Genomic DNA, 72089 nt, shown 5'->3' on the forward strand with positions numbered 1-72089 from the left:
TTAAGGGTGTCCATTCCATGGAGGCACAGTGTCTATTTAAGGGTGTCCATTCCATGGAGGCACAGTGTCTATTTAAGGGTGTCCATTCCATGGAGGCACAGTGTCTATTTAGGGTGTCCATTCCATGGAGGCACAGTGTCTATTTAAGGGTGTCCATTCCATGGAGGCACAGTGTCTATTTAAGGGTGTCCATTCCATGGAGGCACAGTGTCTATTTAAGGGTGTCCAACTCATTCCATGGAGGCACAGTGTCTATTTAAGGGTCCATTCCATGGAGGCACAGTGTCTATTTAAGGGTGTCCATTCCATGGAGGCACAGTGTCTATTTAAGGGTGTCCATTCCATGGAGGCACAGTGTCTATTTAAGGGTGTCTATTCCATGGAGGCACAGTGTCTATTTAAGGGTGTCCAACTCATTCCATGGAGGCACAGTGTCTATTTAAGGGTGTCCAACTCATTCCAGTGTCTGCAGGTTGTAGCTCCTCCCTTGTACCTGTTCGATCAAGGTCATTGAACAGATCTCTCTTTTACCCCCCTCCTCTCTGTTGCTCTCTCCCCTCCCCTCCACTCTGTCGCTCCTCTCTGTTGCTCTCTCCCCTCCTCCCCTCCACTCTGTCGCTCTCTCCCCTCCTCCCCCCTCCTCTGTCGCTCTCTCCCTCCACCCTCTGTCGCTCTCTCCCCTCCACCCTCTGTCGCTCTCTCCCCTCCTCCCCCTCCTCTCTGTCGCTCTCTCCCCTCCTCCCCCCTCCTCTGTCGCTCTCTCCCCTCCTCCCCCTCCTCTCTGTCGCTCTCTCCCCTCCTCCCCCTCCTCTGTCGCTCTCCCCTCCACCCCCCTCTGTCGCTCCCCCTCCACCCTCTGTCGCTCTCTCTCCCCTCGTAACCCCCTCCTCTCTGTTGCTGTCTCTCCCCTCCTCTACCCCCTCTCTGTCGCTCTCTCTCCTATCCCCCCTCCTCTCTGTCACTCTCTCTCCCTCCTCCCCTTCCTCTCTGTCGCTCTCTCTCCCCCTCTCTGTCGCTATACCCCCTCTCTGTCGCTCTCTCTCCCATCCCCCTCCTCTCTGTCACTCTCCCTACCCCCCCCTCTCTTCCAGATGCCCACTTATATCTCCCCAACAAGCTCTTCCGTTCCCCTCAGCCCTCCCTCCACCTCACCCTCACAGATTCCTCTGCGCCTCACACCAGTCAGGTAGGGGTGTGTGTGTGATTGCATACACATGTGAACACATTTAACATTTTCTCAAGCCTTATACTGAAAGACTACACTCTCTCCACACCTCTCTCTATAGTTTCCTCAGGTAGTAGTGACCACAGAGTGTAACCTGCCCAGAGATGCCAGTGGTGATATAGACTACACTAGTCTGGTCCAGCTCCTCAGAGACACCCACAGTCTACCAGACCAGGCGGACATACTGTACATCCTCTTCAAAGACAAGTCAGATTCTCTCTCTTTATACAAAAGATCTCTGTCTGTCTGTATTCATCCCTCCATCCTTCTTTACCGATACTTACAAATCGACCTGCTTTGAATTGAACCTGAGAATTTTCAAGAATTGTGTGTCTCTGTCTTTCTGCGTGTTTCTCTGTGTGTGTGTCTCTGGGTGTGTGTGTGTGTGTGTCTCTGGGTGTGTGTGTGTCTCTGGGTGTGTGTGTATGTCTCTGGGTGTGTGTGTGTATGTCTCTGGGTGTGTGTGTGTATGTCTCTGGGTGTGTGTGTGTATGTCTCTGGGTGTGTGTGTGTATGTCTCTGTGGTGTGTGTGTGTCTCTGTGTGTGTGTGTGTGTGTCTCTGTGTGTGTGTGTGTGTGTGTGTGTGTGTGTGTGTCTCTGTGTGTGTGTGTGTGTCTGTGTGTGTGTGTGTGTGTGTCTCTGTGTGTGTGTGTGTGTGTCTCTGTGTTTGTGTGTGTGTCTCTGTGTGTGTCTCTCTGTGTGTGTGTGTCTCTCTCTGTGTGTGTGTGTCTCTGTCCACTAGGGGTATGGAGTGGGACACCAGGCTACATGGTAAAGGCTCTACAGTCCGCTCCCTGCTGACAGACCTGTATGTGAAGGCAGGAGATCTCAAACACTGGGGACTCATACGCATGATCTCTGGAATACTGAGGAAGAAAGTAGAGGAACTCGACTGGGTAAATATACAAACACCTATTATGATTGGTTGCTAGGGGTTAGCAGGCCTGTTTTGATTGGTTGACTCGTGTGTACTTGTTTTTGATTGGTTTCTGTGTCTCAGCAGGACTGTTTGTGATTGGTTGCTAGGTGTCAACTGGCATATTTTGATTGGTAGCTAGGTGTCAGCATTGGCCTGTTATGATTAGTTGATGAGGACAGATCTGTTTTGATTGGTTGATGAACGTATACTTGTTTTTGATTAGTTGCTGTGTGTCCCCAGGCTTGCTCTGATTTGTTGGCCCACCAGAAGCACCTGACTGTGGGTCTGCCTCCAGAACCTCGGGAGAAGACCATCACAGCGTCAGTTTACTTCCTAAATCCTGCTTCCTAAATGACACCAGGTTCCCTTTGTAGGGCACCAGGTTCCCTTTGTAGGGCACCACGTTCCCTTTGTAGGGCACCAGGTTCCCTTTGTAGGGCACCACGTTCCCTTTGTAGGGCACCAGGTTCCCTTTGTAGGGCACCAGGTTCCCTTTGTAGGGCACCACGTTCCCTTTGTAGGGCACCACGTTCCCTTTGTAGGGCACCACGTTCCCTTTGTAGGGCACCACGTTCCCTTTGTAGGGCACCAGGTTCCCTTTGTAGGGCACCAGGTTCCTTTTGTAGGCACCAGGTTCCTTTTGTACCAGGTTCACACCAGGTTCCTTTGTAGGGCACCAGGTTCCCTTTGTAGGGCACCAGGTTCCCTTTGTAGGGCACCACGTTCCCTTTGTAGGGCACCACGTTCCCTTTGTAGGGCACCACGTTCCCTTTGTAGGGCACCAGGTTCCCTTTGTAGGGCACCACGTTCCCTTTGTAGGGCACCACGTTCCCTTTGTAGGGCACCACGTTCCCTTTGTAGGGCACCACGTTCCCTTTGTAGGGCACCACGTTCCCTTTGTAGGGCACCACGTTCCCTTTGTAGGGCACCACGTTCCCTTTGTAGGGCACCAGGTTCCTTTTGTAGGGCACCAGGTTCCTTTTGTAGGGCACCAGGTTCCCTTTGTAGGGCACCACGTTCCCTTTGTAGGGCACCACGTTCCCTTTGTAGGGCACCACGTTCCCTTTGTAGGGACCCACGTTCCCTTTGTAGGGCACCAGGTTCCCTTTGTAGGGCACCACGTTCCCTTTGTAGGGCACCACGTTCCCTTTTTAGGGCACCACGTTCCCTTTTAGGGCACCACGTTCCCTTTTAGGGCACCAGGTTCCCTTTGTAGGGCACCAGGTTCCCTTTGTAGGGCACCACGTTCCCTTTGCAGGGCACCAGGTTCCCTTTGCAGGGCACCACGTTCCCTTGCAGGGCACCAGGTTCCTTTTGTAGGGCACCACGTTCCTTTTGTAGGGCACCACGTTCCCTTTGTAGGGCACCACGTTCCCTTTGTAGGGCACCAAGTTCCCTTTGTAGGGCACCACGTTCCCTTTGTAGGGCACCACGTTCCCTTTGTAGGGCACCACGTTCCCTTTGTAGGGCACCACGTTCCCTTTGTAGGGCACCACGTTCCCTTTGTAGGGCACCACGTTCCCTTTGTAGGGCACCACGTTCCCTTTGTAGGGCACCACGTTCCAGAGACTTTGTAGGGCATTGTCCACGGGCTCCCTTTGAAAAATACACGTTCCCTTTGGTGGTTAAATACTTTTAAAAGATACTCTGAGTGATGCATATTGTCCAGGGCTCCCCTTGAAAAATACAGTAGATATATGGTGGTTAAATATATTAAAAAGATACATGGTTGTGATGGTCTCTCTCTCTGTATCCCTTCACCTCTCTCTTTCTCTCCTATTATTTCCTCTCTCTCTCTGCATTCCTTCATCTCTCTCTCTCTCTTTCCTACTTTCTCTCTCTCTATCCCTTCATCTCTCTCCTCTCTCTTCATCTCTCTCCATCTCTCTGTCTCTCAGACCCATCCCTCCAGACAAGCTGGCCATGCTGATAGATGAAGCTAGTGAGAACAACATCACTATAGCCATCCTCACACAGGTACACAGGCACACATACTGTAAGCTCACTCGTTTGGCCAAGCGTTCCTTTTCAAACTACCTCTGTCTCTCTCGTGTGTGGTGTGTGTGTGTGTGTGTGTGTGTGTGTGTGTGTGTGTGTGTGTGTGTGTGTGTGTGTGTGTGTGTGTGTGTGTGTGTGTGTGTGTGTGTTTAACAGGAGATCATGGTGTACCTGGCGATGAGCATGCGTACCCAACCCAGCCTGTTCAGTGAGATGTACAGGCTGCGTATCGGACTCATCATCCAGGTGATGGCCACTGAGCTGGCACAGTCTCTCAACTGCTCAGGTAATAAGTCATATTAATAGTAGCAGTAAGTTGAACCCAGAGGCTGGCACAGTCTCTCAACTGCTCAGGTAATAAGTCATATTAATAGTAGCAGTAAGTTGAACCCAGAGGCTGGCACAGTCTCTCAACTGCTCAGGTAATAAGTCATATTAATAGTAGCAGTAAGTTGAACCCAGAGGCTGGCACAGTCTCTCAACTGCTCAGGTAATAAGTCATATTAATAGTAGCAGTAAGTTGAACCCAGAGGCTGGCACAGTCTCTCAACTGCTCAGGTCACAATGACTAGAAAAGGACATTCCCTAAAATGTTTGTATTATTTTTGACCCTACAGTGAAGTAGGAAGAAGTGTCAAACATCCTGTAACCAATTCAATACAATTCTTATTTTTTATGTGAAAAGTTAATTTTGAAATTGCGTGTGTGGCGTGTGTGGCGTGCGTGCGTGTGTGGCGTGTGTGGCGTGTGTGTGTGTGTGTGGCGTGTGTGTGTCGCGGGCCCTGTAGGAGAGGAGGCTACAGAGAGTCTGATGAGTCTGAGTCCGTCAGAATTAAAGATCCTGCTTCATCACATCCTCAGTGGGAAAGAGTTTGGAGTGCAGAAGAGTGGTATGAAGCCTCTATGAACTGTTATAACATCCCTATGAACATCTTTATGAACAGTTATTAGATTGCCATGAACTCATATTTTACATGTAATGTACTATACACACATATTATGACATCCTTGTATGTGGTATCCTATGTTTGTTCTATGTTCTAATTGTGTGTGTGTGTTCCAGTGCGTTCTGTAGACGCGGGTGCCAGTCCGGCCATCTCTATCCACGAGGTGGGTAACGCGGGCGCCACCAAGAGCGAGAGGGCAGGCATCAGCAAGATGAAGAGTGACATGAGGATGGTATGTGTTCAATTCTGGAATTGAAACCGCATCAAAGCGTTTACCCTGATTACACTTTTTTTTTTTTTTTTTGGGGGGTCTGAGGGCGGGTCTGGAGAAATGTAACCATTTCCAGATGTATAGAAGGAATGATGGATGTTGACCATCTGAGAGATCGACGTGATAGTTTTAATTGTAGTGTGTTTATCCTTCCGATTTGTTATTTTACCTGGTGGAAATGGGTCAACTAAACCTGAATTAAAACCACTTGGCTGGGAGAACATGATATCACAGGTCTATTGGCTTTTTAAAGCTGCAAAATTTAACTTTTGGGGTGACCTGACCAAACTTCTCATTGACAGATCTATAACTCACAGATCTATAACTCACAGATCTATAACTCACAGATCTATAACTCACAGATCTATAACTCACAGATCTATAACTCACACATCTATAACACACAGATCTATAACTCACACATCTATAACTCACACATCTATAACACACAGATCTATAACACACAGATCTATAACACACACATCTATAACACACACATCTATAACACACAGATCTATAACTCACAGATCTATAACACACAGATCTATAACACACAGATCTATAACACACAGATCTATAACACACAGATCTATAACTCATAGATCTATAACACACAGATCTATAACACACAGATCTATAACTCACAGATCTATAACTCACAGACCTATAACACACAGACCTATAACACACAGACCTATAACACACAGACCTATAACTCACAGATCTATAACACACAGATCTATAACACACAGATCTTTCTCGTTGAAAGCAAGTCTAAGTGGTAGATATGTTCTTAAGTTTTGCGTTTTGCATCTTTTACTTTGAATTTTTTTGTACACCAACTTCAAACAGCTGAAAATACAATATATTTAGTTATGAGAAATATATTTTACAGAGTTTAAGACGGTACAATGATTCTCAACATTAGACTTGCTTGTTTTGTCACATAAACTGAAATTAGGCGAAGTATTAAGAATATTTGCAACCAGGAAATGGAGGAGTGATTTCTGCATAGCGCTCATCTTTAAAGGGTTCAGAACCCTGTGAATGTGACACGTCATTTAACTTTTGTAGTTAAAAAAATAAAATAAAAAGTATTTAATCGTTAAGGACGTGGCCCAATGGTCTTCAGCAAATTCATCCACAAACACAAATATAGTTATATAAATATTACATTACCGCTTTTTCACAAATTTGATTTATATAATTGCCAAGCCCGTTCAAAAGGGGACTGATGTAGGAGGAGGAGGTCACTTTCAGAATATTGAAGTAGAAAACCATTGGTTATGACGCTACAGACCAAATACCAAAAGTACCCACACTGTTCTCCTCTCCAGAGCTTGTCACTCAGTCATCTTTCCATTTCAGTTGGAGGAGCTCAGGTTGTCATGGTCGCAGCAAAGACAGGTGATGATGATGGTCATGACTTGTTGCTTGATTACAGGGTGTTTATTCACTTGTGCGCTGTTATGCAGTTTGCATGCAAAAGTCACTTAAAACCATTTGAATTATGGTCAAAAATCAGATTGTGGTTCACTTGTGGTCAATCCCACTGGATCCAGGGTTTGTATATGTCATTGCCTTGGTAATAGGGTGGTTTCCATGGTGATGAGAATGGTGGTCGGTTGGCACAGTGATTTTGTAACGTAGTTGTTCACCCACACGGTTGTCATTGGCTGTTGTCCTGTTGTGAATTCTTTCTCCCCACTTCAGAGCCTTACATCGCACTCATTGGACATGGAACATATTGAATCTGGGGTAAGAGTTCAAATACGTTTTTTAGCGCACAAAATGTACTTTCAAATGGTCATCGCTTTCCCAGTTTACAGCCTAACTCATTGTAATTATCATAGCGAAATTGCAGTTGGAAAGGTTAATCCCTCATTGGCTTAACGTGATATGTATACGGTATGTATATTTTATGTCTCTGTCAGAGGTACAACCTCCCGCCCATAGGGCATACATTATATTGGTATGTATTTATATATTCATATGTACTGTATAGGTCTCCCTCCCAGTTTTGATGTCTTTACTATTATTCTACAATGTAGAAAATAGTTTTTAAAAATTAAGAAAAATGTGAATGTGTGGGTGAATTTGTGGGTGAATGTGTGGGTGAATGTGTGGGTGAATGTGTGGGTGAATGTGTGGGTGTGTCCAAACTTTTGACTGGTACTGTATATGTATGCATATATTTGTGTTGTAGTGAGTTTGGTGGGTTGTAGTGAGTTTGGTGGGTTGTAGTGAGTTTGGTGGGTTGTAGTGAGTTTGGTGGGTTGTAGTGAGTTTGGTGGGTTGTAGTGAGTTTGGTGGGTTGTAGTGAGTTTGGTGGGTTGAAGTGAGTTTGGTGGGTTGTAGTGAGTTTGGTGGGTTGTAGTGAGTTTGGTGGGTTGTAGTGAGTTTGGTGGGTTGTAGTGAGTTTGGTGGGTTGTAGTGAGTTTGGTGGGTTGTAGTGAGTTTGGTGGGTAGCCCCGGCCGGGACTCGAACTAGGGTCAAGCGACTGTGAAGCCAACACCTTAAACACTATTCCAGGAGGTGGGGACCTCTTGATGAGGTCGCTAGGGGTTGGTTAAAGGTTGCTACAGTATGTGGCCTGTGTGTGTGTGTGTCACAGAGGTATAGGCTCCCCTCCATAGAGTCTCTGGATGTTCCTGTGAGTATGCCTGTCACCAAGGATACGAGGCACGGCCAATGGCTGCGTAGGAGACGTCTAGACGGAGCACTCAACAGAGTCCCCATAGGCTTCTATCAGAAGGTCTGGAAGATTCTGCAGAAGGTCTGGACTAACCTTGCAATATACATTTAGTATAGTATTACAGTATATATAGTTTTGTGTGTGTGTGTGTGTGTGTGTGTGTGTGTGTGTGTGTGTAATATATATATATATATATATATATATATATATATATATATATATATATATAATTAGATTCTGTAGAAGGTCTGGACTAACCTTGCAATATACATTTAGTATAGTATTACAGTATATAGAGTTTAGTATAACTGTGTGTTAGTATATTAGTATAACAATGTATACATAAACAAAAAAAATAAACTGTCACTGTGTTAATCTTCAGAAAACTTAACATGTGTAAATATTTGTATGAACATAACAAGATTCAACAACTGAGACATAAACTGAACAAGTTCCACAGACATGTGACTAACAGAAATGGAATAATGTGTCCCTGAACAATGGGGGGGTCAAAATCAAAGTAACAGTCAGTATCTGGTGTGGCCACCAGCTGCATTAAGTACTACAGTGCATCTCCTCCTCATGGACTGCACCAGATTAGCCCGTTCTTGCTGTGAGATGTTACCCCACACTTCCACCAAGGCACCTGCAAGTTCCCGGACATTTCTGGGGGGAATGGACCTAGCCCTCACCCTCCGATCCAACAGGTCCCAGACGAGCTCAATGTGATTGAGCTCGTCGCTGGCCATGGCAGGACACTGACATCCCGGTCTTGCAAGAAATCACGCACAGAACAAGCAGTATGGCATTGTCATGCTGGCGGGTCATGTCAGGATGAGCCTGCAGGAAGGGTACCACATGAGGGAGGAGGATGTCTTCCCTGTAACGCACAGCGTTGATATTGCCTGCAGTGACAACAAGCTCAGCCCGAGGATGCTGTGACACACCTCCCCAGACCATGACGGACCCTCCACCTCCAAATCAATCCCGCTCCAGAGTACAGGCCTCGGTGTAACGCTCATTCCTTCGACGATAAATGCGAATCCCAATGGGCCAAAACCTCGACTCGTCAGTTGAAAAACTACAAACTTCAAATTTCCCACTTCCTGGTTGGATTTTTCTCAGGTTTTTGCCTGCCATATGAGTTCTGTTATACTCACAGACATCATTCAAACAGTTATAGAAACTTCAGAGTGTGTTCTATCCGAATCTACTAATGATATGCATATCTTAGTCTCTGGGCCTGAGTAGCAGGCAGTTTACTCTGGACACGCTTTTCATCCGGACGTGAAAATACTGCCCCCTACACCAAAGAAGTTAATGATCGTTCCACGGGTGCATGTTCATTAATTGTTTCTGGTTCTTTGAACAAGCATGGGAAACAGTGTTTAAACCCTTTACAATGGAGATCTGTGAAGTTATTTGGATTTTTAACTAATTATCTTTGAAAGACAGGGTCCTGAAAAAGGGATGTTGCTGAGTTATTTATATATATATATAATTAATATTATAATGTATATATTACACCTTGGCATAGATTCTACAAGTGTCTGGAACTCTATTGGAGGGATGCAACACTATTCTTCCACGAGACATTTCATCGTTTGGTGTTTAGTTGATGGTGTTGGAAAACGCTGTCTCAGGCACCACTCCTGAATCTTCAATAAGTGTTCAATTGGGTTGAGATCTGGTGACTGAGCGGACCATGACATACAGTTTATATCGTTTTCATGCTCATCAAACCATTCAGTGACCGCTCATGACCTGTAGATGGAGGCAGTATCATCCTAAGGGGGCATAGCCAAGGTAGCCAAAATTATGGCCTGCTTCGCATTTTTTATACATGACCCTTAGCATGATGGGATGTGAATTGCTTAATTAACTCAGAAACCACACCTGTGTGGAAGTACCTGCTTTCAATATAGTATGGCACGGTTTTGACTCAACTTGGGAGAATGATGCGTCTTGACATTGATTGGGCCGAAGGCGGCACTATAGTAATCAACGAATGAAATTCCAAACATTGAACAAGAGTATCTCCTTTCCTGTTTTGAGCTTGAATTGTTGTCACTAATTGGGCCAAGGGGGAGGTCATTCATGTTTACTGTTGCCTTTTATAGGTATAGTATTAGAAATCGCCCTTTAGGGTTCTACCAAATATAGTATTTTATGTATATAATATTAATATAATACTGTATTGTGTGTTAGTAGTCTTTTATATAGTAGTCTTTTATATATATAATGTTTTATATATATAATGCTAATATAATATTGAATTGTGTATAGTATTATATATTAATATTGTGTATAGTAATAGTATTATGTTAGTAGTATTTTATATATATAATGTTAATATAATATTGAATTGTGTATAGTATTATATATTAATATTGTGTATAGTAATAGTATTATGTTAGTAGTATTTTATATATATAATGTTAATATAATATTGAATTGTGTATAGTATTATATGTTAATATTGTGTATAGTAATAGTATTATGTTAGTAGTATTTTATATATATATATATATAATGTTAATATAATATTGAATTGTGTATAGTATTATATATTAATATTGTGTATAGTAATAGTATTATGTTAGTAGTATTTTATATATATAATGTTAATATAATATTGAATTGTGTATAGTATTATATATTAATATTGTGTATAGTAATAGTATTATGTTAGTAGTATTTTATATATATAATGTTAATATAATATTGAATTGTGTATAGTATTATATGTTAATATTGTGTATAGTAATAGTATTATGTTAGTAGTATTGTATATATATAATGTTAATATAATATTGAATTGTGTATAGTATTATATGTTAATATTGTGTATAGTAATAGTATTATGTTAGTAGTGTTTGAACCAAGATCTGATTCGAACCCATTCGGTCATTAAAGTAATTGTTTGGCTTTGCAGTGTCATGGTCTGTCCATAGAAGGATTCGTTCTACCATCTTCAACGACAAGGGAGGTAAGGCGTCCAATCACAGCGCTGATTAGAAATGCCTCTGTTGAGAAATTATGTACAAAAAAATGATGACTACTGATCATGCATTGGAATCATTTTCTATTCAAACAACTGTACTTCCTGACTTCAGAAAGTCTCTCTCTCCAACTCCCTCTCTCTCATCCCCTCCCATCTCTCATCCCATCTCCCATCCTTCCACTCCCCCAACCCCCGTCACACCCCAGATGACTTTAGATGAGATCAAGTTTGCGGTGCACGTGGAGACGGTGCTGAACCGGGTGCCCCAGCCAGAGTACCGCCAGTTACTGGTGGAGGCCATCTTAGTTCTCACCATGCTGGCAGACGTGGATATAGACAGCGTGGGCAGCATCATCCATGTGGAGAAGATCGTCCACATCGCCAACGACATGTTTTACCATGACCAGGTGGGTGGGCTCGCATTTGTTTGTTCTACTATGAACAGGTGGGTTCTGTTCTTTTTTTCTACCAGTACTAGATGGGCCTTTTCCTTCTTTCTTTTCCTTCTTTTCCTTCTTTTCCTTCTTTCCTTTCCTTCTTTCTTTTCCTTCTTTCCTTTTCCTTCTTTCCATTTCCTTCTATCCTTCTTTCCTTTTCCTTCTTTCTTTTCCTTCTTTCCTTCTTTCTTTTCCTTTTCCTTCTATCCTTCTTTCTTTTCCTTCTTTTCCTTCTTTCCTTTCCTTCTTTCTTTTCATTCTTTCCTTCTTTCCTTTTCCTTCTTTCCTTCTTTCCTTTTCCTTCTTTCCTTTTCCTTCTTTCCTTCTTTCTTTTCCTTCTTTCCTTTTCCTTCTTTCCTTTTCCTTCTTTCCTTCTTTCCTTCTTTCCTTTTCCTTCTTTCCTTTTCCTTCTTTCCTTTTCCTTCTTTCCTTCTTTCCTTCTTTCCTTTTCCTTCTTTCCTTTTCCTTCTTTCCTTCTTTCCTTTTCCTTCTTTCCTTCTTTCCTTTTCCTTCTTTCCTTTTCCTTCTTTCCTTTTCCTTCTTTCCTTTTCCTTTTCCTTCTTTCCTTTTCCTTCTTTCCTTCTTTCTTTTCCTTCTTTCCTTTTCCTTCTTTCCTTCTTTCTTTTTCCTTCTTTCCTTCTTTCCTTTCCTTCTTTCCTTTTCCTTCTTTCCTTTTCCTTCTTTCCTTTTCCTTCTTTCCTTTTTCCTTCTTTCCTTTTCCTTCTTTCCTTTTCCTTCTTTCCTTTTCCTTCTTTCCTTTTCCTTCTTTCCTTTCCTTCTTTCCTTTCCTTCTTTCCTTTTCCTTCTTTCTTTTCCTTCTTTCCTTTTCCTTCTTTCTTTTCCTTCTTTCCTTTTCCTTCTTTCCTTTCCTTCTTTCCTTTCCTTCTTTCTTTTCCTTCTTTCCTTTTCCTTCTTTCCTTTCCTTTTCCTTCTTTCCTTTTCCTTCTTTCCTTTTCCTTCTTTCCTTTTCCTTTTCCTTCTTTCCTCTTCCTTCTTTCCTTTTCCTTCTTTCCTTTTCCTTCTTTCCTTTTCCTTCTTTCTTTTCCTTCTTTCCTTTTCCTTCTTTCCTTTCCTTCTTTCCTTTTCCTTCTTTTCTTTTCCTTCTTTCCTTTTCCTTCTTTCCTTTCCTTTTCCTTCTTTCCTTTTCCTTCTTTCCTTTTCCTTCTTTCCTTTTCCTTTTCCTTCTTTCCTTTTCCTTCTTTCCTTTTCCTTCTTTCCTTTTCCTTCTTTCCTTCTTTCCTTTTCCTTCTTTCCTTTTCCTTCTTTCCTTTTCCTTCTTTCCTTTCCTTCTTTCCTTTTCCTTCTTTCTTTTCCTTCTTTCCTTTTCCTTCTTTCCTTTCCTTTTCCTTCTTTCCTTTTCCTTCTTTCCTTTTCCTTCTTTCCTTTTCCTTCTTTCCTTTTCCTTCTTTCCTTTTCCTTTTCCTTCTTTCCTTTTCCTTCTTTCCTTTTTCCTTCTTTCCTTTTCCTTCTTTCCTTTTCCTTCTTTCCTTTTCCTTCTTTCCTTTTCCTTCTTTCCCTTTCCTTCTTTCCTTTTCCTTCTTTCTTTTCCTTCTTTCCTTTCCTTCTTTCCTTTTCCTTCTTTCCTTTTCCTTCTTTACTTTTCCTTCTTTCCTTTTCCTTCTTTCCTTTTCCTTCTTTCCTTTCCTTCTTTCCTTTTCCTTCTTTCCTTTCCTTCTTTCCTTTCCTTCTTTCCTTTTCCTTCTTTCTTTTCCTTCTTTCCTTTTCCTTCTTTCCTTTCCTTCTTTCCTTTTCCTTCTTTCTTTTCCTTCTTTCCTTTTCCTTCTTTCCTTTCCTTTTCCTTCTTTCCTTTTCCTTCTTTCCTTTTCCTTCTTTCCTTCTTTCTTTTCCTTCTTTCCTTTTCCTTCTTCCCTTTTTTCTTTTCCTTCTTTCCTTTTCCTTCTTTCCTTTTCCTTCTTTCTTTTCCTTCTTTCCTTTTCCTTCTTTCCTTTCCTTCTTTCCTTCTTTCCTTTTCCTTCTTTCCTTCTTTCCTTTTCCTTTTCCTTCTTTCCTTTTCCTTTCCTTCTTTCCTTTTCCTTTTCCTTCTTTCCTTTTCCTTTCCTTCTTTCTTTTTCCTTCTTTCCTTCTTTCCTTTTCCTTTTCCTTCTTTCCTTTTCCTTTCCTTCTTTCCTTTTCCTTTTCCTTCTTTCCTTTCCTTCTTTCCTTTTTTCTTTTTCCTTCTTTCCTTCTTTCTTTTTCCTTCTTTCCTTTCCTTTTCCTTCTTTCCTTTTCCTTCTTTCCTTTTCCTTCTTTCCTTCTTTCCTTTTCCTTCTTTCCTTTTTTCCTTTTCCTTCTTTCCTTTTCCTTCTTTCCTTTTCCTTCTTTCCTTTTCCTTCTTTCCTTTCCTTCTTTCCTTTTCCTTCTTTCTTTTCCTTCTTTCCTTTTCCTTCTTTCCTTTTCCTTCTTTCCTTTTCCTTCTTTCCTTTCCTTCTTTCTTTTTCTTTCTTTTTCCTTCTTTCCTTCTTTCTTTTCCTTCTTTCCTTTTCCTTCTTCCCTTTTTTCTTTTCCTTCTTTCCTTTTCCTTCTTTCCTTTTCTTTCTTTTCCTTCTTTCTTTTCCTTCTTTCCTTTTCCTTCTTTCCTTCTTTCTTTTCCTTCTTTCCTTTTCCTTCTTTCTTTTCCTTCTTTCCTTCTTTCCTTTTCCTTCTTTCCTTCTTTCCTTTTCCTTCCTTCTTTCCTTTTCCTTCTTTCCTTCTTTCTTTCCTTCTTTCTTTTCCTTCTTTCCTTTTCCTTCTTTTCTTTCCTTCTTTCTTTCCTTCTTTCCTTTTCCTTGTTTCCTTCTTTCTTTCCTTTCCTTTCCTTTCTTTCCTTTTCCTTCTTTATTTCCTTTTCCTTCTTTCCTTTCCTTCTTTCTTTTTCCTTCCTTCCTTTCCTTCTTTCCTTTCCTTCTTTCCTTTTCCTTCTTTCCTTTCCTTCTTTCCTTTTCCTTCCCTTCTTTCTTTATTTTTTCCCCTTCTTTTTTTATTAAATTAAAGTCCCTCCCTCCCTTCCTCTACAGAAGGACTTGGGAGCAGAGGAGCAGATCTTAGAGAGAGACCCCTCCACAGGAGTGTGTCGCTTGCTGTATGACAGCGCCCCTAGTGGACGATTTGGCAGTATGACATACCTCACCAGGGCTGTGGCTGTATATGTACAGGACTTCCTCCCCTGTGGCTCCTGTGCCCTGCAGTAGACACACACGTGCTGGCTGTGTCAGAACACCTGTGCCTGCCTTCTATAGGGGAGTGTGTTTTAAAAGCCAGGATGTCATATTAATTTGGCCTTTCGTCTAGTGGAATTCGCTATATACGCTATTGAGGTTAGCGAATCGTCTTTTCACACCCACTTGTGTTTGACAACAGCCGATAATCAGATTAGGGGACGGCGCTCTACAAAAATGAGCGAATGGTAGAAACTAGCCCGATTGCGCATTAGATAAGTAGTATGTTGATATTTGTTGCTTACTGCATACATCTGTACTGACCAGTACGTCCTAAACAGTATGTAGTACTGTTAGTACACAATTTGTAGTTTCAGTAAGTACACTTACTAAGTATGACTAACTAGTCATTTAGTAAGCATGACAGATTTCAGACACACCAACATGTACACCCTTAAACACAAATAAAGGTCAAGTAAAAACACAAGTGTGATCTGACTGTTAGACTTAAAAAGCATTCACCTGAGTGTTCACCTGAGTGTTCACCTGAGTGTTCACCTGAGTGTTCACCTGAGTGTTCACCTGAGTGTTCACCTGAGTGTTCACCTGAGTGTTCACCTGAGTGTTCACCTGAGTGTTCACCTGAGTGTTCACCTGAGTGTTCACCTGAGTGTTCACTGGGTCTCATTTTTTATCCTTTTTTTTGTCCAGCCTGGCAGATATTTACTTCTAACCTGGGACAACACACTGTCTTTGTTTGGTCAGACAAATAGCACCCTATTCCCTATATATAGTGTACAACATCGACCAGGCCCCTGAGGGGTTCCTCCTGTAATCTTTGCTAACTATTACTCGATAACTAGTCATTGATAACTAGTAAGTAACTGGTACCTAATAACTGATAACTAGTAAGTAACTGGTACCTAATAACTGATAACTAGTCATTGATAACTAGTAAGTAACTGGTACCTAATAACTGATAACTAGTCATTGATAACTAGTAAGTAACTGGTACCTAATAACTGATAACTAGTAAGTAACTGGTACCTAATAACTGATAACTAGTCATTGATAACTAGTAAGTAACTGGTACCTAATAACTGATAACTAGTCATTGATAACTAGTAAGTAACTGGTACCTAATAACTGATAACTAGTAAGTAACTGGTACCTATTAATTGATAACTAGTCATTGATAACTAGTAAGTAACTGGTACCTAATAACTGATAACTGGTACCTAATAATTGATAACTAGTCATTGATAACTAGTAAATAACTGGTACCTAATAACGGATAACTAGTCATTGATAACTCGTAATTGAGACCTATAAGAGGGTTATCATGGGCAGTTTACAGGTACATTATATGATTTGTTGAGATGACTTGACAATCAAGAATAATCACACAAATGTATAATCTTCTGGTAGGTCTGCCTCAATTTTTAATTTTTAATTATTTTTTTTTAGAGGTAAAAGCCTTCTTGATCTTTATTTATGCAACAGATACTATCATAGTAGGTCCATAATTACAATCACTAATAGCATCAATCACTATTAATAATGTATGAATCACAATAACGTATGAATCACTATTAATAATATATGAATCACCATTAATAACGTATGAATCACTATTTTTATTTTTTGTCCCTTTTGTTTCAAATGTTTTTATTAAACACACACAATAATGGTGTATAGGTATACATGACAGGTATACAATTCTTATCTAAACATAAAAGAGCAGACAGGAACAACAAGACCCAGAGTTCTGGGTGCAAAACTAATAATACAGAACACGACATACAAAACAAGGACACGTAGAAAGAAAGAGGGAAGATGTCCCCCCCTTATCCCCCCCCCCCCTCCCAACTGCTCGGTGGCAGGGCCAGCACATGCTGCCCAAAGGTAGATTAAAATTTTACAATTGAGAGTGCGTTAATAAGTACAAATTCACAGCGCCGACTCGTCCAAGTAGGAGAGGAAAGGCTGCCAGATTTGATCAAATGTTGATAATTTATTGTTCAGAATATCTCTAATTCTTTCTAAGTGTACAGTGTTTGCCAGTTCACTGAGCCATAATTTGGTAGAGGGCGCTTCCCTCCTTTTCCAAAACAACAAGATTAGTTTTTCTGCCGAGATGAGACCATACGAGATTAGTTGTTTTTGGGGGTTGGTTAATCCGTTTAGGGACTCAGATACTCCCAGGATTATCAGAAGCGGGTCTGGATCTATTGAAGTCTCCAAAACTTCAGAGAGGATCCTAAAAATTCCACACCAATAACCATGCAAGCTAGAGCATAGGGCAAAGCAGTGGAGTAGTGTACCCTGCGTAGCCTGACATTTATCACATGTAGGGGATGTGTCAGGAAATATCCTATGCAGTTTAGTTTTGGAAGAGTGTCATCTGTGTAATACCTTGAATTGTATGAGACGATGTCTGGAATTAATGGAGCATGTGTGGATATAGCTCTCTTCCCAGTCTGCCACCGAGATGTCAGTCCCAAGTTCTTCCTCCCAGTTTGCCTTGATGGCATCAGTAGAAGGTGTGCTAACAGATTGAAAAGCATCATATAGACGCGATATCAGTTTATCTGAGGTGGGGCATATTTTTATGCATCCGTCAAACATGGAAGGTTCAGCATTCCCAAATGTTGGGAGGTGTTTTCTAACGTAGTCTCTAATTTGTAGGTATCTGAAAAAATTGCTTCTGGGAAGATTATAAGTTTCCCTCAGCAACTCAAAGGAAGCAAAGGTCCCTTCTATGTATAAATCCCCTATGGTACTTATCCCCAACTCTCCCCATCGCTCAAAGGTGTTATCAAGGTTAGAAGGGGCAAAGGAGGGATTCCTGGCGACAGGGAGCATGAATGACATTGGTCTGAGCTCAAAGTGGACTTCAATTTGCTTCCAGATTCGGACTGTGCTATGTATAATAGGATTGTTACAATAAAGTGACATCTCCAGATTGACAGGTGACAAAATCACAGCGCCAATAGAGAAGGGGTGACACTCCTCACGCTCCATACTAAGCCAGCTGGATGCCGGGAGTACGTCATCCAACAGAAACGTAACAATGCGGAGGTTAGCGGCCCAGTAATAGAATATACAATTTGGGAGAGACAATCCTCCTTCCATCTTGGATTTACAGAGGTGTTTTTACCTATCCTGTGTGTTTTATAATCCCAAATGAAAGGATTGATTATTGAGTCCAGTTGTTTATGAAAGGATTTAGTTATGAATACTGGGATGTTCTGATATAGGTAGAGCAGTTGTGGGAGGAAGACCATTTTAATGGCATTAATTCTTCCGAGCAGAGAAATTGGGAGAGTTCTCCAAAATAGTATGTTTGCTTTGAGTTTTTGTATCAGAGAGGGGAAATTCTCTTTAAATAGTAAGGATTATTGTTTGGTAACTACAATTCCTAGGTAGGTACATTTTTCTGAAGATAACTTAAATGGGAGATGTTCTAGCCAGGAGGTATTTTGCGACGGTATGGGCATTAATTCACTCTTGTTCCAATTTATTCTGTATCCTGAGAAGGTACCAAACAAATTGATCACATCAAGAATAGCTGGGATACTAGCCTGGGGTTCTGTTACATAGAGGAGGATGTCATCTGCGTATAGGGAGATCTTATTTAGAGTATCTTTAGTATTATCGCCGTGTATTGCTGCATGAGATCTAATCGTCTGAGCGAGCGGTTCGGTAATTAGGGCGAAGAGCATAGGCGACGCGCACAACCCTGCCTTGTCCCCCTGTTGAGGTTAAATCGGGGAGACAATGATTGGTTAGTGAGTATTCTGGCACAGGGGTTCCTATATAAAAGCTGGATCCAGTTTATGAACCTATCTCCAATATTACATTTCTGTAGGACCTTGAATAGATAGGGCCACTCAACTTGGTCAAAGGCCTTTTCGGTGTCAAGAGATATGACGGCAAGGTCCACGTTGGGTAACCTCTGAGAATACATAATGTTGAAGAGGCGCCTGAGATTGAAGAATGAGTTTCTGTTAGGGATAAAGCCGGTCTGATCCGAATGGACCAATTTGCCAATTAAAGTGCTAAGCCTGTTTGCCAGCGTTTTTGCTCAAATCTTTTGGTCTGTATTAAGGAGAGATATTGGTCTGTATGACCCTACCTCTTCTGGATCTTTACCCTTCTTATGTATAACTGTAATGAACGCTTCGTCCAAAGTAGAAGGGAGAGCTCCATCCTCATTGGCCTGAACCAACATTTTGTGCAGATAGGGAGAGAGCATGTTGCTGAATGTTTTATATAATTCACCAGGGTATCCATCTGGGCCTGGGGACTTGCCACTCTTTAGAGATTTAATTGTTTCTCGAATTTCATCAAGAGATATTTCCTTATTCAGGAAGTTAGAATCTTCATGGTTCAGGGCAGGAAGATTACAGTCCTCCAAAAATGTTTGCATAATTAAGGGGTTAGGATCCGCTTTAGATGTATATAGAGTCTCATAAAACTGCCGAATCTGTCATTGATGTCTTTGGGGGAAGAGAGTAATTCCCCAGATGCAGATTTAACCCTGTGAATCATTCGGTCACTCACATTTTTTCGAAGTTGTCTGGCAAGTAATTTGTGTGGTTTGTCACCAAACTCAAAATATTTTTGCTTGGCATAGAGAAAAGATTTAGCAATTTTAGCTGAGAGAATCTGATTATATTCAAATTTTAAAGAGGTCATTTTTTTCATGTTTCTCCATAGATGGGTGGCTAGCATTCTCCCTATCCAGTAAGTGAAAAAAGAGGGGTTGTCAATGTTTGGCCCATAGATATTTAGTAGAGTTACTGAGGTAGAGTGGATTTCTCCTATTGCGATCACATACCGACCCTCTTTATCCACAAGGTTGGTTTTATGTAGAAAGGGAATTCCTTTCCGTACCAGAATCGCTGTGCCTCTCGTTTTGGCAGAGAAGTTAGAGTGATACACTTGCCCCACCCACCTACACTTAAGTCTGCTATGAGAGTTATTCTTCAGATGGGTTTCTTGCAAAAATATAATATCAGACGAGAGTGCTTTCAAGTGGGCTAGGACCTTGCCCCTCTTAATTGGTTCGTTTAAACCCTTCACATTCCAGGAAGTGAATGTAAGCCCCGCCCTCCTCTCGTTTGTAGTTCCTATGGTAGCCTGCATACCATGTAACTTGATAAAAAGGTAAGAAAGCGCACCAAACCATCACGATCAGCATATGTAGCACCTACACCCGAGCAGTATCCAACCCACCCCTCCCCCTGCAAGCAGCTTTACTTCCCACCCTGTTCCCCTAATTTCCCCAACACTTACCCCCCATCAACCCACATTTAACAGGCATGCACAAACAGGAGAGAGAAAAAAGGTAAAAATACAAATAATAAACACATTGTCTGGCCGATGCCAAAAAGCACGGCGCGACCTCGAACAAGAGGTAAAACAATAAATAAATCCCAACTATTTATTTGTATATACACACACATACATATATATATATATATATATATATATATATATATATACACACACATATATATACACACACACATATATATATATATACACACACATATATATACATACATACATACATACATACATACATACATACACACACACACACACACACACACACACACACACATACATATACACATACACACATATACACACACACACACACATACATATACACACACACACATACATATACACACACACACATATATATACATGTATGTATACATACCCACACAAAAAAATCATATATGTATTTAAAGAATATGTATATACATCCATATGCACACAGACACATACCAACATTCATACCCCAGAATAACAATCTACACTGATTTAAAATTCACACATACATAATACTAAAATGCTAAGAGAAAATAGTAATAGAGTACAAATAGTAATTATATGTACGCACACCTACACAGACATAAGCACTACAGAGTGGGACTCTAGTCGGGAGAGAGGCCCAACGGCCAGACAAAGGCAGAACGGCACAAAACATCAACTTGCTAACCAGGTGTCTGCCCCCTCCCAACCATCACCCCCAGTCCCCTGCAAGCAATAAATAAATGGTATGGTAGTAAGAGTGATGTAAGGATTGTAAAATAAATAACGAAACAAAACAAAAGTGGGGGAATATAAGTATATCCGTCCGAAGGTGTCAGTGATCAAACCTGGAAGTAAAAAATATGCATCGCTGAGCACAGCCGGGATGAAAGTGAATTTAACGTTAAATGAGAGCTCTGACCGTCATCCATTGGTCTGATCAGCGTCTAACATGCTCGGTAGCCCTTGTTGAGCCCATTTAATACGTTTTCACCCAATATAGTGTGGATTCGAGTCCATGAGCCCTAACACGCAATAACAAGGCACTCTAACCTGTACGGGGGATTGGTGTATATCCCCGGATAAACTTCTCTGCGTCCAAAACCGAGGAGAGACAAATCTTCTCACCGGAAGGCGGGGTAATTCTTAGTCTTGCAGGGAAGAGTAAGGCTGGGCGAAGATGGAGTTTGTAGAGTTTGGTCATGACATCTCTGTAGTCGGCGCGATGCTTTGCCACATCGGGCGCATAATCCTCATAGACACGGAATGGATGCCCTTTATGTGACCGGTTGCCCCTCATTCGAGCTTCACGCAGGATAAGATCCTTGGTCTTGAAACTGTGACAACAGATGATTACTGGGCGAGGACGTTGGCCCGGTCCAGGCACTGGGACAAGGGAGCGATGTGCGCGGTCCAGCTGGGGATCCGAAGCCAAAACATCCGATCCCATTGCATCCTTCAATAGCTTGACGAAGAAGTCGGTAGGGCGAGAGCCAGCCTCTATCCCCTCTGCCAGACCAACAACGCAAAGGTTATTACGTCTGGATCGGCCCTCCAGGTCCACCACTTTCACCGAAAGCCTCTGCACACTATCCTGCAATGACGTGCATAGCTTCTCTAACTCGTCGATCCTACCAGCGTTGAATTCAGAAGCTTTCTCAAGGTCCACAATACTCTGGCCATGCGAAGCGACCGTTCGAATGATGCTCTCGATTTTGGTGTCCAGTTCAGCAACAGTGGCCTTAAGATCCTCAGCTATAGCAACACGTAGCTCCCCCAAAGCCCGGGTAAGTTCTGTAAGTGTCACGTTGTTGCATGTGCCTCCCGCCATGTCTGTCTCGTTGTTTAAATCAAATCAAATCAAATCAAATTTATTTATATAGCCCTTCGTACATCAGCTGATATCTCAAAGTGCTGTACAGAAACCCAGCCTAAAACCCCAAACAGCAAACAATGCAGGTGTAAAAGCACAGTGGCTAGGAAAAACTCCCTAGAAAGGCCAAAACCTAGGAAGAAACCTAGAGAGGAACCGGGCTATGTGGGGTGGCCAGTCCTCTTCTGGCTGTGCCGGGTAGAGATTATAACAGAACATGACCAAGATGTTCAAATGTTCATAAATGACCAGCATGGTCGAATAATAATAAGGCAGAACAGTTGAAACTGGAGCAGCAGCACAGTCAGGTGGACTGGGGAGGAGGCCTCCGCTGTGGATTTATTGTCCTTTGGTCGCTTATTACTCGGCATTTTCATATAAAAAGTTACAATCTTGTATTAGAAAGAAACGTTTGTTGTAAAAAGTGCCATAAAGTAGGTTAAATTAGATTATTTTGCAAAAAAAGTTGCAGGAGCCTCTCACGCACAGCCGTTCACTCCAACATGCTAGCTCCGCCCCAGGTCTGCCTCAATTTGATAGATGTTATAACTCACTGTTTCCTAATCCTCGGGACCCAAAAGGGTGAGCATTTCTGTTGTTGAACTAACACACTTGACTGATGGAGGTGTATTAGAGCTAGGACAATAACAAAAATGTGCATCTTGGGTCCCAGGGACCAGGATTGGAAAACACAGTTGAAACTGATGCTGCCTGGGTTGAATAGAAGTCGCAATGTTTTCCTTGAGAAAACATTTTTGTTTTATTGTCAGTGTGAGTTCTGGGACATTTTTTGTTTTATTGTCAGTGTGAGTTCTGGGACATTTTTGTTTCTAAACCTCAAGCCTATATGCTGTATTTATAAAGGTATTGTGGTGTTTTGGGGATTTTCACCGTTTCTGTTTTTTGTTTACTAATATACAAGGCAGAAAGTATAACGTAATATGCAAAAAGAGGACGATGTAGATTTGATAAGTTACTTAATTTGAGAAATGTTTTCTTTTTTGTGATTTATTTTTACAAGCTCAACTTTTATAAAGGTTACGTTAAATGAATGTAATTGGCTTTGCAAGTATTCGATCAGATTAAATGTGAGCCAACACAACAAACGGTAATGAATGTAACTAAAGGTGTGGTTTCCAAACGTCACCCTGTTCTCTATGTAGAGCATGAAACTATAAACTGAGTGGACAAAACATTAAGAACACCGACTTTTTCCAGGACAGACAGATCAGGTGAATCCAGGTGAAAGCTATGATCCCTTATTGATGTCACTTGTTAAATCCACTTCAAATCAGTGTAGATGACAGGGAAGAGACGGGTTAAAGAAGGACTTTTTTAAGCCTTGAGTCAATTGGGACATGAATTGTGTGTATGTGTGCCATTCAGAGGGTGAACGGGCAAGACACATATTAAAGTGCCTTTGAACGGGGTCTCGTAGTAAGTGCCAGGCGCAACGGTTTAGGTGTGTAGAGAACTGCAATGCAAGTCAATATTAGGAAGGTATTCTTAATGTTTTGTACACTGTATATACACACTACACTATATAGCCCAGGAATGGAGTGCCATTTTAGGGGCGCAACAAACTCAAATGTCCGTTTTTACTCATATTTAAAAAGTGCAGCTTGTATTGGAATAAAATCCTTCACAAGAAAAGGGACAAGAGACCGGCACCTTGATGAGTTGAATAGTTTGTAAAATGATATATATGTTCCCAGTAGATGGTGGTAACCTCAATGTAATTGGCTACTGGAAGGTTTTTACTGTGTCTGTAAGTAAGGATCGCTGTGTTTGACAATAAAATAAATAATCTAGATGGAATATTAAAGGTTGTTGTGAGAAGCCATTACAGTGTGATTTGTTCATAGTCACAAATGCATGTTACTGATATGTATGTAAACCAGTTATGTCTGATTATCGGTGTTTACATTTCATTGACCCTTTATTTAACAAGGCAAGTCGGTTAAGAACAGATTCTTATTTTACAATGATGGCCTACCTCGGCCAAAACTTAACCCGAATGACGCTGGGCCAATTGTGCTCCACCCTCTGGGACTCCCGAACACGGCCGGTTGTGAAACAGCCCGGGATCGAACCAGGGTCTGTAGCACTGAGATGCAGTGCCACTCACAGTACCAATATTTCACAGAAAAATGCATTGAAGATACAGGGAGCATTACGTGATTCACAGCAAATGATGTTTACTCACATATTTTTTTCTATTGCTCATTCTATAATGCAGGGGTGTCAAACTCATTCAATTAAGTACCAATTGAGGGCTTTTACAACTAATCCATGGTTGGGTTTTCTCTAAACAGCCAATACAAACTTATGCTAGTTAACAACCAATAGAAGTGAATATGGCACGTAACCAATAGAAGTGAATATGGCACGTGACCAAAACATCAAATCAATCTCATATTTGGTTTGATGTCACCTGCCATATTCACTTCTATTGGTTGTTGTTATCTAATTGGTTTTCTTCAGGCACGGACTATCTAACTGGTGAAATCATTTGGTTAACAGTCCTAGCTACTGATTTAGTTTGCCATTGGAAAAAGAAAACATGCATACAAGCCCCATTCACTTCTACTGATTGTTAGCTAGTGGTGGCTAAAATAAGCCCCATTCACTTCTACTGATTGTTAGCTAGTGGTGGCTAAAATAAGCCCCATTCACTTCTACTGATTGTTAGCTAGTGGTGGCTAAAATAAGCCCCATTCACTTCTACTGATTGTTAGCTAGTGGTGGCTAAAATAAGCCCCATTCACTTCTACTGATTGTTAGCTAGTGGTGGCTAAAATAAGCCCCATTCACTTCTACTGATTGTTAGCTAGTGGTGGCTAAAATAAACCCCATTCACTTCTACTGATTGTTAGCTAGTGGTGGCTAAAATAAACCCCATTCACTTCTACTGATTGTTAGCTAGGGGTGGCTAAATAAGCCCCAATGGACACAGCAGGTCTGGTGAAACATTAGAAATAAGTTAGCATACCTCCTAAACTCACTTCTAAACATTGCCTGGGCCTAAGGCTCACGGGTGTTTTATTTTTGTATTGATATCTCAATCAAGAAACAGGATTGTCTAATCACATCTTACATAATCATAAACTCTCCAAAAACAAGAAAGAAAAATGTGGAAAAAATGATCAGATAAAATGTATTAACAATTGCCCGTTAATACTATACAGCTAAAACCAGATTCACACACACTTATACTCACACACATTCACACACTCACGCTCACACTTACACACAGCTATTATACAGTAAGACAAACCTCCCGTAAACAAAATGAATATGTACGACATTAAAACATTGTATTCATAGCAGGCGATTAGTGAGCAGCTTACATTTTATATTGAACATTTCTTCATTCAACAGACATTAGTTTAAACATAAAATATACGGGATGAAAAATTCCTCATTTAAATAGGACCCTTTTGGAAATCAAACCACTATATTCACGGTAGGTCATCAGGTGATCAGTAAATGTATATGGAAATAATATCAAAATACATCAGAAAATAAATCTAAATATGCTATGGACATACTCATTTAATTAAATGTTTAATAGATGCCCCTTTTCACGTTTATCTAAATAATTATGCTCAAGAATTGCAATGTTGCTACAGTATCTTAAAGAGCAACTGCTCCTTCAAACCAATTTCTCATTTGGAAAAAGCCTATGTGGCATCCGATATGAATCAGAAACATTTTAATGCAATACAAAGTAGGAATATTTTTGGTCATAAAGTCAGTCTCGTCCAAAACCGTGTTTTGTGAGACTTGTGGTGGTGACTGCATCACAACTGTCGAGGTGACTAGTTTCGGGCCACCTCCCAAACGGACCTATTAATTTCACTCCCTCTTGGGCATTTCGGGCCACCTCCCAGACGGACCTATTAATTTCACTCCCTCTTGGGCATTTCGGGCCACCTCCCAGACGGACCTATTAATTTCACTCCCTCTTGGGCATTTCGGGCCACCTCCCAGACGGACCTATTAATTTCACTCCCTCTTGGGCATTTCGGGCCACCTCCCAGATGAACCTATTCATTTCACTCCCTCGTGGGCAGTCTTTGCTTGTGGATCTTCTCTCGACCTCACAGGCTGGGTCAACTCCCACCACGTGTTGTAGGCCTGGATTATCCCGTGGTATGAGCCTCTTTCCAGGTGTGGGGGCCTCCCTGTCTTCCTACCCTAAACTGTTTTTATCAGTGGAGCCCTGAGCTCCAATTTATCAATCAATTCATCCAATCATCACTCCTCTTAGTCTATCCCTGCTTGCCACAGAGGTTAGCTCACTCCTTCCTACTGTTGGGTTCTGAGAATATGAAATATACTTGTTCATGTCACTGAGGAAGAGAGGGTAATGTATAATGTGTACATTATGTCAGGATATGTCACTGAGGGAGACAGGGTAATGTATAATGTGTACATTATGTCAGGATATGTCACTGAGGGAGACAGGGTAATGTATAATGTGTACATTATGTCAGGATATGTCACTGAGGGAGACAGGGTAATGTATAATGTGTACATTATGTCAGGATATGTCACTGAGGGAGAGAGGGTAATGTATGACGTTTACATTATGTCAGGATATGTCACTGAGGGAGAGAGGGTAATGTATAACGTTTACATTATGTCAGGATTTGTCACTGAGGGAGAGAGGGTAATGTATTATGTTTACATTATGTCAGGATATGTCACTGAGGGAGACAGGGTAATGTATAATGTGTACATTATGTCAGGATATGTCACTGAGGGAGAGAGGGTAATGTATAATGTGTACATTAGTCAGGATTTGTCACTGAGGGAGAGAGGGTAATGTATGACATTTACATTGTCAGGATATGTCACTGAGGGAGAGAGGGTAATGTATTACGTTTACATTATGTCAGGATATGTCACTGAGGGAGAGAGGGTAATGTATAACGTTTACATTATGTCAGGATATGTCACTGAGGGAGACAGGGTAATGTATAATGTGTACATTATGTCAGGATATGTCACTGAGGGAGAGAGGGTAATGTATAACGTTTACATTATGTCAGGATATGTCACTGAGGGAGAGAGGGTAATGTATAACGTTTACATTATGTCAGGATATGTCACTGAGGGAGACAGGGTAATGTATAATGTGTACATTATGTCAGGATATGTCACTGAGGGAGACAGGGTAATGTATAATGTGTACATTATGTCAGGATATGTCACTGAGGGAGAGAGGGTAATGTATAATGTGTACATTAGTCAGGATTTGTCACTGAGGGAGAGAGGGTAATGTATGACATTTACATTGTCAGGATATGTCACTGAGGGAGAGAGGGTAATGTATTACGTTTACATTATGTCAGGATATGTCACTGAGGGAGACAGGGTAATGTATAATGTGTACATTATGTCAGGATATGTCACTGAGGGAGAGAGGGTAATGTATAACGTTTACATTATGTCACTCTCTGTCTAGCAACAGAGATGCATTGGCTGTTCAGGTGTGTAGGAGGAGACTCGGCATCTTTAAATAGCAGTGTTTGTGTGAACATGTCGTTGTCTAATGCAGATGTATTGGTCCTCTGGGAAGAAGTACACTTGGTTTAAGCTTTCATAGTGTCTGTAGATTTTGTATACTCTGACGCTACTGATTATGGGTAGTTTGTGTCCTGGTTACTCGCTTAAGGCCTGGGTATAGGATTTCAGCTGAATTCATTCTTAACTGAAAACAGGTTCAGCACTTAGTCTGGGTGGAGGTTGAAAACCTTACAGGCTAAACTCCTAGTGACATTTAGTGTTCTGTTTACAGTTACCCTGAAGCTCCCCTGTGGCTTCCTGCTCAAACCCACAATAAGGTCTGGCCACGGGGCCAACTAAGGTGAATCCCCTGAGTCTGTAGTTGTTTTATTGTTACTTTACATCTCAGCACTTTATTCAACAGATGAATGAACTAGTTCATGAAAACCAGTAACGCTTCTCTTTTTGTTCCACAGCCTCACAACTGATGTGGATTTTATAGATTTTGAAAAACAACGCAGTAGCTTCTAACAATAGTAATTAAGTTCTGTTCTTACCTTGCCGCAAAATCTTCAAGTTTCTAATGCATCAATCTCTCATCTTTTACATTGCTGTTTATAAATGTTTTCTGCCCAAGCCTCCTTAACTACAGCCACACAACACATTCTCTCCATTACACGTGACATCGTCTCCTTTACACGTGACATCATCTCCTTTACACGTGACATCATCTCCTTTACATGTGATGTTTACACAATGTTAGGTGACACATCGTTTCCTTTGTACGTGATGACAATCATTGGCTTCATGGCCCACCTGCCATCAGACATGTCCAGTGGCTCTAACCCGGAGCTTGAGTGCGATGGGGGTGTCGCCATATAAGGTGAACCTCCTGCAGAGGAATATATACAGTGGGGCAAAAAAAGTATTTAGTCAGCCACCAATTGTGCAAGTTCTCCCACTTAAAAAGATGAGAGAGGCCTGTAATTTTCATCATAGGTACACTTCAACTATGACAGACAAAATGAGAAACAAAGTCCAGAAAATCCCATTGTAGGATTTCTAATGAATTTATTTGCAAATTATGGTGGAAAATAAGTATTTGGTCACCTCCAAACATGCAAGATTTCTGGCTCTCACAGACCTGTAACTTCTTCTTTAAGAGGCTCCTCTGTCCTCCACTCGTTACCTGTATTAATGGCACCTGTTTGAACTTGTTATCAGTATAAAAGACACCTGTCCACAACCTCAAACAGTCACATTCCAAACTCCACTATGGCCAAGACCAAAGAGCTGTCAAAGGACACCAGAAACAGAATTGTAGACCTGCACCAGGCTGGGAAGGCTGAATCTGCAATAGGTAAGCAGCTTGGTTTGAAGAAATCAACTGTGGGAACAATTATTAGGAAATGGAAGACATACAAGACCACTGATAATCTCCCTCAATCTGGGGCTCCACGCAAGATCTCACCCCGTGGGGTCAAAATTATCTCAAGAACGGTGAGCAAAAATCCCAGAACCACACGGGGGGACCTAGTGAATGACCTGCAGAGAGCTGGGACCAAAGTAACAAAGCTTATCATCAGTAACACACTTCGCCGCCAGGGACTGAAATCCTGCAGTGCCAGACGTGTCCCCCTGCTTAAGCCAGTACATGTCCAGGCCCGTCTGAAGTTTGCTAGAGAGCATTTGGATGATCCAGAAGAAGATTGGGAGAATGTCATATGGTCAGATGAAACCAAAATATAACTTTTTGGTAAAAACTCAACTCGTCGTGTTTGGAGGACAAAGAATGCTGAGTTGCATCCAAAGAACACCATACCTACTGTGAAGCATGGGGGTGGAAACATCATGCTTTGGGGCTGTTTTTCTGCAAAGGGACCAGGACGACTGATCCGTGTAAAGGAAAGAATGAATGGGGCCATGTATCGTGAGATTGAGTGAAAACCTCCTTCCATCAGCAAGGGCATTGAAGATGAAACGTGGCTGGGTCTTTCAGCATGACAATGATCCCAAACACACCGCCCGGGCAACGAAGGAGTGGCTTCGTAAGAAGCATTTCAAGGTCCTGGAGTCGCCTAGCCAGTCTCCAGATCTCAACCCCATAGAAATTCTTTGGAGGAAGTTGAAAGTCCGTGTTGCCCAGCAACAGCCCCAAAACATCACTGCTCTAGAGGAGATCTGCATGGAGGAATGGGCCAAAATACCAGCAACAGTGTGTGAAAACCTTGTGAAGACTTACAGAAAACGTTTGACCTCTGTCATTGCCAACAAAGGGTATATAACAAAGTATTGAAATAAACTTTTGTTATTGACTAAATACTTATTTTCCAACATAATTAGCAGATAAATAAATAAAAAATCCTACAATGTGATTTTCTGGATTTGTTTTTCTCATTTTGTCTGTCATAGTTGAAGTGTACCTATGATAAAAACTACAGGCCTCTCTCATCTTTTTAAGTGGGAGAACTTGCACAATTGGTGGCTGACTTAATACTTTTTTGCCCCACTGTACATTCTACCTGCAACCTTCACTTCCTCCCTTTGGCTGGGTTGTGCTCCTCTCTAGCTGTGGTTGGGGCCTCTTCCTGTCCTCCTTCTGCTTCCTCCATGTTTTCAGTGTTACCAGAGTCCTGTTGGGAGGCTGGAGGAGTCCTCAGGTCATATTGACCAGGCTTATTCACAACACAATGTAAATGAACGTTGGGTTTGTTTCAAATCCTGCCCACAGCTGGTAGCACACAAGTAATCATCAATTCGAAATGGTAAATTTGCGTTGACTTCGGATATCCATATGGGACTAGGTACATATGTTTCAATGACTTAACCTCAAACCAACTATGCATTGTAGAAATTCATATACAAATATTGAAAGCATTTAATGACAAAAACTAAAAGGTGTGCAACATGAATGAAATTATTGTCTCATTTACATTGTGTCATTTATTGACCGTCCCTAACTAGTTGCAGATATAGGCTATCCAATATCAAACCAACTTTGCCACAGTCGCACACCAGCCGGCAGAAGCTCATTGGTGAAATCATTTGGCTAACTCTTCCCACCTGAACAAACACACGAGAAACCACACTGCAAAACCAACTCTCATTTGAATTCAGCCATGGCATTTCCTAATAACCAAATCTAGAACGAGACCAGGAAGTGCAGTTGCCCTTTCAACAAGGATTTTTTTTACTTGACTCACGATATGATGTAGATGCTGAAAGTAAACAGTATGGTGGGTCTATTTCCACAACAACTAAGAGAGTTGAAGCGAGAGGCTCAACTTTTCTGTTGTTTTGGTTGTTAACAGTGTGAAGCTAACCTATGCACATGTGCAGATACTGTCTGAGCGAAGACTTTCATCTCTCTCATCAGACCACAGCAGTGAATCTCTCCTTCAGATTTAGAATAGACTATAAAATGATTAAATGTCTAAAATATTTATTTTGTCAATGGGACCAACTGCACTGTTAAGGGCTTGTAAGTAAGCGGATGTGACAAATTATATCCGATTTGATTTATTAGGAACTACAAAATAGAATCAGAAAAATTATTTTTGGGCCTGTGTCATTAATCAGCAGCCGCTATTGATGTGTTGGGATGGAGACTATCGGAAACTGCGAGGTCAGAGTTCACGAGTCATAAATAACCACTAGATCTAACAGCCCTCCGAGTCTGTATTCCAAGTGACTCCAGACCAGGAGGATGATTCCAGAGTTTACCAGTTATGACATCCCACCCCTGCCTTTCACCATTCCGGTCAAAAGATGGTAAAACACAGCCATGTACACAACCGTAATAATGTGAATAATGAAGTAGTTTGACCCATACCTGTCTGTAGTTTGACACATTATCAACGCAAGCTAACTAACGTATTATTACCAAGGTTAGCTAGCTTAGCCATCCGGCTAAAATCTAGCTGAACTCTCATTGGTTGAAGAGATGTTGTGACTTCAAAAGCACTCAAATGCATTAATATCCTATTTATGACTCACTAACAGAGCTAACGAGTTATATTATTATTTATTATATATTATCAATTATTATTATATTATGTATTATTATTATTATTATATATTGTTATATTACTGATGAGTTTCTATCCCAACGTTACCAACGGACCATAAAACTCAGCCTGTTCGATTGACAGGTGTGATGACCCCCCACACCTTGATCTGTCCACAGGACATGCTACCTTGTCGTGCTGCTGCTACAGATTCAACTGTTCTCTCTGCGGCTGTGGAACCCTGACCTGTTCACCAGACGTACTACCTGCTCGTAAACCTGCTGTTTTCATCTCCCTCTCACCTGCTGTCTCGACCTCTGAATGCTCGGCTATGAAAAGCCAACTGACATTTACTCCTGAGGTGCTGACCTGTTGCATCCTCTACAAACACCGTGATTATTATTTGATGCTGCTGGTTATCTATGAACATTTGAACATCTTGAAGAACGATCTGGATGGTTATCTATGAACATTTGAACATCTTGAAGAACGATCTGGCTGGTCATCTATGAGCATTTGAACATCTTGAAGAACGATCTGGCTGGTTATCTATGAGCATTTGAACATCTTGAAGAACGATCTGGCTGGTTATCTATGAGCATTTGAACATCTTGAAGAACGATCTGGCTGGTTATCTATGAACATTTGAACATCTTGAAGAACGATCTGGCTGGTTATCTATGAGCATTTGAACATCTTGAAGAACGATCTGGCTGGTTATCTATGAGCATTTGAACATCTTGAAGAACGATCTGGCTGGTTATCTATGAACATTTGAACATCTTGAAGAACGATCTGGCTGGTTATCTATGAACATTTGAACATCTTGAAGAACGATCTGGCTGGTTATCTATGAGCATTTGAACACTTTGAAGAACGATCTGGCCTCAATGGCCATGTACTCTTATAATCTCCACCCAGCACAGCCAGAAGACTGGCCACCCCTCATAGGCTGGTTCCTGCCTTTCTAGGGAGTTGTTCCGAGCCACTGTGCTTCTACATGTGCATTGACTGGTCTCTGGGGGTTTTAGGCTGGGTTTCCATATCAGCACTTTGTGACAACTGCTGATTAAAAATGGCTTTATAAATACATTTGATTGATTGATTGATTCAGAGAAAATACGGCCGAAATAATCTGTGAGCAAATTGAGGCCATATGTGATGAGTATAGTATTGAAGATAAATTGGACTATATCATTAGTGACAATGCTGCCAACATGAGAAAAGCATTCACGGAACAAGAAGATGAAATACCTGATGAAGATCACCTTGATGACCCAGAGCTCTGGAATGACCCTGGAAGACCAGCAAACATGTTGCTATTGCAAACAAAAGTGCTTGCAGTGTTTAGCCCACACTCTCCAGCTGCTGGTGGGAGACGGCTTGAATAGAAACAAAAGGGATGACTCCTCTTTCAAAGTTATCAAAAATCAGCTCAAGGTTGCATACAAGCACAGCATTCAAAGAGGTGTTTGAGGATACATTTTGGGGAAGGGGCATCCCTGCCGCTGTCAACACAACATACAAAGAGGTTTTTGAGGCTGAATTTGGGGAAAGAGGCATCCCTGCTGCTGTAAACAAGATGGATCTCAACACTGAGACAAATGAAGGCAGATATCCAATGTGACCATCTAAAGCTCAGTCATGTTCCAGAAAAGGCTGGGCACAAGGAGTTGTTGTTCACAGTATGGGAGTGGAATAAGTTGAAGGAGTTGTTGTTCACCGTATAGGAGTGGAATAAGTTGAAGGAGTTGTTGTTCACAGTATGGGAGTGGAATGAGTTGTTGTTCACAGTATGGGAGTGGAATAAGTTGAAGGAGTTGTTCACCGTATAGGAGTGGAATAAGTTGAAGGAGTTGTTGTTCACAGTATGGGAGTGGAATAAGTTGAAGGAGTTGTTCACCGTATAGGAGTGGAATAAGTTGAAGGAGTTGTTTTTCACCGTATAGGAGTGGAATAAGTTGAAGGAGTTGTTGTTCACAGTAGGAGTGGAATAAGTTGAAGGAGTTGTTGTTCACAGTACGGGAGTGGAATAAGTTGAAGGAGTTGTTGTTCACAGTACAGGAGTGGAATAAGTTGAAGGAGTTGTTGTTCACAGTTCACAGTGGAATAAGGGGAGTGGAATAAGTTGAAGGAGTTGTTGTTCACAGTACGGGAGTTTGAAGGAGTTGTGTTCACAGTACGGGAGTGGAATAAGTTGAAGGAGTTGTTGTTCACAGTACGGGAGTGGAATAAGTTGAAGGAGTTGTTGTTCACAGAATAAGTTGAAGGAGTTGTTGTTCACAGTACGGGAGTGGAATAAGTTGAAGGAGTTGTTGTTCACAGTACGGGAGTGGAATAAGTTGAAGGAGTTGTTGTTCACAGTAGTAAGTTGAAGGAGTGGAATAAGTTGAAGGAGTTGTTGTTCACAGTATGGGAGTGGAATAAGTTGAAGGAGTTGAAGGAGTTGTTCACCGTATGGGAGTGGAATAAGTTGAAGGAGTTGTTGTTCACTGTACAGGAGTGGAATAAGTTGGAGTTGTTGTTGTTCACAGTATGGGAGTGGAATAAGTTGAAGGAGTTGTTGTTCACAGTACGGGGAGTGGAATAAGTTGAAGGAGTTGTTGTTCACTGTACGGGAGTGGAATAAGTTGAAGGAGTTGTTGTTCACAGTATTGAAGGAGTTGGAATGGAATAAGTTGAAGGAGTTGTTGTTCACAGTACGGGAGTGGAATAAGTTGAAGGAGTTGTTGTTCACAGTACGGGAGTGGAATAAGTTGAAGGAGTTGTTGTTCACTGTACGGGAGTGGAATAAGTTGAAGGAGTTGTTGTTCACTGTACGGGAGTGGAATAAGTTGAAGGAGTTGTTGTTCACAGTATGGGAGTGGAATAAGTTGAAGGAGTTGTTGTTCACAGTATGGGAGTGGAATAAGTTGAAGGAGTTGTTGTTCACAGTATGGGAGTGGAATAAGTTGAAGGAGTTGTTGTTCACAGTACGGGAGTGGAATAAGTTGAAGGAGTTGTTGTTCACAGTATAGGAGTGGAATAAGTTGAAGGAGTTGTTGTTCACAGTACAGGAGTGGAATAAGTTGAAGGAGTTGTTGTTCACAGTACGGGAGTGGAATAAGTTGAAGGAGTTGTTGTTCACAGTATGGAATAAGTTGGAGTTGTTGTTCACAGTACGGGAGTGGAATAAGTTGAAGGAGTTGTTGTTCACAGTACGGGAGTGGAATAAGTTGAAGGAGTTGTTGTTCACAGTATAGGAGTGGAATAAGTTGAAGGAGTTGTTGTTCACAGTACGGGAGTGGAATAAGTTGAAGGAGTTGTTGTTCACAGTATGGGAGTGGAATAAGTTGAAGGAGTTGTTGTTCACAGTACGGGAGTGGAATAAGTTGAAGGAGTTGTTGTTCACAGTATGGGAGTGGAATAAGTTGAAGGAGTTGTTGTTCACAGTACGGGAGTGGAATAAGTTGAAGGAGTTGGAGGACATCCTGAAGCCATTTGGAGAAGCAACAGATATGATACAGGGGGAGAAGATGGTCACAATCAGTTCTGTTGTTCCCTCGGTCCTGTCCCCGAATCACCACCTGGAGCAGCGGAAGCCTCACGTCCACTTCCTGAGCGGCCTGGTCAGAAGTCTCCAGGCATCCCTGAACAAAAGATTTCTTGGAATATTCATCAATGTGAAAATGGGCAGGACACAAGATGGAATCAGTGCCCCATTTTCAGATCCAGTCTACCTCAAAGCAGCTGCCTTGGATCCTGCTTTTTCTCTGGTGTGGGCGGAGCACCATGTGCTGGTACAAGGAGGAGGTCAAGGAGGAGGTCAAGGAGGAGGTGGCACTGAGTGTGAAAGGTAAATATTATCAAGTTTAATATAACTTTTTCTCATAATTTCATCCAATTGACTGCAACAATAATACTTGTTCAGTTTAACCCACTGCATCACCAAAACTCTTAATACCGGCCATTTTGTTTCTGCTATGCTTTTACATGTTTTGCCAGAACTGTTTCTGGAAGATGCTGCAGGGACTGAGCAAGCTGTGCCTCTTGTTGATGAGAAAGAGCGAGAGGACCATAGTCCTGGACAATAAGAAGGGCTGTTTGCAGCATACTGTAAGAGGCAGAAGAAAGCTGTGGGGACCTCTCCAGCACTACTTCTAAGTCACTACCTTGCGAAGGACAGAATGACCTCTTGTTCTGGGCAATGAACAGGAAGGCTCTTCCTTCACTGAGCCGAGTGGCCATCAGGGTCTTGGCAGTGCCTGCCTCCAGTGCCCCGGTAAAGCGTGTCTTTAGCCATGGTGGCATCATACCGCGGCCTCATCGTGCACAAATGACTGACAGACTTTTATCGCATTTGGTCTTTTGCAAATGCAATGCATCATGGGGCCCTGAGATAAGAGAAAAAAATGAAACCATATTAGAGAGACATATTTCCCTCAGATTACACAGATCCACAAAGAATTCGAAAACAAATCCAATTTTGAAATTCCAGTGTGCCATCAACCCATATTTATGCTTATTTATTTTCCCTTGTGTACTATAACCATTTGTACATACACTATACACTGTGTGTGTGTGTGTGTGTATATATATATATATATAATGACATTTGTAATGTCTTCATTGTTTTGAAAATTCTGTATGTGTAATGTTTACTGTCAATTTTGATTGTTTATTTCACTCTTTCTCTCTCTCTCTCTCGCCCTCTCTCACTCTCTCAATTCACTTCACTTCAAGGGGTTTTATTGGCATGTGAAACACGTGTTAACGTTGTCAAAGCAAGTGAAGGAGATAATATACAACAGTGAAATAAACAATAAAAATTAACAGTAAACATTACACTCACAGAACTTCTCTCCCCCAATCCCCAGCCTATAGGGAGGTGGTCAGAGACCTGACCGTGTGGTGCCAGGACAACAACCTCTCCCTTTTTCCCCCTCATCAATCTACGCACGGTGTTTCCTCCGCGCATTGGTGCGGCTGGCTTCCGGGTTGGATGCGCACTGTGTTAAGAAGCAGTGCGGCTTGGTTGGGTTGTGTATCGGAGGACGCATGACTTTCAACCTTTGTCTCTCCCGAGCCCGTACGGGAGTTGTAGCGATGAGACAAGATAGTAGCTACTACAACAATTGGATACCACGAAATTGGGAGAAAAAGGGGTAAAATTTAATAAAAATAAAAATGTTAGCAAATGTATAGTATTCAGACCCTTATCTCAGTATTTAGTTAAAGCACCTTTGGTAGCGATTACAGCTTCAAGTCTTATGACTCTGGAAGCTTGGCACACCTGTATTAGGGGAGTTTCTCCCATTTAATTTAAACCTAGTTCATTTAAAACTGGTTCATTTAAACCTAGTTAATTTAAACCTGGTTCATTTACAACTGGTTAATTTAAACCTGCAGAGTTCATTTAAACCTGGTTCATTTAAACCTAGTTCATTTACACCTGGTTCATTTAAACCTGGTTCCTTTGCACCTGGTTCTTTTACACCTGGTTCCTTTAAACCTGGTTCATTTACACCTGGTTCATTTAAACCTGCAGGGTTAATTTAAACCTATAGGGTTCATTTAAACCTGGTTCATTTAAACCTGCAAGGTTCATTTAAACCTCAATGTACAGCCTGTCCTTCTCTTTACAGACAGGCAGTTGCATTATTTGTGACTGACCGGCTCAATCTTATGCATCAACTTTTTTTTTAAATTGTGTTTTAACATTGGATAAAAGTGAAAATTCAGAGCTATAAAATGGTATACCATACACTAAAGTTGAGGAACAATGGGAAAGTAATTATGTTTTGGAATTTGATAAACTTGTGACCTCACTTCTGAGAGAATGGAGAGAACAGCTAATTAATCTATTGTATGAAATTACAGTGTGAAGAGCTCGCATTGTTGAATTCAACCCAGGTTCGATCCCAGGCTGTGTCGCAGCCGGCCACAACTGGGAGACCCATGAGGTGGCTCTCAATTGGCCCAACGTCATCTGGGTTAGGGGACGGTTTGGCCAGCCAGGATTTCCTTGTCCCATCGCGCTCTAGTGACTCCTTGTGGCAGGGCGGGCGCCTGCAAGCTGACTTCGGGCACCAGCTGGACGACACATTGGTGCTTCTGGGTTAAGCGAGCAGTGTGTTAAGAAGTAGTGTGGCTTGGGGGGGGGGGATCTTATTTCGGAGGACGCATGGCTCTCAACCTTCGCCTCCCCCGAGTCCGTAGGGGAGTTGCAGCGATGGGACAAGACTAACTACCAATTGGAAATCACCACGAAACTGTGGAGAAAGAGGTAAAAAGTACAAACAAACAAAAATAATTAGACGTCAATTGTGCTACTTTCGTGTATCCCATTTACAGCGCACAGTGGAGGGAAAGTGTACAGACACATGCTACTAAAATGTTGCAGATTGGCTTCGGCTTAAAGCTTGACAATGAATAACCAATAAACAAAACTTGCCTGAGAACACCATGCAAAGGAGAAACATGTAGGTCTGTTAGAGCAGTAGTCTAGGCTGGCTACTCATCTACAAGACATGTAGGTCTGTTAGAGCAGTAGTCTAGGCTGGCTACTCATCTACAAGACATGTAGGTCTGTAAGAGCAGTAGTCTAGGCTGACTACTCATCTACAAGACATGTAGGTCTGTTAGAGCAGTAGTCTAGGCTGGCTACTCATCTACAAGACATGTAGGTCTGTTAGAGCAGTAGTCTCAGCTGGCTACTCATCTACAAGACATGTAGGTCTGTTAGAGCAGTAGTCTAGGCTGGCTACTCATCTACAAGACATGTAGGTCTGTTAGAGCAGTAGTCTAGGCTGGCTACTCATCTACAAGACATGTAGGTCTGTTAGAGCAGTAGTCTAGGCTGGCTACTCATCTACAAGACATGTAGGTATGTTAGAGCAGTAGTCTCGGCTGGCTACTCATCTACAAGACATTTTGAGTGCAACATACAACAATGCTGCATTCAACCGTACAGGATTCAACCGTACTGGATTCAACCGTACAGGATTCAACCGTACAGGATTCAACCGTACTGGATTCAACCGTACTGGATTCAACCGACAGGATTCAACCTGTTAGAGCAGGATTCAGGCTGGATTCAACCGTACTGGATTCAACCGTACAGGATTCAACCGTACTGCATTCAACCGTACTGCATTCAACCGTACAGGATTCAACCGTACTGCATTCAACCGTACTGCATTCAACCGTATGGATTCAACCGTAGTTCAACCGTACTGCATTCAACCGACAGGATTCAACCGTGCAGGATTCAACCGTACTGGATTCAACCGTACAGGATTCAACCGTACAGGATTCAACCGTACAGGATTCAACCGTACTGGATTCAACCGTACAGGATTCAACCGTACAGGATTCAACCGTACTGCATTCAACCGTACTGCATTCAACCGTACTGCATTCAACCGTACTGTATTCAACCGTACTGGATTCAACCGTACTGGATTCAACCGTACTGGATTCAACCGTACAGGATTCAACCGTACAGGATTCAACCGTACAGGATTCAACCGTACTGGATTCAACCGTACTGGATTCAACCGTACTGCATTCAACCGTACTGCATTCAACCGTACTGGATTCAACCGTACTGGATTCAACCGTACTGCATTCAACCGTACAGGATTCAACCGTACTGGATTCAACCGTACAGGATTCAACCGTACTGGATTCAACCGTACAGGATTCAACCGTACAGGATTCAACCGTACTGGATTGTTGGCGTGATGGTTTGGGGATGCTTTGATGTCTCAGGACCTGGATGACTTGTCTTAATTCTACAGGAGAATGTCAGGAAATCCATCTGTGAACTGAAGCGCAGCTGGGTCAGGCAGCAAGGTAATGATTCTGTGGATCACTAAATGTGTCCCAAATGACACCCTATTCCCTATTTTAGTGCACTACTTTTGACCACAAGCCCATCGTTCTCTGGTCAAAAGTAGTGCACTGAATTGGGAATAGGGTGTCATTGGAGAATGATCCAAAACACAAGTCTACATGAAAATGGCAACAAAAAAAGTCACACATTTGAAGTTTTGAAATGGCCTAGTCAAAGCCCAGACCTAATCCAGACCTAATCCCAATTGAGATGTTGTGGCAGGACTTGAAACGAGCAGTTCATGCTTGGAACACCCCAGAAATGTCGCTGAGTTAAAGCCCTTCTCCATGGAAGAGTGGGCCAAAATTCCTCCACAGCGATGTGAGACATCAACAAATACAGGAAGTGTTGGAGTCATAGCGGCTTAAAAATGTGGCACAACCAGTTATTGAGAGACAATTACCTTTTCCACACGGGAGCATTGGGTGTTGCATAACTTTGTTTATGAAATATGTAATTGTTGTGTTACTTGTAACAGTCAGTATACAAACAAAATATATGCAAAAGTAGAAAAAGGGGCCAGATACTTATGTAAATAAATGTTGTCACTTTATGTTCATGCACCACTCAAAGCAAATCTACTACTTTTATTATTCATCAAATACAGTCAAATGCCGTCATATCGTCAAATGCGAAACATATTGTGATATGATACTACTCTTCAACGTAGGTTTTTCTATTTTCTATCGTGTTACTGACTAACTCTTTGTCGCACTGCTTTGCTTTATATTGGCCAGGTCTCAGTTGTAAATAAGAACTTGTTCTCAACTGGCCTACCTGGTTACATAAAAAAATATATATAAACTGATATCTTTGTCATATCGTCCAGCCCTACATTACATCATGAGGTTCTCTTGGAGATTTTTATTTATTTATTACAAACATTACTCAGATTTTTAGATCACATATACACTGAATCAGAATCTCATTCAGTGTCATTTGAAAAACAACACTTTTTAATTCACTAGACCTGTCACAAAGAACATGAGTTAAAACGTCAGTAAACCGTGGAGCAACACACGGTATAAAACACAGGTATACAAAAGCCATGCTTAGACAGGCAGACTGAAGTGACTCAGATCTGATTTGTTTTGGCATATCTGATACACATCTGATCTCTGCAAAACTGACTAAACCATTTCATAGCTTGATTCATAGTAATTGAACCTCAACTCACACATGCCCATACACGCACACTCACACTAAAAAAAACTATCCACAGTAAAAGATCCCTGAGGTTATTCATGACGCTGCTCAGTGTATTAAATTATACTGTCTGTTAATCCCGTCGGACCAAACATCTAAGATCTCGCTCCAGGTTTCCCTGGGTCAGGGGTTAAACATGATAATGAACCTACATTTATAGTCTCTTCAGTCTGTCCAGCAGCTTGCTAGACCTGACGTTCTAGCTCAGGGGTGGGCAACTCCAGTCCTCAAGGGCCTGATTGGCGTCACACTTTTTCTCCATTCTTAGCAAACGCTAATGAATCAAATTGCATTCTAAACTGATGATCATGATTAGGGCGGCAGGTAGCCTAGTGGTTAGAGCGTTGGACTAGCAACCGGAAGGCTCCAAGATCAAATCCCCGAGCTGACAAGATAAAAATCTGTCGTTCTGTCCCTGAACAAGGCAGTTAACCCACTGTTCCTAGGCCATCATTGTAAATAAGAATTTGTTCTTAACTGACTTGGGAAGGTTAAATAAAAATACATTTGGTGATTATTGGAGTCAAGTGTGTTAGCTGGGGCAAAACTGACACCCATCAGGCCCTGGAGGGTGAGGTGCCCACCCCTGAGCGAGAACGTCAGGTAACATTGAACATTCCAAAAACAGACAACCTATTTTGGGCAAACCTCAGTGAAGACCAACTGTGTCCCGCAGAACAAAATACATTTGATACCCCCTGCCCTAGGATCAGCTTTCCCCCCCAATCCTAACCAGGGGAGTTCGTTCTGGCCAAGGTGAGCCCATCCTGGGCAGAGTCCCTACAGGAGTGCACCTGGGTCTGGAGGAAGCTCCAGAGATGCAGCAGGTCTGTGGGTAGCAGCTTGTGGAGGACCATGACACTGTGGTAGTGACAAGATCATGTAAGGGTTGCAAAATTTAAAAAAAAAATAATAATACTGGTTGTAGGATTCTTGGAATTTATTCTTCTTCTGTCATAATGCCATGAATCTTCTAACCAGGATTCCTTATAAAATACAGGGAATTGTGGAACTCTAAAAGTAGTGCTGTATGCAAAATAGACAATGTACATTACACACTGGACAGAATACATAGATTGCACGTGACCCATGTCATACACGGTACCAGTCAAAGGTTTGGTTACGACATGATTCCATATGTTAGTCCATTAGTTTGTCTTCACTATTATTCTTCAATGTGTAAAATAGTAGAAAATAAAGACAAACCCTTGAAGGAGAAGGTGTGTCCAAACTTTTGACTGGTACTGAATGTTGTACACGTCTCGTACAGCCAAAAACGTAACACACTGGTCCTTACACATCCTGGCGCACCTGACAGAGCTCAGCTACTTGTTGCCGTTTAGGTGTTTGTTAGACATGGAAATGAAAGAGTACTTTTACCTGTTGAGGTAGTGACAGGGGTGGCGGGAGGGAGAGTACTCCACAGGCATGAAGCCAGGATGGTTTCTGGCTGATAGGTTAGCTGCCTGGAGAGAGACGGAGCAGATAGAGGGGGAAGAGTAATGAGGGAGAGAGAAAGAAGGGGGGGGTATCATTTTGTTACATTTGCTTATGTGAGTTTGTCCATTGTGGTGAGCATCCCAAATGGCACCTTATTCCCTATATAGTGCACTACTTTATACCAGGGCCCATAGGGTAGTGCACTACTTAATACCAGGGCAAATAGGCACTACTTTGACCAGGGCTCTACGGAGGAGTAGGGTCCTGGGGCGGCAGGTAGCCTAGTGGTTTAGAGCACTGGATTTTATTCTTATTCGGTTACTGGTTTGGACCAGTAACCGAAAGGTTGCAAGATCAAATCCCCAAGCTGACAAGGTAAAAATCTGTTGTTCTGCCCCTGAACAAGGCAGTTAACACACTGTTCCTAGGCAGCCATTGTGAAGTAAGAATGTGTTCTTAACTGATTTGCCAGGTTAAAGAATGTTGTGGCTCAAGTAATGACTGCGTCTACCTGTATATTTCTAAATGACCAAATATGATTGAAATGACATTTTTTTGCACGCGATGGTGATAATCAGTATAAAACTCATCCGATCAACCAAAGAAGTCACCTGTGCGACCATGCCGACGTAGGCATCGTCAATGGGGAAGAGAGGCACCCTGGTGGAGGCGTGGAGGAGAAGAGAGAGGGCATCTCTGGAGAGGAGGTAGCCCCCGCCCCCAGCGTAGGGAGGGTAGGGGCCAAGGTACAAGGAGTAGGGGACGTAGTACTTATTCCACCATATACGCACAGGATAGGTTTCCACAAAGATACGTCCCATGTAGAGAGGCTGGGGAGACCCTGTTCCTCGCTCTGTTCCTTGCTCTCTCCCTGCCCCTCCCTCTGTTCCTCGCTCTCTCCCTGCCCCTCCCTCTGTTCCTCGCTCTCTCCCTGCCCCTCCCTTTGTTCCTCGCTCTCTCGTTGCCCCTGGTCCTATCACTCTCTTCATCTCAGTCCCCCTCCTCATCCCTCTCCCTCCCCTTATCAATGTCTCTCCCCCTATCTCTGTCTCTCCCTCTTCTTCTCTCCTCATCCCCGTCTCCCTGTTCTGTAGGAACCCCACCACTCTCTCCACATCCACGTAAACGTCATCGTCCCCCTTTAGAATATAGAGAACGGTTGTAGAACACTCCTGGTGGAACCAGTTCCAGAACAGAACTTCTTTCAGAGTCACATTGAAAAATGATTCTCGGAACTCCCACTGGAGAATGTCTCCGTATCTCTCACTCTCCTCCCCCAAATCTGGGTCTCCCCCCTCCTCCCCCCTGTCTCTTCCCAGGCCCAGTAGAAACACCCTCCTCACGCCCTGGCCTCTCCACTCCCTCTCCCTGCCCCAGGTGGCTCGTATGGCAGCCCGGCGGTCAGAGTTGGCAGGGTGGGACTTGATTGCTAGGAGCAGAAGGATGGGGCTGGCTTCAATGTCATGGTTGGAATCAGGGTATAGGGACCAGGGGTTGGGTCTGGGGTGACTGGGTCCAGGGTTCAATTTGGAGTTGGGGGGATGGAGGAGGCAGCAGCGAGGCCGTCTGAGGAGGGGGTAGGAGCGGACATGTCTGAAATGTAGGAAGACCTGGTGCAGCGCAGAGGGGCTCTGGGGACCATTCAAAGAGCTGAAGAAGAAGCAGAAGTAGAAATGATCATGAAGTCATGATTTATTTTATATCTGTCTGTCGTATCACCCACCTGTAGAGTAGCAGCAGAGCCAGGGAGGAGGAAAGACACAGGACAACCAGTCTGGAGACACCAGGCCTTGGGAGCAGTATCCTAATACAGCCTGGAGGGAGGGAGGGAGGGTAAGGGGAATGGATTGTGGGAGAGAGGGATGGATTGAGGAGGTACTAATATATACATATATAAACACACACACAAAAGTATGTGGACACCCCTTTCAAATGAATGGATTTGGCTATTTCGGCCACACCCGTTGCTGACAAGTGTATAAAATTGAGCACACAACCATGCAATCTTCACAGACAAACATTGGCAGTAGAATGGCCTCACTGAAGAGCTCAGTGTCTTTCCAAGTGGCGTCCTATGACGGTGCCACCTTTTCAACAAGTCAGTTCCTCAAATTTCTGCCCTGCTGCCCCGGTCAACTGTAAGTGCTGTTACTGTGAAGTGTAAACATCTTGGAGCAACAATGACTCAGCCGCATAGTGGTAGGCCTTACAAGCTCACAGAACAGGACCACTGAGTGCTGAATCATGTCAAAATCATCTGTCCTCGGTTCCAAACTGCCTCTGGAAGCAACGCCACGAGCTTCATGAAATGGAATGTCAGTTTAGTTCCTGAAATGGATTTGACCCCAACCCTAGGCGAGTCCAGTGAGATATCATACACCTCGTTTCCTGAACCGGTCAAAAATGTATGTCGCAAGTCATGACTTCACAGGACTGCCACTTGAATGTAATTCATTTTTTAATCAATGCTTTTTTTTTGTGGCAGAAATGCCTTCTGGAACATTTGAACTTTCATGTGCCTTAATAACAAACGTATGTTTTTCAGAAGATCAGAGTTTTGCGACGAAGAGACTATGGACATCACATGCCCCGCACAAAAGTCCAGGGCAGGACGGAAAACCGTCTCTCTGAATATAGATTCTTGTTCATTAATGTTTTGGACGGACCAGTCATCAGCACTACCTGCAGTGCCTTTATTCAAATCAAATTTATTTATATAGCCCTTCGTACATCAGCTGATATCTCAAAGTGCTGTACAGAAACCCAGCCTAAAACCCCAAACAGCAAACAATGCAGGTGTAGAAGCACATATTCAAATGACTCTCCTAACACACATGTTGCTGCTACAATTTTTTACAAGTTTTTTAAAATCCTGCTGCTTAGGCATTTTACCCCTGGTTGTATGGATATGGATAACTACCTAATCTATCATCAATATTGTTCTTGCACATAATGTATATTTTATTTATACGAAAAAATATCCAGGTAAATATAAAGTATTGTAGGCTACAACTTTTAGTCTTAATCTTTACTACACTACTCACTGTTTAGCACATTATCTCACATGTGAATACTTAAAGAGGTAGGTAGGACTGGTTTAAGAGGGTGTGAACAATGCTGAATGAGAGAGCTTTCCAGTAGGTACCAGAACATTCAAAGGCCATTTTCTCAAAAGTTGCCTTACAAGTTTATCCATTTTCGAAGCAGAATTACTTTCCCATCGTTCCTAAAAACAAAGGCAGTGTATGATATACCATTTTGTAGCTCTGTGTCTCTGCTTTTATCCAGTGTAAAAATTAAAAAATAAAATAAATAAAAAATTAAATGCACATGTTGCTACATAATACCGAATCAAGGTGTTCGGTCACATTTAGCCTACATGATGATGTAAAGTGGTTGTTTGGAAACGACAGTAGTTGCAACATAATGATGGCATCGAAAACACTATTAGCGCGCGACTTTTCTTTTTCTTTTAGTGGAAACAATATAGCTCAACAACGCAGCATTTGGCGACTTCAAACGGAATGAAGAGAGAAGAGTCCTTACTTTTGCGGAAGTGCAACGCTTCTTCAGCAATCGGTCGTCACAGCATACTAGTTATAAACCGCACTTATTTCTACATGTCTCTTGTTTAAAATGTGATTTTTAGACCTAACCTTAACCACACTGCTTACCTCATGCCTAACCTTAAACTAAAAGCAAAAACAAAGTTCATTCATTTGTAGGTTAAAGCCTACTTTGACTTTGACTGTGCTATCTAGTGGAAGCATCATTCATACATTCTCTTATAGCAACATTAAAAGCAGGATGAAACAAGTAATGTCATATGGTTGTATCATGATGCTAAACAGAAATGTTGAAATAAGCTAATTGAATCGCACTTACCCTTGGTTATCATCGTATGTCTATTTGGCTTGTCAAATGTCAACACTATTCCACAGCGACGTCGTTTTAACTCTACCAAAGAAGTTAATGATTGGCCAACTTCCTCTAAAATCACTTACCGCATAAGCTTTACACCGTGGTTTATACTGGCCTTAAGAGTGCAAACGAAAGTCGGGGAGGTGCATCTCTGACAGCCAAAGCCGGAGACTGGTGTGGTTTTCCAACAGCAAGGCTCAGTGCAACATGGCAGTGGTGCCATTGTTTATAAAACTCTTTGTAATGTCGAAATAAACAGACCTCTGTCTCCCATATCGCACACTCACAAACTCAGCAAAAAAAGAAAGGTCCCTTTTTCAGGACCCTGTCTTTCAAAGATAATTTGTAAAAATCCAAATAGCTTCACAGATCTTCATTGTAAAAGGGTTTAAACACTGTTACCCATGCTTGTTCAATGAACCATAAAGAATTAATAAACATGCACCTGTGGAACGGTCGTTAAGACACTAACAGCTTACAGAAGGTAGGCAATTAAGGTCACAGTTATGAAAGCTTAGGACACTAAAGAGGCCTTTCTACTGACTCTAAAAAACACCAAAAGAAAGATGCCCAGGGTCCATGCTCATCTGCGTGAACGTGCCTTAGGCATGCTGCAAGGAGGCATGAGGACTGCAGATGTGGCCAGGGCAATAAATTGCAATGTCCATACTGTGACACGCCTACGACATCACTACAGGGAGACAGGGCGGACAGCTGATTGTCCTCGCGTGGCAGACCACATGTAACAACACCTGCACAAGATCGGTACATCCGAACATCACACCTGCGGGACAGGTACAGGATGGCAACAACAACTGTCCGAGTTACACCAGGAACGCACAATTCCTCCATCAGTGCTGAGTCTGTCCGCAATAGGTTGAGAGAGGCTGGACTGAGGGCTTGTAGTCCTGTTGTAAGGCAGGTCCTCACCAGACATCACCGGCCACAACGTTGCCTATGAGCACAAACCCACCGTCGCTGGACCAGACAGGACTGGTAAAAGGTTATCTTCACTGACGAGTCGCGGTTTTGTCTCACCAGGGGTGATGGTCGGATTCGCGTTTATCGTCGAAGGAATGAGCCTTACACCGAGGCCTGTACTCTGGAGCGGGATCGATTTGGAGGTGGAGGGTCCATGGTCTGGGGCAGTGTGTCACAGCATCATCGGACTGAGCTTGTTATCATTGCAGGCAATCTCAATGCTGTGCGTTACAGGGAAGACATCCTCCTCCCTCATGTGGTACCCTTCCTGCAGGCTCATCCTGACATGACCCTCCAGCATGACAATGCCACCAGCCATACTGCTCGTTCTGTGCGTGATTCCTGCAAGACAGGAATGTCCGTATTCTGCCATGGCCAGCGAAGAGCCCGGATCTCAATCCCATTGAGCACGTCTGGGACCTGTTGGATCGGAGGGTGGAGGCTAGGGCCATTCCCCCCAGAAATGTCGGGGAACTTGCAGGTGCCTTGGTGGAAGAGTGGGGGTAACATCTCACAGCAAGAACTGGCAAATCTGGTGCAATCCATTATTAGAAGATGCACTGCAGTACTTAATGCAGCTGGTGGCCACACCAGATACTGACTGTTACTTTTGACCCCCCCTTGTTCAGGGACACATTATTCCATTTCTGTTAGTCACATATCTGTGGAACTTATTCAGTTTATGGCTCAGTTGTTGAATCTTGTTATGTTCATACAAATATTTACACATGTTAAGTTTGCTAAAAAATAAATGCAGTTGACAGTGAGATAGATATGTGTACACTGCAGGGGCGAAATGGTGGTGGGGGGGAGACAAACAGTAGATGGGCGTAATTCCCCCATGTTTTTTAAAAACATTATTATTTTTTTATATAATTTTTTACAGTTTGACCAGATTTATTATGGTATATGGAGGGATATTTTGAGAATACAGTATACAGATTTATTATGGTATATGGAGGGATATTTTGAGAATACAGTATACGTGGAAGGCCCCCCAACCCCCCCCTAAAAAAACTGTTTTATAATTGTATTTTACTCATTTTGTCTGAGAGAACATTTTGCAGTTTTAAAGCTTATTTCCTGAAATTAAAAAAAAAAAATGTCCATGGAGCATAGCGGAAAAAATAGCTTGTTTAATAGCTCACCTCATGATATTCCTCACATTTTGCAACGAGAATGACAGAACATGGTGTAGTTTTAAAGTTGAACTGTCTCCTAGAACCAATTTATACACTTATAAAGGGCCTATGTGGCATCGATATGAGTCAGAAACATTGATTATAGTATCAAAATGAACCACGAAGTGCAAATAGGATCATTTTGGTCATAAAGCCAGTATCTTTCAAAACAACATTTGGAAGTGACTGCATCGTAACGGGTAGGGATGGGATAGTTATGAATTACTTACAAGCCCACTTTTACCAATGATGTCCAATTGCCCAGAGACAACAAGGTGGTGTCCGCCCCCAGCTTCCTCCTGTTGTGGGCTGTGAAGTCTGCAATGCATGCACACTTTCTCGGCATAGAAGTGAAAATCGACTTGCATGTAGTTGGTGCAGATTTCTAATGCATTCAACAATATTGTGCAAGATGGCAAGGAAGGGATTATTTACAACAAACACACAACATGATGGCTGTGACTGGTGTGTGGCTATGATACCCGTGATGTAACTAGCCAAATACATAGCCTCTCCCTAATGTGGAATGTCACAGAGAGGAAGAGTTGCATGCCTAACGTCAGCCAGCTTGTCGTCGATATTGTAAGCATTGCATTCACATCGTGTAAAGGCGAAGGAGAGTCGTTTGGGAACCCATTACGAAAACGAAAATTTAGCTAGTTAGCCAAGTAATTTAAACTCGGACAAAGATAATGATAACTAACCCATATTTGCAATTTAGGTAGCTAGCTACTTTTGTGAAAACAGGTATATTGTTTGGGTTTAGCAGTCGGTAACTCAGGACCTGTCGGCAGTCTGCCTTTAATGGAAGTGGGAGTCATGATCAAGGGTTAGGTTAAAACTAGCTAACATTCAGGGTCTTCGTCTCCGACGAGTGCTACAAACAACATGCCCGTTCTCAAAAAAGTATATTGTGTATTTTCTAGGGCATAAATGAATGAAGGATGGTACATGTCTAGCCACGAGTACCAGTCTTACATAATACAAGCATTCAGTAACGTTACACGGCTGGTTGTACAGTAATACCACCTTCAGCATCACTGGTCTGACTATTCTGTACTTACAGTCCCTCTATTAGTATCATCACTAAACATATATATATAATATCCGCTATATGTTTATTGAGTGATTATATTTGATTTAATTCACAGGCTACTGACATGACCTGGTGGATCTGTTGTTAGTGTGGTGGGAACCCCCTCCCATATCAGGAGCAGAAGAGGCTGAGGCAGAATGTGGCCAGGCACCAGTCCCACTTCAGGTTGGTCAGGTTTGATCTGGTCAAGGGTCAAAATACTGTCTGTCTTGGAATTCCCCTGTCATCCATTGATGTAATCAGCGCTGTGCTGTCAACTCTACTTTGTTTTTCTACAGCTGGAGGAGTCCTCTGACCAAAAGACCGGGGGGAGATGTGTATTCTTCAAACCTGTACTCACATGTACCACCAGACAAAACGCCGATGGGTACAGTATCTGTATCGGCTGTGAATGACGACTCACATGTACCACCAGACAAAACGCCCATAGGTACAGTATCTGTATCGGCTGTGAATGACGACTCACATGTACCACCAGACAAAACGCCCATAGGTACAGTATCTGTATCGGCTGTGAATGACGACTCACATGTACCACCAGACAAAACGCCCATAGGTACAGTATCTGTATCGGCTGTGAATGACGACTCACATGTACCACCAGACAAAACGCCCATAGGTACAGTATCTGTATCGGCTGTGAATGACAACTCACATGTACCACCAGACAAAACGCCCATAGGTACAGTATCTGTATCGGCTGTGAATGACAACTCACATGTACCACCAGACAAAACGCCCATAGGTACAGTATCTGTATCGGCTGTGAATGACGACTCACATGTACCACCAGACAAAACGCCCATAGGTACAGTATCTGTATCGGCTGTGAATGACGACTCACATGTACCACCAGACAAAACGCCCATAGGTACAGTATCTGTATCGGCTGTGAATGACGACTCACATGTACCACCAGACAAAACGCCCATAGGTACAGTATCTGTATCGGCTGTGAATGACAACTCACATGTACCACCAGACAAAACGCCCATAGGTACAGTATCTGTATCGGCTGTGAATGACGACTCACATGTACCACCAGACAAAACGCCCATAGGTACAGTATCTGTATCGGCTGTGAATGACGACTCACATGTACCACCAGACAAAACGCCCATAGGTACAGTATCTGTATCGGCTGTGAATGAATGGGCTGTTGGAAATCAGCACCACGTTCAGCAGGACACAATGTTGGCCAACGTTCAGATAGAAATGCATGATGTATTCAATTAGAATTGACCACATCCCATATTGATTTATATATATATATATAAAAAAAATAAGTAAACTTTGGAAAGAAATAGCTACTCTTTGCTTTGTTTTGATGTCATTGAAATTAAATATATATATTTTTCAATTATAGAATTGGAATTTCATTTTACTTCCTGCACTGATGGTAGCCTACAGTTTTCTACCATCTCTTACACAATAAAAGTGGTACATGAGGAACTCTCAGTGAAACCATTAACTCATGTGCCTCATCTTCACACCAAGTCTGCAAAACTACAAGCACATTTATCTGCTTTGCACTCAGTTTGCAAATTGTAAAACACACTTCTTCCTAAACACTGTTCTCTACATTAGACACATCATTTAAAAGTAACAGATCTCGTGTTTCGTTTTGGGGGAAAAACTGCCATTCAGAATGTACCTATGACCTACACACAGTGCTGACAGTGTGAAAACACTTATAGCCGATTTCTTCGCTTAGAAATCAGAGCTTTGGCACTATAAATAGGCTTCAGGTTGGCTTTCTTGGTTTGGACAACAATGGAGGCCAATTAAAGGAGAGCGAGTTAGAGGAAGAGGAGTGAGAGTCAGAGGGGGACGAAGATGAGGAGGAGGCCTGTGGTGACATAGACAAGGGGACGTGCCAGGGCTGAATACGCCACTCCAGACGCTACCCCCCTGTTTAGCCAGAGATGTTGTTGAGGCGCTGTGGTCAAACCCAAATAGGAGTCCGGATGCACCTTTTTTCTTCATAGTAACAAGTCTATTTGTCTTCTACTGGATGTGTTTTGTCTGTTACTATTTATTCTGAAATCTGGATAAAAATACAATGTTTTGAGAATATTTTTTCCCCTCCTTCTATTTCTGTGTAGATATATACTGAATATGTGTACATACTGAATATGTGTACATACTGAATATGTGTACATACTGAATATGTGTACATACTGTATATGTGTACATACTGAATATGTGTACATACTGAATATGTGTACATACTGTATATGTGTACATACTGAATATGTGTACATACTGAATATGTGTACATACTGTATATGTGTACATACTGTATATGTGTACATACTGAATATGTGTACATACTGTATATGTGTACATACTGTATATGTGTACATACTGTATATGTGTACATACTGAATATGTGTACATACTGTATATGTGTACATACTGAATATGTGTACATACTGAATATGTTTACATAAATAGGTACATACTGAATGTGGAAAAACTGTTTATTTGACATACTGAATATGTACATACTGTATATGTGTACATACATGTATATGTGTACATACTGTATATGTGTACATACTGAATATGTGTACATACTGTATATGTGATGCTGACATACTGAATATGTGTACATACTGTATATGTGTACATACTGAATATGTGTACATACTGAATATGTATACATACTGTATATGTGTACATACTGAATATGTGTACATACTGAATATGTTCTGTACATACTGAATATGGATATACATACTCCCTGTCAGTACATACTGAATATGTGCATACTGTATATGTGGAGATACATACTGAATATGTGTACATACTGAATATGTATACATACTGTATATGGGACATACTGAATATGGTACATACTGAATATGTGATACATACTGAATATGTGTACATACTGAATATGGTACATACTGTTATGTGTACATACTGAATATGTGTACATACTGAATATGTGTACATACTGTATATGTAGTTACATACTGTATATGTGTACATACTGAATATGTGTACATACTGAATATGTGTACATACTGTATATGTGTACATACTGAATATGTGTACATACTGAATATGTGTACATACTGAATATGTGTACATACTGAATATGTATACATACTGAATATGTGTACATACTGAATATGTATACATACTGAATATGTTGTACATACTGAATATGTTGTACATACTGAATATGTGTACATACTGTATATGTGTACATACTGAATATGTGTACATACTGAATATGTATACATACTGAATATGTGTACATACTGAATATGTATACATACTGAATATGTTGTACATACTGAATATGTGTACATACTGAATATGTGTACATACTGTATATGTGTACATACTGAATAGTGTGTACATTCACTGTATATGTGTACATACTGAATATGTTGTACATACTACATATGTGTACATACTGAATATGTTGTACATACTGAATATGTGTACATACTGTATATGTGTACATACTGTATATGTGTACATACTGAATATGTGTACATACTGTATATGTGTACATACTGAATATGTGTACATACTGTATATGTGTACATACTGAATATGTGTACAGGCGTCCGTGTTTCGAAAAACAGGCAGTGAATGTGGAAAAATTGTTTATTTGACAAGCTTAGTAGCAGACCTTCACAGGCTACAATGACAGACGGAGACACAGAAAGTGATTTTTAATCAGCATGTAGCCTATTGTAGCCTACAACACTGAGTCAAGACATTGACTTCAATCGGTCCCTTTATAGGCCCAGTGAAGCCAGAAAGGCTATGTACATCTCCTCCTTTCTGTATGTGCTTGTCCCTGTGGTTCAGTGTAAGTTGCTCCTAGATGCTGATCCTAGGTCAGTTTTGCATATGGTTTCATTCAAAGGGTTAAGGTTAGGATCAGGGGAGGGGAAGCTGATCGGAAGGCGACCGAGCGGAAACTCGCTTACACCTGCCAGACTCAGAGCGCCATCATGTGGACAATATCGATATGGACATTTTATGGGTTCAGGCAGTTGTGTGTATGTGTCTATACGTCAGTGCTGTCTGTGGTCTCTCTGGCAGCCCATTGGCTATGGCAGCGGATGTTCTGTTCCGGAGCCATGACTCGACCAGTAGGGATGCGGTATGCAGACAGGCTCCTCCCTGTCAGCAGCAGCATCAGAGTGGCGGTCAGAGTTGCCGCCCAACTGCATGCTGGGAGGCCCACCTGGAGGGGGGGGTAGGAGATAGAGGAAAAGGTGGGGTGGGGAAGTGGAGAGAGAGATGGGTGGTGTACATAGTGGGGGAAGGAATTCAGAAAGAGTTGAAGGGGGGTTAGAGGAAGAGGGAGAGGGATTCAGACAGGAAGAATGGGTGAGGAACAGAGGGTGAGAATTCAGGAAGAGGTTGAAGACCTTAGGACTACAAGTGTTGAGGAACTAGATAGGTTGAATACCTTATTCAGGAAGAGGGAAGAGAGGAAGATAGGGTTGAGGAAATTCACTAGAAGAGAGAGAGAGACAGAGTGTGAGGACAAATTGAGGACAGTAGGAATCATATACTCTTAAGTGGTAAACAGTGCTGTAGGAGTTATAGTGTGTATGTCTGAGGGCTCACCGTTCCCAGTAGATTACTCAGGGCGATATCAGCATACGCAGAAAGAAACGCTGTAGGGAAGAGAAGATAGTTAATCTACCATTATTCACTACATAGTGTTGAACACCTTATTCACACACACACACACACACACTCTGACATGATGGCTACGTTCCAAATGCAACCTTATTCACTACATAGTGTTGTATACCTTATTCACTACATAGTGTTGAATACCTTATTCACTACATAGTGTTGAATACCTTATTCACTACATAGTGTTGTATACCTTATTCACTACATAGTGTTGAATACCTTATTCACTACATAGTGTTGTATACCTTATTCACTACATAGTGTTGAATACCTTATTCACTACATAGTGTTGTATACCTTATTCACTACATAGTGTTGTATACCTTATTCACTACATAGTGTTGTATACCTTATTCACTACATAGTGTTGAATACCTTATTCACTACATAGTGTTGAATACCTTATTCACTACATAGTGTTGTATACCTTATTCACTACATAGTGTTGTATACCTTATTCACTACATAGTGTTGAATACCTTATTCACTACATAGTGTTGAATACCTTATTCACTACATAGTGTTGAATACCTTATTCACTACATAGTGTTGAATACCTTATTCACTACATAGTGTTGAATACCTTATTCACTACATAGTGTTGAATACCTTATTCACTACATAGTGTTGAATACCTTATTCACTACATAGTGTTGAATACCTTATTCACTACATAGTGTTGAATACCTTATTCACTACATAGTGTTGAATACCTTATTCACTACATAGTGTTGAATACCTTATTCACTACATAGTGTTGAATACTGTATTCCCTTCATGCTCTGTTCAAGGAATAGTGTGCCATTGAGGACCCAGCTTCTGGATGAGGCTGTGAGTAGATTATCTCTTTACTAATGAGCCACAACCCCTATCAGGAACAATCTTCTCACCGCTACATTCTGTGTGTGTGTGTGTGTGTGTGTGTGTGTGTGTGTGTGTGTGTGTGTGTGTGTGTGTGTGTGTGTGTGTGTGTGTGTGTGTGTGTGTGTGTGTGTGTGTGTGTGTGTGTGTGTGTGTGTGTGTTGGACCTCTGCAAAAACTATGAAATTCAATCAAGGTACACAATGACTTCCTGATTACCCATTTATAGGATCAGATGTATTCACTGGAGAGGGATGGAGAGGGGGGGATGGAGAGGAGAGAGGGGGTGGAGGAGAGAGGGGGGTGGAGAGAGGAGAGGAGAGAGGGGGATGGAGAGGAGAGAGGGGGGGATGGAGAGAGGAGAGGAGAGGGGGATGGAGGAGAGAGGGGGATGGAGAGAGGAGAGGAGAGAGGGGGATGGAGAGGAGAGGAGAGAGGGGGATGGAGAGGAGAAAGGGAAAGAGAGGATGGGGATGGATGAGGAGAGAGGGATGAGGAGAGGCGAGGGGGATGAGGAAATGAGAGAGGGACAGAGAGAAGAGAGGGATGAGGAGAGGAGAGAGGGATGGAGAGGAGAGGGATGAGGAAAGGAGAGGGGTATGGAGAGGAGAGAGGGATGGAGAGGAGAGAGGGGGATGGAGAGGAGAGATGGATGGAGGGGAGAGATGGATGGAGAGGAGAGAGGGATGAGGAGAGAGGAGAGAGGGATGGTGTGGGGGAAAGAAGAGGAGAAGAATGTCTCACCGCTGGCGATAGAGAAGAGGTGTGTCCTCCAGTTGAAGGTAAAGAACAGTCCTCCCACGGCCATACAACCCAGAGCTCCATTAAACCCTGACAGCCCGGAGTACAGGGCCCCGTGACGCACTGACACCGACAGACCTGTAGACACACACAGTGTTTTTCTGTCAGATATGATTCACACAGGCACTGAGAGATAGTTAAAATGTGTGAATGTGCAGTACCAGACATGTCCAGGAGGGGGAGATAGATACTCATGTTTGCTGGAAGATTATCTCTCCCTCTCTTTCTTCCTCTCACTCCCTTTCCCCCTCCCCCCTTTCCCAGCTAACTCTCCCTCTCTCCTTTGTTCCCCCTCCCTCACTCTCTTTCTTCCTCTCCATTTTCTTTTCTTCCCTTTGTACTGTCTCTCCCTCTCACTCCCTATCCCCCTCCCCTGGTTTCCTATCTATCTGTCTCTCCTTCTCTCTTTCATTCCCCCTCCCTCCATCTTTCTTTCTCCATGTTAGCTATTTCCTTAGTAACAGTATATTTGAATGGATGTCAATAACTAACCCACCACACTGTAATTGGTCAAAGAGTTACATGTTTGTAACTCAGGTGCCTTTTTGTCAAGTCCAGGCGTGCAGTCATGTCTTTTCTCAAGAGAGGCTTCCATCTGGCCACTCTCCCATAAAGCTCAGATTGCAGATTGGTGAAGTCCTGTAGAGACTGTTGTCCTTCTGGCAAGTTTTCCCATCTCAGTAAATCAAATTAAATCATATCGAATGATATTTGTCACATGCGCCAAATAGGGGGTAGACCTTACAGTGAAATGCTCACTTTACAAGCCCTTAACCAACAATGCAGTTGTTGTCCTGGTGCTACATTGCCAGGTCTCTGACCTCCTCCCGGTAGGTTGTCTCATTGTTGTCGGTGATCAGGCCTACCACAGTTGTGTCATCATCAAACTTAATGATGGTGTTGGAGTGGGTGAGGAGGGGACTGAGCACGTACCCCTGAGGGGCCCCTGTGTTGAGGATCAGCGTGGCAGATGTGTTGTTACCTACCCTTACCACCTGGGGGTGGCCCATCAGGAAGTCCAGGATCCTGTTACAGAGGGAGGTGTTCAGTCCCAGAGTCCTTAGCTTAGTGATGAGCTTTGTGGGCACTATGGTGTTGAACGCCGAGCTGTATTCAATAAACCGTATTCTCGCATAGCTGTTCCTTTTGTCTAGGTGGAAAAGGGCAGTGTGGAGTGCGATTGAGATTGCGTCATCTGTGGATCTGTTGGGGCGGTATGCAAATTGGAGTGGGTCTAGAGTTGCTGGTATGATGGTGTTGATGTGAGCCATGACCAGCCTTTCAAAGCACTTCATAGCTACCATTTAGGCAGGTAACCTTCACTTTCTTGGGCACATAGACTATGGTGATCTGCTTGAAACATGTAGGTATTACAGACTCTTGTCCTGAACCCACTCCTGTGTTGTCTTAGCTGTGTGCTTAGGGTCGTTGTCCTGTTGGAAGGTGAACCTTCACCCAGTCTGAGATCCTGAGGACTCTGAAGCAGGTTTTCATCAAGGATCTCTTTGTAATTTGCTTCATTCATCGTTGCCTTGATCCTGACGAGTCTCCCAGTCCCTGCCGCTGAAAAACATCTCCACAGCATGATGCTGCCACCACCATGCTTCACGGTAGAGACGGTGCCAGGTTTCCTCCAGATGTGATGCTTGGCATTCAGGCCAAAGAGTTCAATCTTGGTTTCATCAGACCAGAGAATCTTGTTTCTCATGGTCTGAGAGTCTTTACGTGCCTTTTGGCAAACTCCAAGCTGTCTGTCATGTACCTTTTACTGAGGAGTGGCTTCCGTCTGGCCAATCTACCATAAAGGCCTGATTGGTGGAGTGCTGCAGAGATGGTTGTCCTTCTGGAAGGTTCTCTTATCTCCACAGATGAACTCTAGAGTTCTGTCAGAGTGACCATTGGGTTGTTGGTCACCTCCTTGACCAAGGCCCTTCTCCCCCCGATTGCTCAGTTTGGCCGGGTGGTCAGCTCTAGGAGGAGTCTTGGTGGTCCCACACTTCTTCCATTTAAGAATGATGGAGGCCACTGTGTTCTTGTGGACCTTCAATGCTGCAGACATGTTTTGGTACCCTTCCCCAGATCTGTGCCTCGACACAATCCTGTCTCTGAGCTTTACAGACAATTCATTCGAACTCAAGGCTTGGTTTTTGCTCTGACATGCACTGTCAACTTTGGGACCTCATATAGACAGGTGTGTGCCTTTCCAAATCATGTCCAATCAATTTAATTTACCACAGGTTAACTCCAATCAAGTTGTAGAAACATCTCAAGGATGATCAATAGAAACAGGATTCACCTGAGCTCAATTTAGAGTCTCAGAGCAAAGGGGGTGAATATTTATATAAATAAGGTATTTTTGTTATTTCTTTTTAATAATCTTTAAGAAAATCTTAAAACCTCTTGTCATTATGGGGTATTGTGATGTTGTTATGGGGTATTGTGATGTCATTATGGGATATTGTGTGTAGATTGATGAGGAAAAAAATTATTGAATCAATTTTAGAACAAGGCTGTAACGTAACAAAATGTGGAAAAAGTGAAGGGGTCTGAATACTTTCTGAATGCGTTGTAGAGAGAGAGGGCGTGAAATGGAGAGAACTTATCACTGAAAGATACAATAGACTACACACACACACACACAAATGTATAAGTATGAGCACACACACAGATACGCAGACAGACACACACACATGTATATTCAGGGTCGTAACCATGGAAACCTCAGAGATTGAGTGTAGGAAAAAGAATCGATGTAGGTTACGGATATCCAATGACGCAATGGCGTTTCCCGACTCACACACATACACACACACACACAGACCAACCGAGCTCCCAGACAAATCAATACTATCATCCAGACTTATTTATGTCTAACAAAGTAACCAGACATACATTCGGACGGACGGACTATTCTATTGGTTATCTAGTCGTTATCCTATTGGTTATCTAGTCACTATTCTATTGGTTATCTATTCACTATCCTATTGGTTATCTAGTCGCTATTCTATTGGTTATCTAGTCGCTATTCTATTGGTTATCTATTCACTATCCTATTGGTTATCTATTCACTATCCTATTGGTTATCTAGTCACTATTCTATTGGTTATCTATTCACTATCCTATTGGTTATCTAGTCGCTATTCTATTGGTTATCTAGTCGCTATTCTATTGGTTATCTATTCACTATCCTATTGGTTATCTATTCACTATCCTATTGGTTATCTAGTCGCTATCCTATTGGTTATCTAGTCACTATTCCATTGGTTATCTATTCACTATCCTATTGGTTATCTAGCCGCTATCCTATTGGTTATCTAGTCACCATCCTATTGGTTATCTAGTCACTATTCTATTGGTTATCTATTCACTATCCTATTGGTTATATATTCACTATCCTATTGGTTATCTAGTCGCTATCCTTTTGGTTATCTATTCCGACGCCGACAGAGATGGCCGCCTCGCTTCGCGTTCCTAGGGAACTATGCAGTTTTTTGTTTTTTTTACATGTTATTTCTTACATTAGTACCCCAGGTCATCTTAGGTTTCATTACATACAATCGAGAATAACTACTGAATATAAGAGCAGCGTCAACTCACCATCAGTACGACCAAGAATATGTTTTTCGTGACGCGGATCCTGTGTTCTGCCTTTCAAACAGGACAGCGGAATGGATCCCATGCTGCGACCCCAAAAAACGACTCCGAAAAAGAGGGAAACGAGGCGGTCTTCTGGTCAGACTCCGGAGACGGGCACACCGTGCACCACTCCCTAGCATTCTTCTTGCCAATGTCCAGTCTCTTGACAACAAGGTTGATGAAATCCGAGCAAGGGTAGCATTCCAGAGGGACATCAGAGACTGTAACGTTCTTTGCTTCACGGAAACATGGCTCACTGGAGAGACGCTATCCGAGGCGGTGCAGCCAACGGGTTTCTCCACGCATCGCGCCGACAGAAACAGACGTCTTTCTGGTAAGAAGAGGGGCGGGGGCGTATGCCTTATGGCTAACGAGACATGGTGTGATGAAAGAAACATACAGGAACTCAAATCCTTCTGTTCACCTGATTTAGAATTCCTCACAATCAAATGTAGACCGCATTACCTACCAAGAGAATTCTCTTCGATTATAATCACAGCCGTATATATCCCCCCCAAGCAGACACATCGGTAGCTCTGAACGAACTTTATTTAACTCTTTGCAAACTGGAAACCATTTATCCGGAGGCTGCATTCATTGTTGCTGGGTATTTTAACAAGGCTAATCTGAAAACAAGAATCCCTACATTTTATCAGCATATCGATTGCTCAACCAGGGGTGGAAAAACCTTGGATCATTGTTACTCTAACTTCCGCGACGCATATAAGGCCCTGCCCCGCCCCCCTTTTGGAAAAGCTGACCACGACTCCATTTTGTTGATCCCTGCCTACAGACAGAAACTAAAACAAGAGGCTCCCACGCTGAGGTCTGTCCAACGCTGGTCCCACCAAGCTGACTCCACACTCCAAGACTGCTTCCATTACGTGGACTGGGATATGTTTCGTATTGCGTCAGTTAACAATATTGACGAATACGCTGATTCGGTGTGCGAGTTCATTAGAACGTGCGTTGAAGATGTCGTTCCCATAGCAACGATTAAAACATTCCCTAACCAGAAACCGTGGATTGATGGCAGCATTCACGTGAAACTGAAAGCGCGAACCACTGCTTTTAATCAGGGCAAGGTGTCTGGTAACATGACCGAATACAAACAGTGCAGCTATTCCCTCCACAAGGCTATCAAACAAGCTAAGCGTCAGTACAGAGACAAAGTAGAATCTCAATTCAACGGCTCAGACACAAGTGGCATGTGGCAGGGTCTACAGTCAATCACGGACTACAGGAAGAAATCCAGCCCTGTCACGGACCAGGATGTCTTGCTCCCAGGCAGACTAAATAACTTTTTTGCCCGCTTCGAGGACAATACAGTGCCACTGACACGGCCTGCAATGAAAACATGCGGTCTCTCCTTCACTGCAGCCGAGGTGAGTAAGACATTTAAACGTGTTAACCCTCGCAAGGCTGCAGGCCCAGACGGCATCCCCAGCCGCGCCCTCAGAGCATGCGCAGACCAGCTGGCCGGTGTGTTTACGGACATATTCAATCAATCCCTATACCAATCTGCTGTTCCCACATGCTTCAAGAGGGCCACCATTGTTCCTGTTCCCAAGAAAGCTAAGGTAACTGAGCTAAACGACTACCGCCCCGTAGCACTCACTTCCGTCATCATGAAGTGCTTTGAGAGACTAGTCAAGGACCATATCACCTCCACCCTACCTGACACCCTAGACCCACTCCAATTTGCTTACCGCCCAAATAGGTCCACAGACGATGCAATCTCAACCACACTGCACACTGTCCTAACCCATCTGGACAAGAGGAATACCTATGTGAGAATGCTGTTCATCGACTACAGCTCGGCATTCAACACCATAGTACCCTCCAAGCTCGTCATCAAGCTCGAGACCCTGGGTCTCGACCCCGCCCTGTGCAACTGGGTACTGGACTTCCTGACGGGCCGCCCCCAGGTGGTGAGGGTAGGCAACAACATCTCCTCCCTGCTGATCCTCAACACTGGGGCCCCACAAGGGTGCGTTCTGAGCCCTCTCCTGTACTCCCTGTTCACCCACGACTGCGTGGCCACGCACGCCTCCAACTCAATCATCAAGTTTGCGGACGACACAACAGTGGTAGGCTTGATTACCAACAACTACAAGACGGCCTACAGGGAGGCGAGGGCCCTCGGAGTGTGGTGTCAGGAAAATAACCTCACACTCAACGTCAACAAAACTAAGGAGATGATTGTGGACTTCAGGAAACAGCAGAGGGAACACCTCCCTATCCACATCGATGGAACAGTAGTGGAGAGGGTAGCAAGTTTTAAGTTCCTCGGCATACACATCACAGACAAACTGAATTGGTCCACTCACACAGACAGCATCGTGAAGAAGGCGCAACAGCGCCTCTTCAACCTCAGGTGGCTGAAGAAATTCGGCTTGTCACCAAAAGCACTCACAAACTTCTACAGATGCACAATCGAGAGCATCCTGGCGGGCTGTATCACCGCCTGGTACGGCAACTGCTCCGCCCTCAACCGTAAGGCTCTCCAGAGGGTAGTGAGGTCTGCACAACGCATCACCGGGGGCAAACGACCTGCCCTCCAGGACACCTACACCACCCGATGTTACAGGAAGGCCATAAAGATCATCAAGGACAACAACCACCTGAACCACTGCCTGTTCACCCCGCTATCATCCAGAAGGCGAGGTCAGTACAGGTGCTTCAAAGCTGGGACCGAGAGACTGAAAAACAGCTTCTATCTCAAGGCCATCAGACTGTTAAACAGCCACCACTAACATTGAGTGGCTGCTGCCAACACACTGACACTGACTCAACTCCAGCCACTTTAATAATGGGAATTGATGGGAAATTATGTAAATATATCACTAGCCACTTTAAACAATGCTACCTTATATAATGTTACTTATCCTACATTATTCATCTCATATGCATACGTATATACTGTACTCTATATCATCGACTGCATCCTTATGTAATACATGTATCACTAGCCACTTTAACTATGCCACTTTGTTTACATACTCATCTCATATGTATATACTGTACTCGATACCATCTACTGTATCTTGCCTATGCTGCCCTGTACCATCACTCATTCATATATCCTTATGTACATATTCTTTATCCCCTTACACTGTGTATAAGACAGTAGTTTTGGAATTGTTAGTTAGATTACTTTTTGGTTATTACTGCATTGTCGGAACTAGAAGCACAAGCATTTCGCTACACTCGCATTAACATCTGCTAACCATGTGTATGTGACAAATAAAATTTGATTTGATTTGATTTTTCGACTATTCTATTGGTTATCTATTCACTATCCTATTGGTTATCTAGTCGCTATCCTATTGGTTATCTAGTCACTATTCTATTGGTTATCTATCCACTATCCTATTGGTTATCTAGTCACTATTCTATTGGTTATCTATTCACTATCCTATTGGTTATCTATTCACTATCCTATTGGTTATCTAGTCACTATCCTATTGGTTAACGAGTCGCTAGTCTGCAAGGAGCTGCCAGTCTGCAAGGAGCTGTCAGTCTGCAAGGAGCTGCCAGTCTGCAAGGAGCTGTCAGTCTGCAAGGAGCTGTCAGTCTGCAAGGAGCTGCCAGTCTGCACGGAGCCGCCAGAGCTGCTAGTCTGTAAGAAGCCGCCAGAGCTGTCAGCCTACATGGAGCAGCCAGAGCCGCCAGTCAGCGTGGAGCAGCCAGAGCCGCCAGTCAGCATGGAGTAGCCAGATCTTTCAGTCTGCCAGGATCCGCCAGTCAACCAGACTCTTCCAGATCTGCCAGTCAACCAGACTCTTCCAGATCTGCCACCAGTCAACCAGACTCTTCCATATCTGCCAGTCAACCAGACTCTTCCAGATCCGCCAGTCAACCAGACTCTTCCAGATCTGCCAGTCAGCCAGACTCTTCCAGATCCGCCAGTCAGCCAGACTCTTCCAGATCTGCCAGTCAACCAGACTCTTCCAGATCTGCCAGTCAACCAGACTCTTCCAGATCTGCCAGTCAACCAGACTCTTCCAGATCCGCCAGTCAGCCGGATCCTCTCACTCCTGAGCTTTCTCTCACTCCTGAGCTTTCTCTCACTCCCGAGCTTTCTCTCACTCCCGAGCTTTCCCTCAGTCCCGAGCTGCCTCAGTCCCGAGCTGCCCTTCAGTCCCGATCTGCTCCTCAGTCCAGTGGGGTTCTGGGTGAGGACTACTAGGCCATGGTCGGCGGCGAGGGTGGACTATCCAGGGACGCGAGGAGAGGGGACTAAGACATTGACTGAGTGGGGTCCACGTCCCGCGCCGGAGCCGCCACCATGGGCAGACGCCCACCCGGACCCTCCCTATTGTTTTGAGGTGCGTTCGGGAGTCCGCACCTTAGGGGGAGGGGGGTTCTGTCACGCCCTGGTCGAAGTATTTTGTGTTTATCTTCATGTATTGGGTCAGGCCAGGGTGTGGCATGGGTTTTTGTATGTGGTGTGTATATATTGGGATTGTAGCTAGTGGGGTGATCTAGCAAAGTCTATGGCTGTCTGGAGTGGTTCTCAATCAGAGGCAGGTGTTTATCGTTGTCTCTGATTGGGAACCATATTTAGGCAGCCATATTCTTTGAGTTTGTCGTGGGTGATTGTCCTTAGTGTCCTTGTTCCTGTCTATGTGTTAGTGTACACAAGTATAGGCTGTTTCGTTTTTCTTTACGTTTATTGTTTTTTGTAGTGTTTGTATTTAGATTCGTGTTACATTTTTTTATTAAAACATGAATCGCAATCTACACGCTGCATTTTGGTCCGACTCTCCTTCACACCTAGAAAACCGTTACAGACTGGGACGGAGGTTCACCATCCAGCAGGACAATGACCCTAAGCATACTGCTAAATAAACACTCGAGTGGTTTAAGGGGAAGCATCTAAATGTCTTGGAATGGCCTAGTCAAAGCCCAGACCTCAATCCAATTGAGAATCTGTGGTATGACTTAAAGATTGCTATACACCAGCGGAACCCATCCAACTTGAAGGAGCTGGAGCAGTTTTGCCTTGAATAATGGGCAAAAATCCCAGTGGCTAGATGTGCCAAGATTATAGGGACATGCCCCAAGAGACTTGTAGCTGTAATTGTTGCAAAAGGTATTGACTTTGGGGGGGTTGAATAGTTAGGCACGCTCAAGTTTTTATTTTTTTTGTCTTGTTTCTGGTTTGTTTTACAATAAAAAATATTTTGCATCTTCAAAGAGGTAGTAGGCATGTTGTGTAGATCAAATGATACAAACCTCCCCCCCAAAAAATCGATTTTTAATTCCATGTTGTAAGGCAACAAAATAGGAAAAAATGCCAAGGGGGGTGAATACTTTCGCAAGCCACTGTAGGTGGCAGATGAAGAGACTTGATTCAGTGACCAGACGCAGGTTGATGTTAATTGTCATAAGTCTGGAGGCAGAACTGAGCGGTTTCTGCTAGATGGGCCGGATCAATGTCTTGGGGGCTACAGTGCCTTCAGAAGCTATTCCCATCCCTTGACTTATATCACATTTTGTTATGTTGCATCAAGAATGGATTAAATATATACTTTTTCTCAGGCCACGATGACAAATTGAAAACATGTTTTTATTTATTTTTGCTAATTAATTGAAAATGAAATACTGAAATATCTCATTTATATACGTATTCACACCAATTTGCTATGACATTCCTATTTCCTCCCCTCCTTCTCCCCTTTCCTATGACATTCCTATTTCCTCCCCTCCTTCTCCCCTTTCCTATGACATTCCTATTTCCTCCCCTCCTTCTCCCCCTTCTTATGACATTCCTATTTCCTCCCCTCCTTCTCCCCTTTCCTATGACATTCCTATTTCCTCCCCTCCTTCTCCCCTTTCCTATGACATTCCTATTTCCTCCCCTCCTTCTCCACTTTCCTATGACATTCCTATTTCCTCCCTCCTTCTCCCCCTTTGTTATGACATTCCTATTTCCTCCCCTCCTTCTCCCCTTTCCTTGACATTCCTATTTCCTCCCCTCCTTCTCCCCTTTCCTATGACATTCCTATTTCCTCCCCTCCTTCTCCCCTTTACTATGACATTCCTATGTCCTCCCCTCCTTCTCCCCCAGTTATGACATTCCTATTTCCTCCCCCCTTCCCCCTTGTTATGACATTCCTATTTCCTCCCCTCCTTCTCCCCCTTGTTATGACATTCCTATTTCCTCCCCTCCTTCTCCCCTTTACTATGACATTCTATTTCCTCCCCTCCTTCTCCCCTTTGTTATGACATTCCTATTTCCTCCCCTCCTTCTCCCCTTTCCTATGACATTCCTATTTCCTCCCCTCCTTCTCCCCTTTGCTATGACATTCCTATTTCCTCCCCTCCTTCTCCCCCTTGTTATGACATTCCTATTTCCTCCCCTCCTTCTCCCCTTTCCTATGACATTCCTATTTCCTCCCCTCCTTCTCCCCTTTCCTATGACATTCCTATTTCCTCCCCTCCTTCTCCCCTTTGCTATGACATTCCTATTTCCTCCCCTCCTTCTCCCCTTTGCTATGACATTCCTATTTCCTCCCCTCCTTCTCCCCTTTGCTATGACATTCCTATTTCCTCCCCTCCTTCTCCCCTTTCCTATGACATTCCTATTTCCTCCCCTCCTTCTCCCCTTTACTATGACATTCCTAAATCAAATCCCCTCCTTCTCCCCCTTGTTATGACATTCCTATTTCCTCCCCTCCTTCTCCCCTTTGTTATGACATTCCTATTTCCTCCCCTCCTTCTCCCCTTTGTTATGACATTCCTATTTCCTCCCCTCCTTCTCCCCTTTACTATGACATTCCTATTTCCTCCCCTCCTTCTCCCCTTTGCTCATAAGACATTCCTATTTCCTCCCCTCCTTCTCCCCTTTGGTTTTGACATTCCTATTTCCTCCCTCCTTCTCCCCTTTAATGACATTCCTGGAGACCTCCCCTCCTTCTCCCCTTTGTTATGACATTCCTATTTCCTCCCATCCCAGTCTCCCCTTTACTATGACATTCCTATTTCCTCCCCTCCTTCTCCACAGACTTTGCTATGACATTCCTATTTCCTCCCCTCCTTCTCCCCTTTGCTATGACATTCCTATTTCCTCCCCTCCTTCTCCCCCTTGTTATGACATTCCTATTTCCTCCCCTCCTTCTCCACTTTGCTATGACATTCCTATTTCCTCCCCTCCTTCTCCCCCTTGTTTTGACATTCCTATTTCCTCCCCTCCTTCTCCCCTTTGCTATGACATTCCTATTTCCTCCCCTCCTTCTCCCCCTTGTTATGACATTCCTATTTCCTCCCCTCCTTCTCCCCTTACAAACACCCTAATATGACATTCCTATTTCCTCCCTCCTTCTCCCCTTTGCTATGACATTCTATTTCCTCCCTCCTTCTCCCCCTTGTTATGACATTCCTATTTCCTCCCCTCCTTCTCCACTTTGCTATGACATTCCTATTTCCTCCCCCCTTCTCCACTTTGCTATGACATTCCTATTTCCTCCCCTCCTTCTCCCCTTTATATGACATTCCTATTTCCTCCCCTCCTTCTCCCCTTTGTTATGACATTCCTATTTCCTCCCTCCTTCTCCCTTTACTATGACATTCCTATTTCCTCCCCTCTGTTCTCCACTTTGCTATGACATTCCTATTTCCTCCCAGCTTCTCCCCTTTGCTATGACATTCCTCCTTTCCTCCTCCTTCTCCCCCTTGTTATATTTCCTCCCTCCTTCTCCCCTTTACTATGACATTCCTGTTTCTCTCTTCTCCACATTCCTATTTCCTCCCCTCCTTCTCCACTTTGCTATGACATTCCTATTTCCTCCCCTCCTTCTCCCCCTTGTTATGACATTCCTATTTCCTCCCCTCCTTCTCCCCTTTGCTATGACATTCTATTTCCTCCTCCTTCTCCCCCTTGTTATGACATTCTATTTCCTCCCCTCCTTCTCCCCCTTGTTATGACATTCCTATTTCCTCCCCTCCTTCTCCCCTTTGCTATGACATTCCTATTTCCTCCCCTCCTTCTCCCCCTTGTTATGACATTCCTATTTCCTCCCTCCTTCTCCATTTGCTATGACATTCCTATTTCCTTTCCCCTCCTTCTCCACTTTGCTATGACATTCCTATTTCCTCCCCTCCTTCTCCAACACTTTATATGACATTCCATTTCCTCCCTATATTCTCCCCTTTGTTATGACATTCCTATTTCCTCCCCTCCTTCTCCCCTTTACTATGACATTCCTATTTCCTCCCCTCCTTCTCCACTTGAAGTGCTATGACATTCCTATTTCCTCCCCTCCTTCTCCCCTTTGCTATGACATTCCTATTTCCTCCCCTCCTTCTCCCCTTTGTTATGACATTCCTATTTCCTCCCCTCCTTCTCCCCTTTGCTATGACATTCCTATTTCCTCCCCTCCTTCTCCCCTTTGCTATGACATTCCTATTTCCTCCCCTCCTTCTCCCCTTTGTTATGACATTCCTATTTCCTCCCCTCCTTCTCCCCTTTACTATGACATTCCTATTTCCTCCCCTCCTTCTCCCCTTTCCTATGACATTCCTATTTCCTCCCCTCCTTCTCCCCTTTGTTATGACATTCCTATTTCCTCCCCTCCTTCTCCCCTTTACTATGACATTCCTATTTCCTCCCCTCCTTCTCCCCTTTACTATGACATTCCTATTTCCTCCCCTCCTTCTCCCCCTTGTTATGACATTCCTATTTCCTCCCCTCCTTCTCCCCTTTACTATGACATTCCTATTTCCTCCCCTCCTTCTCCCCCTTGTTATGACATTCCTATTTCCTCCTCTCCTTCTCCCCTTTGTTATGACATTCCTATTTCCTCCCCTCCTTCTCCCCCTTGTTATGACATTCCTATTTCCTCCCATCCTTCTCCCCCTTGTTATGACATTCCTATTTCCTCCCCTCCTGTCACCTTTCCTATGACATTCCTATTTCCTCCCCTCCTTCTCCCCTTTCCTATGACATTCCTATTTCCTCCCCTCCTTCTCCCCTTTCCTATGACATTCCTAGCCTCCCTCCTTCTCCCCTTTGCTATGACATTCCTGATTTCCTCCCCCTCCTTCTCCCCTTTCCTATGAAGATTCCTATTTCCTCCCAGAAAGGAGGAGAGGAGACTATGACATTCCTATTTCCTCCCCACGAGGAAAGAAAGAAAGATGACATTCCTATTTCCTCCCCTCCTTCTCCCTTTGCTATGACATTCCTATTTCCTCCCCTCCTTCTCCCTTTCCTATGACATTCCTATTTCCTCCCCTCCATCTCCCCTTTCCTATGACATTCCTATTTCCTCCCCTCCTTCTCCACTTTCCTATGACATTCCCATTTCCTCCCTTCCTTCTCCCCTTTGTTATGACATTCCTATTTCCTCCCCCTCCTTCTCCCACTTTACTATGACATTCCTATTTCCTCCCCTCCTTCTCCCCTTTCCTATGACATTCCTATTTCCTCCCCTCCTTCTCCCCTTTGTTATGACATTCCTATTTCCTCCCCTCCTTCTCCCCTTTACTATGACATTCCTATTTCCTCCCCTCCTTCTCCCCTTTCCTATGACATTCCTATTTCCTCCCCTCCTTCTCCCCTTTACTATGACATTCTATTTCCCCCCATACTTCTCCCCTTTGTTATGACATTCCTATTTCCTCCCCTAGACTTCTCCCCTTTACTATGACATTCCTATTTCCTCCCCTCCTTCTCACCTTTGCTATGACATTCCTATTTCCTCCCCTCCTTCTCCCCTTTGTTATGACATTCCTATTTCCTCCCCTCCTTCTCCCCTTTGTTATGACATTCCTATTTCCTCCCCTCCTTCTCCCCTTTCCTATGACATTCCTATTTCCTCCCCTCCTTCTCCCCTTTCCTATGACATTCCTATTTCCTCCCCTCCTTCTCCCCTTTGCTATGACATTCCTATTTCCTCCCCTCCTTCTCCCCTTTGTTATGACATTCCTATTTCCTCCCCTCCTTCTCCCCTTTCCTATGACATTCCTATTTCCTCCCCTCCTTCTCCCCTTTCCTATGACATTCCTATTTCCTCCCCTCCTTCTCCCCTTTGTTATGACATTCCTATTTCCTCCCCTTTCTCCCCTTTGTTATGACATTCCTATTTCCTCCCTCACTTCTCCCCTTTCCTATGACATTCCTATTTCCTCCCCTCCTTCTCCCCTTTGCTTGACATTCCTATTTCCTCCCTCCTTCTCCCCTTTGTTATGACATTCAGCACCATTTCCTCCCCTCCTTCTCCCCTTTCCTATGACATTCCTATTTCCTCATTTCCCCCTCCTTCTCCACTTTGCTATGACATTCCTATTTCCTCCCCTCCTTCTCCCCTTTCCTATGACATTCCTATTTCCTCCCTTCCTTCTCCCCTTTCCTATGACATTCCTATTTCCTCCCCTCCTTCTCCCCTTTCCTATGACATTCCTATTTCCTCCCCTTCTCCCCTTTCTGCTATGACATTCCTATTTCAGGCCCTCCTTCTCCCCTTTACTATGACATTCCTATTTCCTTTGATCATCCACTGTAGAATGTCACTGCAACTTGATTGGAGTCCATCGGTGGCCAATTCAATTGTTTGAACATGATTCAGACAGAATCACAACTGTCTGTATAAGGTCCCATAGTTGACAGTTCATGACAGAGCAGTAACTTTCAGGCCACTGTCAAGGACCTGTCTGGGGGAGAAACATGAGATATTGTGATGAGACAAGAAGTGCCTTAGGAATGTATTCAGACCCATTTACTTTTTCAGATGTTGTTATGTTATATGGGGGGATTGGAAATGATACAGACAATTACATTGATGGAAGCTACAATACTGTCTGCAATATGGGTGGGGGTGAACTACCCCCTCCCCCTGTCCCCAACATACTGTAGAGGAACGTACTGGGCGGGCGTACTATCAGTCCACTGTAGAGGAACGTACTGGGGGTGTACTATCAACATACTGTAGAGGAACGTACTGGGGGCATACTATCAACATGCTGTAGAGGAACGTACTGGGGGCGTACTATCAACATACTGTAGAGGAACGTACTGGGGGGGCATACTATCAACATACTGTAGAGGAACGTACTGGGGGGTGTACTATCAACATACTGTAGAGGAACGTACTGGGGGGGGTACTATCAACATACTGTAGAGGAACGTACTGGGGGGAGAAACATACTATCAACATACTGTAGAGGAACGTACTGGGGGAGAAACATACTATCAGGCCACTGTAGAGGAGCGTACTATCAACATGCTGTAGAGGAACGTACTGGGGGGTGTACTATCAACATACTGTAGAGGAACGTACTGGGGGCGTACTATCAACATACTGTAGAGGAACGTACTGGGGGGGGCATACTATCAACATACTGTAGAGGAACGTACTACTACAGGGGGGGTACTATCAACATGCTGTAGAGGAACGTACTGGGGGGTGTACTATCAACATACTGTAGAGGAATGTACTGGGGGGGGTACTATCAACATACTGTAGAGGAACGTACTGGGGGGCATACTATCAACATACTGTAGAGGAACGTACTGGGGGCGTACTGTCAACATACTGTAGAGGAAACGTACTGGGGGGGCATACTATCAACATACTGTAGAGGAACGTACTGGGGGTGTACTATCAACATACTGTAGAGGAACGTACTGGGGGCGTACTATCAACATACTGTAGAGGAACGTACTGGGGGCATACTATCAACATACTGTAGAGGAACGTACTGGGGGGTGTACTATCAACATAATGTAGAGGAACGTACTGGGTGGGGGGTGTACTATCAACATACTGTAGAGGAACGTACTGGGTGGGGGCGTACTATCAACGTACTGTGGAGGAACGTACTGGGGGGTGTACTATCAGCATACTGTAGAGGAACGTACTGGGGGGTTTACTATCAACATACTGTAGAGGAACGTACTGGGGGGAGTGTACTATCAGCATACTGTAGAGGAAACGTACTGGGGGGGGGTTTACTATCAACATACTGTAGAGGAACGTACTGGGGGCGTACTACCAACGTACTGTAGAGGAACGTACTGGGGGGGCCACTATCAACATAATGTAGAGGAACGTACTGGGGGGCATACTATCAATATACTGTAGAGAGAACGTACTGGGGTGGCGTACTATCAACATACTGTAGAGGAACGTACTGGGGGGGGCATACTATCAACATACTGTAGAAGAACGTACTGGGGGGGTACTATCAGGCCACTGTAGAGGAACATACTGCAGGGAGAAACATACTATCAGCATACTGTAGAGGAACGTACTGGGGGGGGCATACTATCAATATACTGTAGAGGACCGTACTGGGGTGGCGTACTATCAACATACTGTAGAGGAACGTACTGGGGGGGGCATACTATCAACATACTGTAGAAGAACGTACTGGGGGGGGGTACTATGAACATAATGTAGAGGAACGTACTGGGGGGCATACTATCAATATACTGTAGAGGAACGTACTGGGGGGGTGTACTATCAACATACTGTAGAGGAACGTACTGGGGGGGGCATACTATCAACATACTGTAGAGGAACGTACTGGGGGGGGGCGTACTATCAACGTACTGTAGAGGAACGTACTGGGGGGGGGGGCATACTATCAGCATACTGTAGAGGAACGTACTGGGGGTTTACTATCAACATACTGTAGAGGAACGTACTGGGGGCGTACTATCAGGCCACTGTAGAGGAACGTACTGGGGGGGGCATACTATCAGCATACTGTAGAGAACGTACTGGGGGGGGCATACTATCAACATACTGTAGAGGAACGTACTGGGGGGGCATACTATCAACATACTGTAGAGGAACGTACTGGGGGGAACGTACTGGGGTGGCGTACTATCAGCATACTGTAGAGGAACGCACTGGGGGGTTTACTATCAACATACTGTAGAGGAACGTACTGGGGGGCGTACTATCAGGCCACTGTAGAGGAACGTACTGGGGGGCATACTATCAGCATACTGTAGAGGAACGTACTGGGGGGGGTACTATCAACATACTGTAGAGGAACGTACTGGGGGGCATACTATCAACATGCTGTAGAGGAACGTAC

At 43.1% G+C, this 72089-nt stretch overlaps 2 protein-coding genes, 1 long non-coding RNA gene and 1 pseudogene across 5 annotated transcripts in view; 2 read left to right on the forward strand and 2 right to left on the reverse strand.

The window, feature by feature from the left end:
• The window catches only part of phka1a (phosphorylase kinase, alpha 1a (muscle)), a 64850-nt gene extending 49728 nt beyond the window's left edge, over positions 1–15122 (forward strand). Inside the window, exons 21-34 of one of the 2 annotated variants that reach the window (XM_052497717.1) lie at positions 1092–1186; positions 1287–1432; positions 1969–2122; positions 2386–2465; positions 4044–4122; positions 4300–4429; positions 4932–5033; positions 5207–5322; positions 6730–6768; positions 7075–7119; positions 7977–8138; positions 10993–11046; positions 11268–11468; positions 14492–15122. In XM_052497717.1, coding sequence (XP_052353677.1) covers positions 1092–1186; positions 1287–1432; positions 1969–2122; positions 2386–2465; positions 4044–4122; positions 4300–4429; positions 4932–5033; positions 5207–5322; positions 6730–6768; positions 7075–7119; positions 7977–8138; positions 10993–11046; positions 11268–11468; positions 14492–14665 — 1577 coding nt within the window. In that variant the 3' untranslated portion in view covers positions 14666–15122. The remainder of the gene's footprint in view (positions 1–1091; positions 1187–1286; positions 1433–1968; positions 2123–2385; positions 2466–4043; positions 4123–4299; positions 4430–4931; positions 5034–5206; positions 5323–6729; positions 6769–7074; positions 7120–7976; positions 8139–10992; positions 11047–11267; positions 11469–14491) is intronic. The other variant, XM_052497718.1, reaches the window with a different exon arrangement.
• A 24672-nt stretch (positions 15123–39794) lies between these two features.
• LOC118374217 (N-acetyllactosaminide beta-1,3-N-acetylglucosaminyltransferase 3-like) lies at positions 39795–46236 on the reverse strand. The gene is made up of 5 exons (XM_035760590.2): positions 45765–46236; positions 43603–43693; positions 42491–43529; positions 41820–41905; positions 39795–41300 (listed from the first exon to the last, which is right to left on the reverse strand). Exons 1-5 carry the CDS (start codon positions 45775–45777, stop codon positions 41168–41170), a joined length of 1362 nt encoding a protein of 453 aa, XP_035616483.2. The 5' UTR covers positions 45778–46236; the 3' UTR covers positions 39795–41167.
• A 2887-nt stretch (positions 46237–49123) lies between these two features.
• Positions 49124–50270, forward strand: LOC118374218 (uncharacterized). 2 transcript variants are annotated; one of them, XR_008094017.1, is made up of 3 exons: positions 49124–49223; positions 49337–49992; positions 50056–50270. It is a non-coding gene; the product is annotated as an uncharacterized LOC118374218 (long non-coding RNA). The 2 variants fall into 2 exon arrangements; XR_008094016.1 differs by having other exon boundaries at positions 49337–49677; positions 49804–50270.
• A 2397-nt stretch (positions 50271–52667) lies between these two features.
• LOC127915529 (urea transporter 2-like) overlaps positions 52668–72089 on the reverse strand; it is a 28771-nt pseudogene continuing 9349 nt past the window's right edge.

Source organism: Oncorhynchus keta, chromosome 35 (assembly GCF_023373465.1).
Source record: "Oncorhynchus keta strain PuntledgeMale-10-30-2019 chromosome 35, Oket_V2, whole genome shotgun sequence".
In the NCBI taxonomy this organism is placed as follows: domain Eukaryota; kingdom Metazoa; phylum Chordata; class Actinopteri; order Salmoniformes; family Salmonidae; genus Oncorhynchus; species Oncorhynchus keta.

Bases quoted from the DNA above. Each gene is read 5' to 3' on its own strand.
- LOC118374217 (XM_035760590.2), bottom strand. The intron at 43,530-43,602 runs GTGGGTGATACG...CTTCTTCTTCAG, and splicing joins GCTCTGCTGCTACTCTACAG to CTCTTTGAATGGTCCCCAGA. The intron at 41,906-42,490 runs GTGACTTCTTTG...GTCTCTCTCCAG, and splicing joins ACGTCGGCATGGTCGCACAG to GCAGCTAACCTATCAGCCAG.